Below are 72,089 nucleotides of genomic sequence, written 5' to 3' on the forward strand. Positions count from 1 at the left end.
AGCCTGAATCTGAGGTGAGAACCATGCAGGGGGCCAGTTAATCTCAGTACTGATACCATTTAATGCTTATTCAAAGGTAAGCCATCAAAGCAGCCAGACAGGTGGGGGGCCACACAGAGGGGGGTCGCAGGCCGCATGCGGCCCGCGGGCCGCCAGTTGGACAGCACTGGTTTAGAGGGTGAGCCTATAGTCTGTGGTTTTCTGGTGGGCCCCTGACATCCCAATACCATACTGTTCTGGTAACACATCAGACTGTAGATACTTCCAAACCAGTCAATCTGTACATGCATGGGCAGCATACATTTATGTGCAGTGGATTGTTAATGGCTTTTAATCATTCACTAATGTGGCTACAAAGAGTCAATATGTTTTTAGGAAGGACAGGTCATGTCAAATAATGTAATTTTCTATATGGAAGTACTGGCACATCATTTCAAGAAAGGGGTGTATGCCTCTGGCAAATCTGAAAGTAAAAGCTTATGGTTATTGATACATATAATACATATAATAGGGGCCAAGGAAGTATGGCTGTAGCCCTGAGTGTGATTTTCTGTAAAGCTTATCTGGCCTCCTTTCTTTGTGTGCTGTCATATGAGTTAACACATGGACATGTGTATCTACACAACTGACTGTGTAAAGGCACATAGCCTGCAATTAGGGATACCTGGAGAGATAGTTGGAAGATGCAAACTTATATAGCAGCCCATCATATATAATCAGTTCCTTTGCAGCTTTTTCATTTATATGGGTTTAGGAAGATATTAAAGAGAACTAAAGATGGTTTAACATTTGTGTTCCCTATTTTTGGATCAGGGAGAAACGATCTTGGAATTATCTGAGAACAGTTGCAGTACTGCCACAAACAGATCTATACATCTTTAGTTAACTCATTTATTTTATTGTACATCGCCGTGGAATATGTTGGCACTTCATCAATATGTGTTGATAATGTCATGCCTATGTTATTACATGCATACTTGTTTATCCCAGCATCTTTCTAGCAAAAATAGAGCAGCTTCTACTCTACATCCTTCACATTTGTAAATGAAACCAGCCTTTTAGGCAAATGCCACTCACATGCTAAGATTAAATGCTAATGACGGCACCCAAAATGTGATATATTGGCCCTTATTGGGTACTGGTAATTATTCCTTGCACCCAAATAAAGGGTTATCAATCCCTTGGTAACTATTACATGACTATTTAAGGTAATAACAGCTATGCAGGAGTGTTCTACTCTATCAAGACAAAATAGCTGTTGGCTTTTAGTGTCACCAAATGCAAGGCATTGCACTGAGAGAATGTAAAATTTTCTAAGAACTTTTGCAATTTATATATATATATATATATATATATATATATACACTTTTAAAACTGCTAATATAATGAATTTTGTTAGAACAGTGCCACCTGCTGGTCAGTTTTCCAACTATGATACAGTTGGTAGAACATAACAGAAGAATAACAGAGAACTGCTCTAATGTTGCATTTTTTGGAAAGGGAGCAGACACCTCAGATGTCTTTCCTGAGCAGAGCAACATCAAAAGAGTTGTTTTTATTATGATATTTTTTAAAGACTGTATCCCAGTCTGGCCACTTTTCAAAACTCAGTACCAATAAATTAACTTACCCCATATCATCCATTGATTGTATTATATGGAATAGGATGGGGGGAGAGAGGCTTTGCTGCTTTTTGAGATAGGCCCAAAGACATCACATCCAACCCCAGCATGAACATACATGCAGTACACTTTCAGTCCCTGAACCTTGTTGCCACTATCTCCAGCGCATAATCAGTTTTACACTGCCAGGGAGTCCAGAGGAACGAGAGGAAATCAGTCTAGGAGAATGAGTGTGTGCACATAGAGATCAGTACAGTAAATGCCGTCTGATTGCCCTATATCATATTGGCTGTAGAACTAGAAGCATGACTCCAGTCGGTATTTAAAAAAAAAAAGCCAATGAGGTTGTGATAGGGTAAACTTAAAAATGGAAGGGTTTAGAAGGGATTGTCTTGCAAAAAAGAGCACCCTCAGCAATTTTTTCTTTTTTTTTTAAGGTTTACATTTGCTTTGAATGATCATAGAATATGATCACATGGATAGTTTTTTTGTTTTACACTAATTACTACAACTACCAGAAACTCAGCTTTATTTTGGTGTATATAGGTTAGATGTTGCTAGTGAGTTCATTGGGAGTCACTCACTATTGCAATGTGATCCAAAATCCAAAATAATTTAACAAAATAAAACTAAAGGTCCCCATACACGGCCCGATTCTAGCTGCCGATATCAGTCCCTTAGACCGATTCGGCAGCTAATCGGCCCGTGTATGGGCACTACCGACGGGACTGCCCAACCGATATCTGAAATCGGCCAGATCTCGATTGGGCAGGTTTAAAAATCTAGTCGGATTGGGGACCGCATCGGCTCGTTGATGCGGTCCCTGGACCAACTTTGCTTATTCCCAGCATTATAATTCGATCGTTTGGCCCCATGGCCAAATGATCGAATTAGGCTGGATTTTTCCGATATTGCCCACCCGTAGGTGGGGGATATCGGGAGAAGATCCGCTCGCTTGGCCAAGCGAACGGATCTTAAGGTGTATGGGTACCTTAAGGATGGCATTTATATGTGAATGATAAAATTCCAGATCTGTGAATGCTAGGTATTATTCTGGCATGGTGTCATGACATGATTTAGTTCCCGCTACCTTAAAGTGATTTTTTACAACTGCTTCTTCATGTTTGTCATTGAGAAGATATTTGGCCTCAATTAGGAAGGTGATAACGATGTTTGCACCTAGTTTGTAGTTGAGACAACTATAATTTCGTACAATGTTTGCATACAAAATTGGACAGTAGTAGAGTGTTGTACCATGTTAGAAAAACCAGAAAATCTAGAGTAGGTGACACCTTTTATTGGCTAGTTAAGTAGACTACAAAATGCAAGCTTTCAGGACCACTTAGGTCTTGCTTCAGGCATGGTTAAATTAACCTTAGTCCAGAGAAGAGCAGCTAAGGCTTATGGCACACACAGCTACATGCTAGCGAAGAAAAGACCACTCCAGCAAATAATTCTAATTTTCAGAAATGATTTCCTTTTTCTCTGTAATAATAAAACAGGACCTTGTGCTCGATCCCATCTAAGATATAATTAATCCTTATTGGAGGCAAAATAATCCTCCAGACAATGTCTGGAGATCCAAATTACGGAAGGACCCCTTATCCAGAAAACCTCAGGTCCTGAGCAACCGGGATAACAGGTCCCATACCTGTATTATTTTTTCATGAACACTTACAATTAATGAAGTGAGCAAACATTTAGGACACTTAAAAAGAAGTTTAAATGCATAGTAAGAGATGTTATTAAACAGAAATATACAATACCCGCCCCCCTCCAACTTCATCTGGAATCCGACACAATCCGAAATTGGAATGTGACCCTTTTACTTAAATACTATGTCTGTAGCCCCATGTGGCTTTACTTAAAGATGAAAAGCTCAGGCAAAGAAATGTAAATAGCCAAGGGCTACAGCAGACAAGGACCTAAAGGGGGGCCTCATCTGCTCCTGAATATTTTAGGAAGTATGATAACTGGAGCACCCTGCCCGTGACTCTCTGGAACAATAAGACATGTATGTGCCTCAGTGTCCTTCTTGTATGACACTGGGAATTAGGGCAAAGATAACATTCCTTCTGTGAAATACAATCAAAAGGGCAGTGGTTTAAAACGAGCCGCACAACAGATTTATGAACTGAAATGGCTCCCTGCTGTGTCCAAATTTAGTTTTTTTTTTTTTACATGTTGATTATAGTTAGCGACGCATTTTATTGCACCTATAAACTTCTCAGAAACCAATGAGGCATAAAGCAGTTTGTGCTTTTTATATGACATGTAAGCTCATATAATATATGAGTCAATGAACCCCCTCTATAAATCCTAAGGATATCACAGGTCACCAAGAAGCTCCATGGCAAATATTTGTATTTGTCTGAGCATTTTTTTTATATAGGTCACGAGATTTTATGGTGATTTTCATTATAATTTTTGGCAGGAGGTACATTATCACTTAAAATGCATGTAGTTTGAGACAAAGTAAACAAAACATTTATGTGATTCGAAAATACTTTTTAGTCTAGTATATTATTTGAGAGTATTCTGGGAGTGTTTGTTCCAGCATAGGCTGAGGAACTGCAGATTGACACACCCATTTCATAAATGAATATGCATTTTAACTTGATATATGAGTCATTATAAACAGTACCACTCCTGCAATGAGGCAATGTGGGGCAAAAAGCCGCCACTGATAATGTCATACGGTATTAGCTGAAATTTCATCTTTTTAACCAGAAATTTAGCTCTTCTAGTGCAAAAGCAAAACTATGCTCTCTGCACTAGTGATGAGGTCCCACATTTCCTAGTAGAAGGAAAAGGTACCCATGGAAGAAAGTAAGGGAGGTGGCCACCATTGGGTGTCCATACACATTCAGATTTTAGTCTTCTTCCGACAAATGTTCGGATATAGATTATACATTTAAATGCAATGATCTACAGCTAACATTAAGATTGAAATTGTAGGATTAAAATCCTAAAAATAACAAATGGGAGGACGTTCTGACCATAATAATTGCCAGACAACAATCGTACATAAGTGACGTCCCAGAAATGCATTGTAGGTTCCCCAAGGATATAATCAGATACACAATACATGCACAGATTTTATCTGTATCCAACCAAAATTTTCTACCCCTTCCCATTGACTAAAAGACAGATTGCGGGAAGGATAATACGGAGCCCATGCACGGTCCGAAAATTGTACGAAATGTGGTTTCATACAATTATACTGGTGCGTGTATGGCCAGCTTTAAAGCAGTGTGGCTTAAACAACCATTTCAATTACTGCTGGCCATACATTAAAAGATCTGTTCATTTTGGCACCGGCCTTGTGGCAGAGCTTTGGAGGGCCCCATACACAGGCAGATAAGTTAGCTAATCAGTCTGACGGGCCTAAATAGGGTGCTTAAATCTGCCCATGTATGGCCACCTTAACATTAAGCCAATGAATCCCCAGGCCCACGTTAAAGAAATACTGTAAAAAACATGAGTTTTTTTTCAAATGCATCCATTAATAGAGCTTTTCTAGCAGAATCCTCCATTGAATTGAGTTTTTCAAAAACACAAACAAATTTTTTAATATTTAATTTTGAAATTTCACATAGGGCTAGCCATATTCTTCATTTTCCAGGGTGCCACAGCCATGTGACCTGTGCTCTGATAAACTTCAGTCACACTTTACTGCTGAGCTGCAAGTTGGAGTGATATCGCACTCTCCCTTTTCCTCCCAGCAGCCGATCAGCAGAACAATGGAAAGGTAGCAAGATAGTAGCTTCCTTAAGGTGGCCATACACGGTAAGATCCTCTCGCTTGGTGAGGTCACCAAGTGAGCAGATCTTCTCCTGACACAGGTGAATTAGAATGGTGGGTATAGGCGACATCGGTTTGGGGACGTATCAATGAGCTTGCGGCCCCTGATCCGATGGAAAAATCAAACCTGTCCTATCGAGATCTGCCTGATTTCAGGCCAGATGTCGGTCTGGTAGGTCCATTGATCCTGCCCATACATGGGCAGATAAGCTGCTGAATCGGTCTAAAGGACTCAATAGTAAAAAAACAAAGTCTGGCTCATGACAATTGGTTATCTCAAAGCAGTTCTAATGTGTAGAACTGACTCAGGCACAATGCACTAAGATGGCGTCTACACACCAATATTACAACTAAAAAAAAATACATTTGTTGGTTTGAGAATAAATTATTAAATGGTAGAGTGAATTATTTGCTATGTAAACAGTGTCATTTAGAAATTAAAAGTGCATCTGAAAAATCATGGCAGAATCCCTTCAATGTGCATACAGAGACAGACCTAAGCTGGTGATTAGGCCTTTCAGACCGATTCGGCAGCTTATCTGCCTGTGTATGGCGCCCTCCGTGGGCCTACCTGACCAATATCTGGTTGAACATGAGACTGAGGTGCGCATCTTAGCATTGATATTATCAGATATAAATATATTAAATCAGATTGTCATGATATTGTCCACCACGTATAAGTATGGCAAATCTATGGCCAGCTTTACTTACATTTGTCCGTGTTGCAAGGCTTGGTGGGGGACAAGAGTGACAGGAAAGCTTTGACTTGTTGAAGAATGCAGGGAAGGTTATTACAGCAGAGGCTGGATAACAGCAGATTAGACACTCCCTTTTTATAAATAAATATGCATTTTATTCGAAGGCATATTATATGATATGTGGGTCAGGGGGCTGCTGTAACTTAATATACAGTGCCCTCTACCCTCCTTTACCACCCCACTGGGGACCCCATGAATGTTGTTGCTTGCTGTACCTTGTTCTGAACAGAAGAGTTGCTCTGGATCAGCTTCAACTGTCCATGCTACCATCAGAAAAGTGTAACCTGCAAATGGTGCGGGATGTTGATCTCCAGCCCTGCTGCCTTATTCTGCTTTGTATAACAAGGTGCATCAAATAGCCAGGTTCTTGGTGTGGCAGCTTGGAGGGGGTGCAGGGAAGGACTCTCTGGGGAGACCCAATTATTACTTAGGCTTTAGTTCTCAATCAAGTACTCATTTTTACTGGCTAAACCTGTAACATAATGGGCATATGGCAACCTTGGATAGCACTGAGCTCTAATTGCGCACATTAAAGGGGCAGTTCATCTTTAAATGTACTTTTAGTATGTGATAAATGCACCAATTTGTATGATTTTTGAACTGCTAGGGCTCTGGCACACGGGAAGATTAGTCGCCCGTGACAAATCTCCCGTGTCTCGGGCGACTAATCTCCCCGAATTGACATCCCACCGGCGAAAATGTAAATCATCGGTGGGATGGCATACGCGGCGGCGCTATTTCAGTGAAATCGCACACGTTTCCTACCGGCGATTTACATGTTCGCCCGTGGGATGACAATCCGGGGAGATTAGTCGCCCGCGAGCAGGGAGTTTTGTCGCGGGCGACTAATCTCCCCGTGTGCCAGAGCCCTTAGTATGCTCTGCCTATTTCTAGCCTGCAACTGAGCTATCTGCTTAAGAGGGGCAAACAAAAAACATACTGACTGTGAGGCTTCTATTTGATTATTAGCCTCACAGTCTGTTCATATTCCCTCTTCTTTCCATATTTCATTCAGTCTTGTTCTCTACTTCCTAGTTGCTGGGGCAATTAAGCCCTAGACACCAGATAGCAGCTAAAATTTTAAGGTTGAGAACAAAAAATCAAATGATTTAAAAGCAGCAAAAAATAAAAGACCAACTGCAAAGAGCCTTAGAATACTACAGTCTTCAAAATGTACATAAAGTGAATGTTAAGGCAAATTACACCTTAAAATGTTTATGAATACAAAATATGAAATTATGAAAATTACTTATGTACCAGTGTCGACCTGTAGGGGGCACTATAGAAATATCTGTCATAAAGAAAAGCTGGATGCAAGCTAAAAACCAGTAGCACAAGCATTTAGATTTTTGGGTACACTCTTCAGCCCCACTCTATTTCATCGGAGGCTAAGCACTCTGATTGGATCTTTCTTCTTGTGGTTTCACTAATCAGAGTGCAGCTCTCTTGACAGACAGTGAAATAGACCAATCAAGCCACAGATGCAGGCAGGGCTGGGGAGAGGATGACACAGCAGAAATGAAGACTGACATGGGGGTCCTGCAGGCTGTAAACTTCATCTAAGAACCTCACTAGCTGGGTACATTTGCTGCAGATTTCATCCCACAGGTACTATATTATATATGTTCTAAAAGCTGACTCACTAGCTGAAATTAAATCATTTTTGTAAGCTGACATCTGTAATATCCTTTTGACCCTTTATCTAGTCCTGAATTAACTCTTTCCCCCTCAGTAAGATAATTGTTCTTTTATATTTCTTTCTTGTTTGTTTTTGCACTCTTTTTTTTTTACATTTATCACTGTTTTGTTCATTTTTAGTTAGTTACAGTGGCAGGGCATAGGTGGGAAACAAACCAATGTTGTGTATCACAGGAAGCTCATATCCCTTACCTAAACACTACCAGAATGGCCAGGGCCCTTCCTCTTCCTGTGCCATGAATAGTGTGTCTTCAAATGCAACTTTATCTATCACACATACAAGTGAACAATACATAGCATTAGGGTCAAAAGAGTACTATGCCAGGAACAGTTGTATGATTTAAATCCACCCTACACACTAAAAGGCTCAGCATCACACAGGAAAGATTTAGACCTGAACATTCACATTTGTATTCTTAGCCAAAATCTGCCCCATGTGCACAATGACAGGTGCCCCACACCCCTTTAATACTGACCTCATATTGAATCCACAGCCAGCATGGCTAATTAGCAGATGCATGCTGCAGACTGAACTGATTTTGATACAGGCATGCATCTAAAGGAATTGCTTTCTAACCATGCAGGATGTGGATTCAGTAGGTGTCTGGTATTAAAGGGGTGAAGTGCCAACCTACCTAAAGATCCTATAATATGCTTTGCTAATGTGAATTATTAGGTCTTATGTGCAGGGAACAAAATAGATTAAAATCAGTAGCATAACTAGTGTGCATTGGGTCCTCCAGACAAAAAAATCTTCGGAGGGGCCTGGTGCACAGAGATCCCTACCAGGCCCCCTAACCACACACTCCCCACCCCCTGGCGGCCTGATTCCCACTAACAGGTTAGCCCACCATTTGGTCTGACTCTGTGGTCTTTTGTCCAGCCTGCTGGTGTCCATAGGCCAAAAAGGAAGTCCATGGCTCCTGCACTCCCCTATATAGATTCCTGAAGGGGAATCACATACAGGCCAACCTTAAAGGCCACCTGTTGGCTGAGCTAAATATTGCCTGAATATTTACTTTAAAAAAATATATATATTTCACCTCCTTACATATCCTTGACTGCCAGCTGTTTGTCCCATTAACTTCAATAGGTAAGTGCAGATGTAAGCGTTTTTCTTCCAGAAACAGCAATAGTCTGCCTGACAGACAAGTAGTGCAAAATGCAAATCAAAATAGGCCCTAGCTAGGGTTGCCACCCTCTCTGAAAAAATACTGGCCTCCCCATATATTTATCTTTTATCCCTATTAATAACATTGGTATCATGCATCATTTTTAGGCTACCCAATCCCTGGCAGTGCAAGCACACACAGGCTGAAGCAGCTCCCCACCAGCCCACTAAATAGTTAAGGTGGCCATACACGGAAAGAACCACTCATTTGAAGGGGTCACCAGTTGAGCAGATCTTTCCCGAATATGCCCACCTTGAGGTAGGCGATATCTGGTTGACCCAATAGTTCGGCTCTTGAACCAAAACATCAGATCACGTTACTGGGTACAGGTCATCCAGACGAGAACCACATAAACTAGACTACGTGGAAAATCAAAAATGGGCACCAACTTCAAGGCCACTGGGAGCAACATCAAAGGGGTCGGTGAGCAACATGTTGCTTCTGAGCCATTGGTTGGGCATCACTGGTCTAAGGCAACTTACAGCAGCCTGTGGCATTTGTCAGAATGCACAGATTGCCAGTCTGGGTCTGTTCATAAGAGGGACACCCTCTGTTTCACTTGCATGGCCTGTGGGACACTTGGAAAGGCATAGGCAAAGCATGAGCACAGACTAAGTTAAAATAAATATAAACACAGTGCATAGTGTAATATTTGGATACAAATTGCCATGTCTTTTACTGACAATGAAGTGTCCCCCACCAAATTTTCTGCATTATTACAAACACACAAAGTTGTATGCGCTGCAATTTGCAGGACTCTCACTATTTACTTTTGTGGGTTTCTTCCAATATGTTAAACTTTTTAAAAAGAACTGTATGCATTCTCTATTCCAGCAAAGTGATATCTGATCATCTCTCTTTCTTGAGTTGTCGTCTAGTCTGGGATAAGAGCTGGTGTATAATTATCCTGTGCTATGCTAGGAACGTGACAAGCCCTGACCCCTTCTCTCAAGGCCGCAGTAATGTAAATATGTCTGATGTTACATAAAGGAAGTTTTTTGTTTGTTTAATTAAATTATCTGATTCATGTTTTTTTTTAAGTAATAGGAGAATTAGATTATAATATCTGCCAGACAGTTGGCTCTGTTACTCTGTGCAGCTTTATCAGTCTGATCCTGTTCCTATAGCGACCTCTGCTGTTTGAAGTCCAAAACTACAGTGACACGGAAGAGCAGCTTCCATTATTTTACATACAAAAGTGATCAAGATGGATCCATATTTATACCATTTACTTTAAATATTGATGGAATCAGATAAAGTGGAAAATGTAACTCTTATTTTAAACAGGCATTTTTATCCCTTTAAGATGTATTGGAGTGCTGTTCACTTAGGGAGAACAGAAAACGCAGTCATTTTTAGGACGCTAAAGACCAGGGTCAATTGGGGGGTGCAGGGCCCACCGGGGCTTCTGCCTCAGGGGCACCTGCACTCAGATATCACTTTCCGACCCCCCCCCAGAGCGCTCCCAAAAGAACTTACCTGCGGCGCGTCAGGGGAGGGAGACGGCGGATCGCAGGAGCGCCTTGGGGGGGATCGGATCTTGGCCGCCGGGCCACAAAACATTCCCACAATATACAGTATAGGTGTACATGGTGAACACCTTGCTATTCTCTTCTCTGCTATAGTTTCATTGCACACTCTGAGTCCTTGTTGATGTTCTTTGGGGGCCTTTCCTTAAACCACACATTACACATAGCAGGTAGAGGTGGAGGAGTTGGCTTCCTCTCTTCGTTCTGTAATCCATCTTTACTGCTGCTGCTGCCCCCATTTTAGTTCACCTGCATCTAAATCATTCTCCATCACCTTACTAGTAAAGTCTCCCTCATGGTTCCAGGTCAATTGGCTCATTAAGTCTAAAATTCTTATGCTATCCTTCCGGGCTCTGCATTCATCTGTCTCTTTCTCTTCTTCCCTGAAATCACCATACAACCCCCCCCAGCCCTTCGCTTATCTTAGGAAAATCTACTGCATATACAGTTCAACTAAAACTTACCATTCACTTATGGCACGCTGCCTTTAGGATGCGCTACCACCTTGCATTAGGACCCCCCCCCCACAAAACCTCTAAAACCATGAAGCAAAGATAGATCTACCAGTTGCTATTGACTTCTACATGTCCTCAGCAGTCCTCATACCGCTAGACCCTACCAGTTGCCTACCTTCCCTGGCCACTTCTTGGATCAGGGACACCGTACGCATTAACGTGCTTACTTTCAGCACTGGGGTCCATGTTGCATTGGGTTACTGTTTGGCCCTGTCTAACATAAGGCATGCTTGCTTTGAATTTCTTTAGTTTTTTGGAACCTTCCAACAGGCTCTAGTTGCTATCACAAAAAGTGCTGCCCACAGGGTGTCATCTTCACCTCTAACAACAATGTGTATCATTTATGGCAGTGAAATATTATCAGGGGCATTAGCCTCAGCAAAGTCTGCGATGACATTGCAAGAAGTTTAACAGATTATATGTTGCGGTATCTGGTGCAGCTATACCATGTGTTGAATGTACAGCACTGGTCATAGGATGCCCATTATCATGAATGTTACTCGCTCAGGAAATGACTCCTTTTGTGTTTCCTAGCTAAAACTAGCGCACAATGAGAAATTCTCCCTTTAGTCCCTATCACTAGATGCAAGATGAAAATAATCAGTGAGACTGCTATTTAATAACAAATTGTGCACTGCATTCTCCAGAGTATGGCTGCATTTCAGGGGTGGAACAAGCCAACTGGGCACCCTTGGTAACTAGAGTACCTCGCCCCTGCACCTTCTCTCCTTGTGTGTGCATAATGTCATCACACGCGGAGAGGGGTCATTGCCCATGCCAATTAATGACAAGCAGCGGGGGCAATGGGAGCACGGACCAGGGGATGCAAGAGAGGTACCTGCCTGTCACCCCCTCATCATTGAGCCCTAGGCAGGTGCCTCTTCTGCCTACCCCTAGTTCCGGCCCTGCATAAGCATAAGCCAACAGGATAGGTATGAATAGTACTTATATGAAATGTAATTGCCTACAGTACAGAAAATGATGCTCTTATATATGTGATCTTCTGCAGCCCTGACTCCACAGCACCAATGAATCTGACACAGTCACATAAAATTAAGTTGAGAACTTTCGAGTTACATTATGCATTCCCCATAAAAGTAACCGTATAAAATGTAGTTCATTGGAGCTATGGGGGTAAGGCTGAAAAGGTTAAAATATAAATATATATATATATATATATATTTTCCCCTATATTTCTGTCCTTTTTTTATAATGCAACAGCTTCATACTAGATGTTACATACTACAATACTGCACTGATAAGATAAATGTATAACCCAAAAGGTCCCCATACACTGGCAATCGCCAAGCGAGCGGATCTTCTCCCGATATCCCCCACCTACGGGTGGGCGATATCGGGAGAATCCAGGGTAACTATAATGACGGGCATAGGTAAAGTCGGTCTGGGGACCGCATCAACGAGCCGATGCAGTCCCCGATCTGACTAGATTTTCTAACCTGCCCGATTGTGATCTGGCCGATTTCAGGCCAAGATATCAGTCAGGCAGGCCCGTTGGAAGTGCCCATACACGGGCCGATTAGCTGCTATTAGCAGCTACTATCGGCCTGTGTATGGGGACCTTTAGCCTGCCACATTATGTTGCCGTACAAATACAATGCCCAAGTGCAGGTACAGTATTTTATTGCGGATATCCTTCATATTGCGGTTATTCCCCATATAAGGAATGAGCCCCCATTGGGCATACATGCAAGGTGCTGTTTAAATGACACACAGATATAAAGCACAAGGATAGCCTATTTCACTAGGGGTTTAGGTGGCAAAATAGTTTAAATAATAATGATTTTTTTTTTTAACTGAGACAGTGCTCCTCTTCAAAGAAATTTGGACCAACTTGTGCCCATTTGCACATTTTTCTTACCATTTTCCCAGCATCCCAGGTATTACAGACCCCCCCCCCCCCCCCCCCCAGGCATAGCCATTTCTATAAAACTAAAAAGTGTGCATGCACATATGTCCAAGCTAATAGAAGTAAATGCAGGGGCAGTGCTTTGCCAGTTTTTCTACAGTTGCAGTTTTCTCAGAAGAAATTTTTCTCAGGTGGCCTAGATGTGCCAGATAGTGGAACCATCATGGCATTGGCATCTATGGAAGCCTCTGCATTGGGTTTCATGCATTCTGGGTACTTTTCTGCATGAAGAAAGAAATTGTAGCTTCTCACTGATAACTTTAGCCTTATGCGCACATTGTCCATTTTTAAAACTGTAATGTAAATGGCAGGAAAGGTAACCAGGTACACTTCAGCCATGAAGTTAAAAATGGGGTGGTGAGAAGTGCTGGCATTGATTTGGGCCATCTTAGGGCAGTACCTGACCCACTGAAACACACATGGACTTACCATACTAGATTGTAGAGACAACAGCTTCACAAATGTACAAACACAGACTGTGATATTATGATCATTGTGTATTTTATTATTTCTACATTCCTCATTTTATCCAGTCTCATACTCCTTCTCCCTGTGTGTTTCAGTACATTAAATCTAACTTTATCCTGTAGTACTCAGAAGCCATAAATAATAACATAGACAACAACTTTATGTTAAATCTGTGAAGATCACAGCTTTATTAAAAATATAATTTATGAAATGTGATGCTTACTCTAGGGTTATCAGATCACTGGAAATCAGAGGGCACATATAGAAAGAGCTGCACGCTGCAATATAAATGCACCTTCTATACGTGTCCTCCCATCACCAGAGGGTCTGGTAACCCCACCACATAGGGCTGTTTGATCCCAAGGAAGGCAAAAAACCTAGAGAGAAGCTTGGGCCAATCTGCTTCACTAGAGGCAAAAATTTCTTCCTGACTCCTAAATGGCAATCGGAATTAATCCCAGGATCAATACACCGCTTGCAAGTCCTGATGTCTGTCTGTCTGTAGGGAAATGTGTTCTTGGGTTTCGGTAAAAACTAAAAATGTGAGTTGAATATCAGTCATCAGTACATAATGTGAGGATCTGTCAGTTTAGAAATGTCTGTCTGTATCTGTGAGATTAGATGAGCATGAATGCATTCTAATACAATCATGGCTTGGATGTCATGGGCTCAATGTCACTATAGATGGATGGAAAAGCAAATTGCACCCCACCCATGTTCTTACCAGAAATAGTGATCCCCAATACTGGCACTTGTATTAAATGGTAAGTAGTATGGACATGTAGGCCTCAGTGTGTGCGTCTATCAGTAAGGAAATATGTATCCATATGGGTAAAGGTATGGCAGTGTATGCATGTATGGGTGCCAGTAGGAATCTGGGGGCATGTATAGGTGCCAGTATGGAGGTGTTGGCATGTAGGGGTGCATGTATACTTGCCTGTATGGATCAGTGGGCCAGTATGTGTTGTGTAGCACATAACCGGCCCCTTCCATGTCCTGAGAATGGCTGGATCTTTCTGCCATCTCTAAGTGCTGGGAACCTGCTGTGTCCCTGGATGTTGATGCCACCTCTGGTGTTCTCTCTCTGCCTTCAGGTAGATGTTGGTTGGTAGGTGTTGCTGCAGGCCTTGTGGTGGGATGATTAAAAGATGGAAATATTTCTGGATAAACTCCTGGCAGTAGTGGATGTAAAAAGTAGTGGCCTATAGAGACTAGATGGCAGATCTTTTCTATGCACTCCTCAATTTGGTGTTCTGGATAGTCAGTGGGGGCCACTTTTACAGGGTTGTTATAACAATAGATTTTATCTGCCACGTTGAGGCAGCACAGTGCCATGAGAGATGGTTTGTGCATGTAGAAGTCATGATGTTGGTTCAGGCACAGTGCTGCGATGCCTCGGGCAGCTGTTAGGCTTTTGGCTGCTCTTGTGAGCTGGGCAGGGGAACACTCCTCCTGGTTGGTCAGTCTCAACAGGGAGAAGTGCTCCAAAAAGAAATCGATGGTTGGTACCCCCAGGCGAAACAGCAACTTCCTTAGGATGGTTCTCTCCAGGTGACGCATTTCAGCTGGTGTCATTCTGTAGTCAAACAGAGGTAGGAAGTGCTTGGGGGGGAGGGGGTACCGTAATTCAGCCACTTTGTAAGCCATGTAGAGGCAAGTGGCTCCCACTCTTGTTAGGGTGTCGGGGTCAGTAGGAGTGCAGGACACATACCGCTCCAGGAAGTTTATACCCAGGCACAGGGTCTGAAAGTCCAATCTCAGGTACCTGTGCACATTAATCATTAGGGTGGTGATGTAGTTCCAGGATGTTGGATTTATTTCCTTTTGATTTTCTAGGAAATTTTCCATCTGATAATCTCCCTCCAGGCCTTTTTTATAGAGGTAACACTCCTCTCCATACTCCCTGAAGGTCTGCAGGGCATCAGCTAGGTTGGTCAGGGTGTTCCATGGCTCCCCCTCTGGCACCGGTTCTTCAGCTGTAGGGGTGCTGGTCCCACGCAGATCACCCTGGGGCTTGGCCCTTTTGAATTCAGGGCTGCACCCAGGGGAAATGATCTCCTCTTCTTGCTCTTCTTCTCTTCTTCTTTTTCTCTTTCCAACGCTCAGAGTCTCCATCATTTATCTCCTCTCTCACCAACTGTCACATAAGACTGTTGGGACCAAGTATCCGTTATCCACAAGTCACCTTTGCTCTTCACTGATTGGCTGGGCGTGTAAACAGCTGATTGGCTGGAGCTGAAGTACAAGTCCATGAGTTGCTGTCACTTAACTTCTGCTTTATTTCTAGTGCCTTGCATTGTACTTCTGACTCTTTTCCTATATGTCAGTGATCCCCAACCAGTGGTTTGTGAGCAACATGTTGCTCACCAACCCCTTGGCTGTTGCTCTGAGTGGCCTCAAAGCAAGTGCTTATTTTTGAATTCCTTGCTTTATAGTAAGTTTTGGTTCAATAAAAACCATGTGTACTGCCAAACAGCTTCATTTAGGCTGCCAGTCTACATAGGAGCTACCAAATAGCCAATCACAGCCCTTATTTGGCACCCTTGTGAACATTTTTATGCTTGTGTTTCTCCCCAAATCTTTTTACACGTGAGTGTGGCTCACAGGTAAAAAAGTTTGGAGATCCATCCTATATGTAAATAAAGCTCTGTAGCTTTCAGAGCTATTAAATCTGATATCTAAGCTTATCTAATGTAAAAATGGTCCACATATAGATTTTAAATATACACATAGTTTACCATAAAGTGACAGCAGATATATCTCAGGGTACAAATGCTTGCTCTCAGAATCACAGCTTTTCATTCTCATAATTCAAATAGTCTGTGCAAATTTTTTTTTTTTTTTTTTTGCTAGATTCAGGCGCAAGTGCAGCTCCTCGTATGGAGCCACTGCCAGGCATTACGCCCCACCATTATCTGCCTATGCAGCTGTACAGACACAAATTCCAGGCCAGCGTGTGTGAATGTATCTTAGAAGAACAGGGTAAAGTTACAATTCCATTTGTTCTTTTAAATGCAAGTTGCTGGTCTGCCCTGATTGCAAGTGGTTGATGGTGATGAGCAAAATTTTTCGTGCATCATTTTTTTTGAGGGGTTCGCAAATTTTTCCAAAGCTTTGTAAATATTTTTGCAAAGCAAAATGTGACAGATTCGCTCATCACTAGTGGCTGGCATTTAAATGAAATGCAATAAATGCAACTCTTTTTCTGAAGTGTCCTTGATTTTTCACATAATGTTAATCCCAGAATTGAGGCAATTGCGGGATATAGAGATATAATCTCTTTTAGACAAATGCAAATAGACTTGTAGTACAAAGGCAGACTGTTATGCCAAACAGATGCCAGTTATGCTTCTAATGTGTATATATATATATATATATATATAGAGTGCCCAATGTGCCATTTTTCAAAGGCACCTTTGTGTGATGATTTTCAGAGATAACCAGTTTGCTAATATGTGCCAATGTGCAGATACACTATATCCATTTTCTCCCAAAAAAGAAAGTAGCATCAGCACCCACTACGATATAAAAAAAACTGCATCAAGCCAGCTGGGAGAAAGAATTAAACATAAAAATAACAACAGAACAATGGAAAAAATATCTACAGCTCAATCCACAAATCATTTACAGCATCTAAAACATAAGAATTCACATACAAACTAATTACACGATGGTACTATACCATAACCAGACTGAATTAAATGTTCCCCACAGCTCACAACCGTTGCAGGAGATGCCTCTGCCACCGAGTTACCTATAGCCACATCTAGTACCACTGCGATGCATTAAAAAAGTACTGGAAGGAAGTAACTACAATAACTGAAAAGGTTACTTAAGAAAATATAGCTACCAACTTTTTACCCAAACTCATACTACACTAAAGAAACAAGACAAATGGAAGAAATAACAGCGATAATACATGGGAAACGTACAAAATATTGGGAGACATGGTCCCCATGGATAAACTTCCTCAGACTCCAAAAATAGATAAAAGACACTAAATAAAGGAGGTCTTGCCCCAAGAAATTAATACCCACGCCACACACACAGACTGAAATACACAAGACGGATCTAAAAGCCCCAAAAGGAATCAATATCAACAAGTAAAATACCACCATACACACAAAGGTTTTATTTTTCATGTTTTCTGATTCTTTATATAAAAAGACTATCTCCAGATAGGAAAACAATACAGCTCTCCCTATAAAAGTAAGCAATATAGTGTTAACCATGACGAGATTTACTGTGAAATGCTATTTTTCGCTACAAAAACTGTGCACCCCCCCTCTTTTTTTCTGAACCCCACCTCCCCAAATTAAAAAAGTTATAAATAAAGATTTAAAAAAAAAAAGAAGCAGGTGTGAAGGGAAATATTTATTTGTGTATGAATTAACTGTTTCTCGATAATGGGAATATTTATTTATTTTTACATTTAAATGGATACTGTCCTGATTTTTATGGTATAGTTTGTATTACTATATTACACTGCGAACAGACCTAGACCATTCTTACTACTCCTTCAACAATACTGAAAATATAGCAGGCTCTCCAGTTAGGCAGAAAAGAAATAGGCAATGTTATTAGGGTACAAAAAACTTATTTTTAAACCAATGCACAATGAATCAAGTCTCACACAAAGTTATTTGTTTACTTAATAATATCAAAAAAGGAATTATATGGTGCCAAAACAATAAACATAAATATACGTACACAAACTGTACCTCTACCCAACTGTACCTTTGGCCTCATGTAGTGAGCAGGTAATGTTCCCTGCTTTGCCAAACCCAGACTTATCCATCAGACTGCCTGGTGCCAAAATGCCATTAATAGCTTCAGAGGACAAGTTATCCGGGGAGGGGACCTTTACATCATTTGATCTGACGTTGTAGCATTGCACATAATGTTAGGTTTGTTTTCATGTGATCACCCATAATATCCCCAATATAAATTATTTCTGTGCTGACATTGCTTCCGGACACAGTTTGGAACTCAGCAGTGAGTTTTCTGTCCAAGAAAAGTTGAAACACTTAATATGCTGTTGTACAGAGATAATGATGATCATGTGACAATGATACCCAATATAGTTATATGCAGATCACACAAAGCTGGCGTTCTGAGAGTGCTATATGAACACACCTTGATAAACTTGTCATTTATCTTACACAGCTTTTTACACCGTTTGATTGCTGAATTTCATGTTACACAATATAATAAATATGCCCGTTAATATGCTGCTGTACATAATGATGAGGGTTTGATAGTGAAAACCAATACAGTTAAACGCAGATCATAATCCCAATTCTTTTGTTTCAGAGAGGACTATTCTAATTTGTGGTCTACAGAGAGGGGGATAACCAATAAAGGAGACATATATTAATTATGAATGTACCAGTGAATTATACTCCTCTAGATAGGGTTGTGCTTAAAAAAGTTGTGTTTCAGACTGATTTATTGAGAAATTCCACCAAAACCCTACTAGTCTCGCCCATGTGTTTCACTTCCTGCTGGTTGAATTCTCTGGATGTGCAGGGGAGCCAGCGGCCCTCAGTACACTGCACTGTAAGATAGAAACCAATCAGCAGGTAGGCTGACCTGATAGGGAACTGAAGCCTGTCTGTTCTTGTGTGAGTGCAGGGCTGTGATTGGCTCTCCCCCTCCTACTGTGCTTCTGGCACTTCTGGGATACACCCACTCTTCATTTCAAACACGGACAGAGAAGTGATGGGATCTATAGGAAGCTCCAATATAGGGACCATTTTTACAGATTTGATTATTTATTAGCACAAAGTGAAACCAGCACCGTATATTATTCATAATTGCCTACAATTTATCCAATATGTCTCCTTTAAGATTGACGCAAATGTGCATAAAATGACTGGGGAAGGTGCGCAAGGACCCTAAATTATATTGGCTGTACCATGAATGGATAACACCATGCTGTTCACTCATAAGTGCACTGTATTGGAGGTCTATTGCAGTCCATTATTGCACTGTATTCATGTTCTGGTATAATATGCTTACAGCCCATTCTAGCACAGTCCATAAGTGCACTGTATTGATAGTCCATTTCTAAAATGTAACATTGGCATTATATACCCACAGCCATTTATTCGCCATGCACATACCAAAAATATATTAGGCACCCTCCAGTGCAAACACTTTATGAACCTAGCAAAAACCTAAATCTACCCGTCACATTCATCCCTAGAGCTATAGGACATTCACGCATACGCATTATAGTATAATACAGGTATCAGACCCCTTATCCGGAAACCTGTTATCCAAAATGCTCTGAATTACGGGAAGCCCGTCTCCCATAGACTCCATTTTAATCAAATAATTCAGAATTGTAAAACGGATTTCCTTTTTCTATGTAGAAATAAAACAGTACCTTGTAATTGATTCCAACTGAGATATAAACAATCCTTATTGAATGCAAAACAATCCTATTGGGTTTAATTAATGTTTTATAGATTTTTTATTAGACTTAAGGTATTGAGATCCAAATTACGGAAATACCCCTTATCCGGAATACCCTTGGTCCCGAGCATTCTGGATAATGAGTCCTATACCTGTACTAGAATACAAATGTGCATGTACAAACCCAAGCCGGGGCAAGCTTTGGAATAAGCCAAGATGGTTGTGCTCTGTTAGAGATATCAGTCTAAGGAAGAGCAAAGGTGACAATTATAGATTTATAGCAGGGACCTTATTCAGTGTCAGCTCTATGATATAATGTAACTTTAATAATTATACGAGATATCAGATTAGACTGCATTCCACATATATATGTTATGTGTTATTTACCTCCATAGGCCAGCGTGGTGAGGCAGCCCCAACGATCAGAACTGCAGAAAGCAAAGCTCCAGCTCCTTTTCACATCACCATCTGCTAATGACCCACACACTGACCAATATGGTGCATCAATAGGTAAACTTTTCAAAACCAACTAATCCCTGAACCAACCAATATTCTAAGTACATGAATAGTGATTGTGATTTTTGGGCTGCCATGCACATACCAAAAATTGTATGAAACAAATATATCTGTACATGTATGGCCAGCTTTAGGAAGGAAAATGTGACAATAACAGAAAAACAGAAGCATGCCTATTCAGTGTTAGTGTATGAGGCAATGTCATGGTCATTTTATATAAATTTATAAACACAAGATATAAAGTTAGACTGCATTGTTTTCTTTAGGCCAGCATTGTGCATTCATTAATAGAGGCATATGGGCTGCTCAGAGGGATGAATTGAGGCTACATACTGCCATTGTATCAGTCACTCTTAGGGGCTGATTTACTTACCCACGAACGGGTCGAATGGAGTCCGATTGCGTTTTTTTCGTAATGATCGGTACTTTGCGATTTTTTCGTATGTTTTGCGATTTTTTCGGATTCTTTACGAATTTTTCGGATCCAATACGATTTTTGCGTAAAAACGCGAGTTTTCCTATCCATTACGAAAGTTGCGTAAAAAGTTGCGCATTTTTCGCGTAAGTTTTAACGCTACGCAAAATGCGCAACTTTTTACGCAACTTTCGTAATGGATACGAAAAACTCGCGTTTTTACGCAAAAATCGTATTGGATCCGAAAAATTCGTACAGAATCCGAAAAAATCGCAAAACATACGAAAAAGTCGCAAAATGTTCGTTTTCAAGTCGGAACTTTTCCAATTCGGGTCGGATTCGTGGGTTAGTAAATCAGCCCCTTAGAGTTATGTCCGGATAGTATTCACGACACACAGTTATTGTTTTAACCATCATGTCTTTTTTTTTTTACTATTTTAGTTGATTTAAAGGGATACGGTGCAATGCACAGGTCAGTTCTCTTGAGATCTTGCTGTATTTACAAGGCAAATGAGCAGAGCATGTAAAATCTGGTCATGTGTGGCTTGAGGTGTAAAATGTTTTGTAGCAAAAAATGTTAATTTCTTTAATTATTAGTTAGCTATGCTTATCACTCACACACCATGGATGTATTATAATATGCCATTAGTATCAAGAGTGAGTGTTATAATTATGCTGGTGACGGTGCCATGCAGTGGTTGCTCTGATATTTGCAGGCTGTGTATGCACACACAAAATAGTGTGCTCAGTATTTATCAAGTGTAAAAAAAAAATTAAAAAAACTCAAATACAAATCCAGTTTTAAAGCTGGAGGGGTCATGTAGCAGTCAATGGGAGTTGTCCTTATCAAATTGTAATATAATTTCATTCAATTCAGGATTTTCTGGGTTCTGTATTTTTATTCATTCATGCTTTTTAATATTAAATAAGTCAACATGCTTTTTTAATTTGTTTAGATTTTACTGTGAACAGGAAGGAAGTCTCACGGCTTTCAGAAGTTCACAAATGGGTTAGATGTCTATATTTCATTCAACAATATGGTTTAAAACTCCAGCTGTTTGTGTAAAGCACAAGTCACAGTAGTGGTTGCTGAAATCAAAAGGTGGCTATATGCAGGCCAACCAGGCACAGTATCTGGGGGACGGATACAAGGAATGATACATGCATATGACCAAGCTTCAATCATACTCTTCATTCAGATTGACCCCCCCCCCTTAACCCTTTTACTGCCAACGACGTATGGGGTATGCAGACTTTGGTATATCTATGCATATTGGGCATCAAACTGTTCAGTAGACCTCTGGTGTTCCTATTTGGGGTGACTTGTCTTTGTACGCAAGAAATTGTGTGAGATAAATGCGGCAAATTGCAACATTTTTAGGCGATTTTCTGAAATGTCATAAAAACCAATAACTTTAGGAAAGCTCTGCAGATTGGTACTTTGGTGTAGAAAGGATTCATTACCCTTGTTGGATTTGTCAGAATGTGTATTTTCCAAAAATATATGGTTTTGTGGGGGTCACTGTATAGTTAGGGGAAGTTTCGGCACATAATACACTGACAGGGGGCTCTGTGTGCAAAAGCTGAGTTGGCAGGCGAGAAATCCTTATGCGCTATTTTCATTTTGGGTTCAGTACATACCGCAGACTTTGGTATATCTATGTATATTGGGCATCAAACTGTTCAGTAGACCTCTGGTGTTCCTATTTGGGGTGATTTGTCTTTATCTGATCTTTATCAAGAAATTGTGAGAGATAAATGTGGCAAATTGCAACATTTTTATGCGATTTTCGAAATGTCATATAAATCTGCAAACTTAGGAAAGCTTTACAGCTTGGTACTTTGAAGCAAGAAGAAATGTTTACCCATTATAGATTCGGTGGGATGTGTACTTTCCAAAAATATATGGCTTTCTGGGGTGAGTGTACTTTTTTTGTAGCATTATCCCACATAAAGGATGTAAATGTGTTGATTTTGCAGGAGCTGAAATGATAGATCATTAGGGGGTATGTTCCCATTGGGGCCCCTACATGCCACATACTTAGGTAAACCTATACATATTGGGCATCAAACTGTTCAGTGGACCCCTGGCGTTCATATTTAGGGTGTTTTATCTTGGTACCTAATGCTATGTGGGAGATAAGATGCTGCAAAGTGGAAGCTTTGAGGGGATTTTTGGCAATGTCATCAAAATTGCTAACTTTAGAAAAGCTGTGCGGCTTGGTACTTTGGAGTAGAAAGACATGGGTAGCCATTTTAGATTCGGGGAAATGTGTAATTTCCAAAAATACATGACTTTCTGGGGTGAGCGTACTCTTTTGTAGCTTTATCCCACATATAATGATGTAAATGTGTTGATTTTGCAGGAGCTGAAATGACAGAAATGACAGTACATATGGGGGTATGTTCACATTGGGGCCCCTACATGCCACATACTTAGGTAAACCTATACATATTGGGCATCAAACTATTCAGTGGACCCCTGGTGTTCAAATTCAGGGTGTTTTATCTTGGTACCTTATGCTATGTGGGAGATAAGATGCTGCAAAGTGGAAGCTTTGAGGGGATTTTTGGAAATGTCATCAAAATTGCTAACTTTAGAAAAGCTTTGCGGCTTGGTACTTTGGAGTAGAAAGACATGGGTACCCATTTTAGATTCGGGGGAATGTGTACTTTCCAAAAATATATGATTTTCTGGGGTGAGCGTACTTTTTACTAGCTTTATCCCACATATAATGATGTAAATGTGTTGATTTTGCAGGAGCTGAAATGACAGTACATATGGGCTATGTTCACGTTGGGGCCCCTACATGCCACATACTTAAGTAAACCTATACATATTGGGCATCAAACTGTTCAGTGGACCCCTGGCATTCATATTTAGGGTGTTTTATTTGATTACTTTATGTCCTGTAGGAGATAAGATACTATAGACTGGAAGCTTTGAAGCGATTTTTAAAAAAAATCACAAATTTTGATAAAAACCAATAACTTTAGGAAAGCATTGCGACTTGATAGTTTGGAGTAGACAGACAGGTGTGCCTATTCTGTATTCCCCAGAATCTCTTCTTTCCAAAAATGTACAATTTTCTGGGATAAACCTTCTGTTAGTGGAATTTTTGGCCTTGAAATCTAAAGTATGCAGCTTTCTGGAGCAGTGCTTTGGAAATTTGGTAGTGTACTGCTGGGAGTTTTTGACCTATACAAGTGAGAAATCTCCATAAAACTATATATATTTGGTATTGGCACATTTAGGAGACATGGGACTTTCCAAATCAGTTGTATATTCGTGCATAAAATAATTTTTGTTTCTAGTATGTGTGTTTATATTATGGAAAATTAGATTTTTTTGCATTTTTAGACATTTAGAAGCCTATATCTTGTTACAGAATTGGAATTACACAAAAATTCTACCATATTTTGAAAGCTTAGGTTGTTTTGAAAAAAACGATATATTGTTTTCCTGGGTAAACTAAGGGGCTGATTTACTTACCCACGAACGGGTCGAATGGAGTCCGATTGCGTTTTTTTCGTAATGATCGGTATTTTGCGACTTTTTCGTATGTTTTGCGATTTTTTCGGATTCTTTACGAATTTTTCGTTACCAATACGATTTTTGCGTAAAAATGCGAGTTTTCGTATCCATTACGAAAGTTGCGTAAAAAGTTGCGGATTTTTCGTAGCGATAAAACTTACGCGAAAAATGCGCAACTTTTCGCGTAAGTTTTAACGCTACGAAAAATACGCAACTTTCGTAATGGATACGAAAACTCGCGTTTTTACGCAAAAATCGTATTGGTAACGAAAAATTCGTAAAGAATCCGAAAAAATCTCAAAACATACGAAAAAGTCGCAAAATGTTCGTTTTGAAGTCGGAACTTTTCCAATTCGGGTCGGATTCGTGGGTTAGTAAATCAGCCCCTAAAAGTCGCCCCGAGGAAAGGCCCCTAAAGTGAAACAGTGCAAAATGTTCAAAAACTGTCTGGCAATACAAGTTCCGCTTTGACAAAAATGGCTGGCAGTAAAAGGGTTAAAAATTGGAAGAGCAGGAAGTGTTAAGAGTTACCCTATTCAGACAAACATTCTTCTTTAGTACAGCTAGAGTTATTACATACTTGTATTCAGTGTTAAGCCCATTTTCTGTATATTAGCTCTTGATTTCAGTTGCCATACAATGTAGGATTATATTTGTTAAGGTGGCCAAACACAAGCAGATTTTAGCTGCCCATTCAAGTCCTTTAGACTGGCCTAAAATTGGCCAGATCTCAATTGGGCAGGTTTGATTTGCTGTCAGATTGGGGGCCGCATCAAATCATTGCGGTCCTCAATCCAACAGCGCCTATGCCCGCCAGTTTAATTTGATTGTTTGGTCCTAGGTGGGCATATAGGGATCGTTTGGCCACTGTAGGACATATCCGTAGACAATCCACTCATTTGGCGACCTCACCAAAGCAGATCGCACCATATAGGTCTTTAAATATTTATAAAAATGTGTTATGTCTGAAGCAAGGCAAATGTTTGCTGTTAATCATGGGACCGTGTGGAGTATTCCAGTGCCACTAAAATTGAAAATGATGATCCCTTTACTACCCTACAAAGCAATTCAGCCTCAAATTCCTGCATCATTTAACATACTTAACCTTGAGTTTGATTGGTCTGGCTCCATTACTTCCAACTGCAACAGACAACCAGAAGTGACAGTGAAGCAAACACTCTGACCTGTCCTGTTTGAATCAATATCTGAAACATGCCTTTCTGTTTTTAGTAAAGTAATAAAAAACCAGGTCCATTCAGCACATTAGTTATATTTCATAGGGCTGCCATGCCATTTCCTATAGCTAGTGTCCCTATCACACTAAGGATTGAGCCCCATATTCATCCCTAACTTGCCTTTCAGACTCCAATGCCACAGCCTTTCACCTCTGTTTGTTCTTGGATGTATCTGATGGTCAGAAAGGAGGCAGCATACTGCATGTGCTCTATTTCCTGTGCTTGGAGTCTCATCAGCCCTATGCCATAAGCATCATTATAGGGCTTTAGTTTGAGTTTGTGGGTCTAGTTACACAGAGAGAAAATTATAAACTCTGGTTAGGCAGCTTGATAGTGACTTGATTTGAGCCAGTAAGGGCATGTGTAGATTTGGTTTATAAAACCCAATAAATAAATGTGACAATATTGGGAAATAAACATGTATTTTTTTTAACTAAGCACTATAGAAGGGATTTTAATTATACCCCCATCTTAAATTTAGATTTGCAAATTGACTGTAGGAAGGCAGTTTTATTAACAATGCTAAAGATTTAATATCATAGCTATATCAAAGCTAGAGAGTAATAGCCTTCAGTAAAGGCATAATGCATTTCCATTTGGACTGGACCTGAGAAATGGTAAGATCACAATATAAGGATATCAGCTTCCCTTTTCACCCTCCTCTAGGCCTTCAAAATGCAAAGTCAAAGCCCTGTAGAGAAGCAGATTTAACAGGTGACCTGTTAAAAAGCAGATCTTATTGGGTTGCTATGTATGACTTAATGTGGGCAAATTTAGTGCATTTTATTTATTAGTGCATTTACGTGGTGAATAATGTAAAAATCAGAGTAATCTAAAAAACAGATTTAACATAAAGTCATTTTCTGTGTCATTATATATGAATTCTGGGATTGGGGCTACAATTATGCTTATTTTAATACACTGTGGGAGGCTAAAGAAAGAGTTAAAATAATGGATGTTCCTGCCCCTTGGTCACAAATTATGCCTGCTTGCACTCTCAGCGGTGAATACAGGTATGATATCTGTTAACCATTATCCAGAAAGCTCCTAATTAAATGAAGGTAATCTTCTATAGAGCCCATTTTGATGAAATTATTGAAAGATTTTCTTTTTACTTATAATACTAAAACAATACCTTATATATAATCCCAATTTATAAATAATTAATAATTATTTGATGCAAAACAATCCTATTGGGTTTATTTAATTTTCAAATGATGTTTCAGTAGACTTAAGGTATTGAGATCCAAATTTTGGAAAGATCCCTTATCCAGAAAACCCCAGGTCCAGAGCATTTTGGATAACTGGTCTCATACTTATATTAGTAGGTGCATTAGCTGGGTTAAACATAGGGTTATGTAGTAGAATCTAAGGTGAGTGTAAGGAGCACCGGGAGACCGGCGCGCATTCCTACCTTCAAGCGCGCCGGTCCCCGGTCTCCTCCGGTACAGCGCGCTCCTGCGCGCACCTCTCTTCGGCGCGTCCCGACGCGCAATGGCAAAGGGCGCGCGCGCGCATGCGCAGTAACTTTAGGTTCTCTCGGCGCTGCGCGATGACGTCAGTGGACGCGCTGACGTCATCTTGGCGCCAAATTCAAACTTAAAAAGCGGTTCCTTGCTTGTTTTCATTGCCCAAGCTGGTCCTGTATTCCTGGTGCCTTGCTAAGCTGTCTTTGTCTGATTATCTGGTTTTTGACTCCCTGCCTGACTTTTGACTACGCTCCTTGCTGCCTGCCACCGACCTTTGCCTGACTCTCGACTTTGATCCTTGCCGCCTGCCACCGACCCTTGCCTGACCACGACTCCGATTTCGTCTCAACCCTTGGTACCGTGTTTGAATAACCTTGGCCGTAAGTAGGATCCCTGCCTCTCCCGCCGCAGAAAGTCCGGGGCCCCAAAAGGGCGTCGGTGAACACCGGGGTCGGCAGGGCTCTCCTGCTTGCCTAAGGGGTTATTCCGGGCAGTTACTGGGCTCCTAAGTATACAGACTGTAACAGTTAGCTTGGGCGTACATGGAGCCCTCTCATGCTGCCCCTACTGGTTCCCTGGAGAATGTCCTGGAAGCACTCCTCAAGCGCTTGGAATTTCAAGAGGCTCAGCAGGCTCATCTCTCCCAGTCTCTTCAACACTTCGCCACCCGTCTGGATTCCCTCCAAGGGGCGCAAGGTGGTGCTGCTTCGCCTCCACAGGTTCCTGTCTCAGTCGCACCTTCGGCTGTGGTACAGCACTCCGAGCCTAAGATTCCTGCTCCTATGCGCTACGCAGGGGATCCTGAGGTTTGCCGTGGCTTTTTGAACCAGTGCCTCATTCAATTTGAACTGTCTCCCGCCAGGTTCCCCTCTGAGAAATCCAAGGTGGCATATATCATTGCATTGCTCCAGGGTAAAGCACTGGCCTGGGCATCACCTCTGTGGGAACGAGACGACCCTTTAGTCCACAACTCCTCGGCTTTTATTGCTACATTTCGTGAGATTTTCGATGCCCCTGGCCGAAAGATCAATGCCTCTACCCGCCTTCTAAAGATAACCCAGGGCTCTTTGTCTGCTGCAGAATATGCCATTGACTTCCGTACCTTGGCGGCCGAAGTTGCTTGGAACAATGATGCCCTGGTCGCGGCCTTCTGGCAAGGTTTGAATGAAGGCATTAAGGACGAATTGGCCGCTAGAGATTTGCCCACACAGTTTGAGCAGTTGGTGTCTCTCGTCATTCGCATTGACTCCAGGATTAAGGAGAGACAGTCCCAGAAGTCTCGGGTCCGCAGACCACCAGTTTCTTCAGTGCTGCTTCCCGAATCTTCATCTACCCCAAGTCTTCTGGCTGAGGAGCCCATGCAACTAGGGGCCACTCGTTTGTCTCCGGAGGAGAGAACCCGAAGAAGATCTGCCGGACTCTGCTTCTATTGCGGTCAAAGTGGTCATCTACTCAAAGCCTGTCCCGTAAAGCCACAACGTCAGGGAAACGCACCCGCCTAGGTTCAAGTGGGGAGTCTTCCCTAGGCAGAATTATTTCACTCCCAGATGCTCAAGCAACTAGAATCTTCGTCCCAGCTACTCTGTCTTATGGCACTGAGTCTTTCCTGTGTCAAGCATTCCTGGATTCCGGGGCAGCAGGAAACTTCATTGATTCGTCCTTCGTCAAGAAATCTCGTTTCCCTGTTGTGTCTCTCCAGGTGCCACTCTCTGCTCAAGCGGTTGACGGTCGCCCGGTGTCTCCTGGGCTATTAACTTCCTCCACTGAACTGTTGCAACTTCGAGTGGGTTGGTTACACTCTGAAGAAATTTCTTTCCTAATTATTGAGTGTCCTAATACCCCACTTATCCTTGGTCTTCCGTGGCTCAGGTTACACAATCCTACTATCAATTGGACCACCGGTGAACTTACTGCTTGGGGTTCCTCCTGTCGTTCTAAGTGTTTGCCAGCTCCAGTCGTGCCACTCCATGTCTCTTCTGTTGTGCCTGACCCTTCTCCTCTGCCTAAATGCTACGAAAGCTTCTATGATGTCTTTGAGAAAAGGAATGCTGAGACTCTCCCTCCACATAGACCTTATGATTGCCCCGTTGAACTGATCCCTGGCACCATGCCACCGAGGGGCAGAACGTATCCTTTATCTGTCCCGGAGACCCAGGCCATGAAGGAGTATATCCAGGAGAATCTCTCCAGAGGCTTCATCAGGAAATCCAGTTCTCCTGCGGGCGCTGGCTTTTTCTTCGTTCAAAAGAAGGATGGGAGCCTCAGACCATGCATCGACTACCGGGGTCTTAACAAAATCACGGTCAAGAACCGTTATCCTCTCCCCTTAATTCCGGAGCTCTTCGACAGATTAAAAAACGCAAAGGTTTTCTCCAAACTCGATCTTCGAGGTGCTTACAACCTGATCCGCATCCGCCAGGGGGATGAGTGGAAGACTGCATTTAATACCCGTGATGGCCACTATGAGTACCTCGTCATGCCCTTCGGCCTATGCAATGCTCCTGCTGTCTTCCAAGACTTCATCAATGACATCTTTCGTGATATGCTGCAATCCTGTGTCGTGGTTTACCTCGATGACATCCTGGTGTTCTCTTCTTCTTGGTCAGAACACATTCCTCAAGTCAAATCTGTGCTACAACGTCTCAGAGAAAATAATCTCTACGCTAAACTGGAAAAGTGTGAATTCCATAAGTCTAAGATTTCCTTCCTTGGGTATATTGTCTCTTCCTCTGGTTTTGAGATGGATCCTGCCAAGGTTTCTGCAGTGACTGAGTGGCCTACCCCTGTAGGCCTAAAAGCCATTCAACGTTTTCTAGGTTTTGCCAATTTCTACAGAAGGTTTATCAGAAACTTTTCCCAGATCGTTGCTCCCATCACTGCCCTCACTCGTAAGGACTCCAAGTCACTTTGGTCTCCTGTGGCCCAGAAGGCCTTTGCATCCCTAAAGTCGGCTTTCGTCTCTGCTCCGGTCTTGATCCATCCGGATACTTCCCGGCCGTTCACCTTGGAGGTTGACGCCTCTGATACTGGAGTGGGGGCTATTTTATCCCAGCGAGTGGATTTCCAAGGCCCTCTTCACCCCTGTGCCTTTTTCTCCCGGAAGTTATCACCCGCCGAGAGAAACTACGATATTGGCAACCGTGAACTATTGGCCATTAAGCTAGCCTTGGAGGAATGGCGTCATCTCCTAGAAGGTGCTTCCCAGCCAGTCACAATTCTGACTGACCATAAGAACCTAGAATATATTTCCTCCGCTAAGAGACTGAATCCACGACAAGCCAGATGGGCGTTATTCTTTTCTAGGTTCAATTTCGTTATTTCTTACAGACCTGGCTCCAAGAATGTCAAAGCTGATGCCCTATCCAGATCCCTGTCTTCAGAAGAGTCTCCTTCTGTTCCTCCTTGTTCTATTATCCCCCCCGAACGAGTGGTGGCCCCGATATCTTTAGCTCTGCCGGCTACTGAAGCCACACCAGTGTGCCCACCTGGTAAGACTCTCGTCCCCCAGGCCAAGATTTCTCAAATTCTCTGGTGGGGTCATTCCTCTAAGATTGCAGGCCACCCAGGGGTTAGAAAGACACTTGATCTAATTTCCAGATACTTCTGGTGGTCTTCCCTTGTTAAAGATGTTCACCAGTTTGTTTCCGCATGTTCTGTCTGTGCCCAGCAGAAAGTTCCTCGGTGTCTCCCCTGTGGTCTTCTTCATCCTCTCCCTGTTCCAAGCCAACCCTGGACAGATATATCAATGGACTTCATTGTAGATTTACCAAGATCAGCAGAGTTTACTACTATCCTGGTAGTTGTAGATCGTTTTTCCAAAATGGCCCACTTCGTTCCTCTGAGGAAGCTCCCCTCTGCAGTCCTCCTGGCAAGTATCTTTATTAAGGAGATTTTCCGACTCCATGGCTTCCCGTCATCCATTGTATCTGATCGTGGAGTCCAGTTTGTCTCCCGCTTTTGGCGAGCCTTTTGTAAATTGTTAGGAATTGGGCTAAATTTTTCTTCTGCATACCATCCCCAGAGTAATGGTCAAACAGAGAGAACCAACCAAGTCCTCGAGCAGTTTCTTCGCTGTTTTATTTCACAAAACCATGACAACTGGGCCGAACTTCTCCCTTGGGCTGAATTCGCTCATAATAATCTCCAGCATGAAGCCTTAGGTTCCTCTCCGTTTGCTTGTGTTTATGGACGGAATCCTCTGTCCCTACCTCCTTCTGTACTCAAGGTGGATGTGCCTGCTGCTGAGGCTGCCGTTCATGACTTCAAGTCTGTTTGGTCATCTGCTCATCAAGCTCTGGTAAAAGCATCTCTCCGTCAAAAGAAGGCAGCAGATAAACGCCGCAGACCGGCCCCCTGTTTCTCAGTTGGAGATTCCGTCTGGCTGTCTTCTAAGAATATCAAGTTTCGTGTTCCTTGTCCTAAGTTAGGTCCTCGTTACATTGGTCCTTTCAAGGTCAAGGAGGTCATCAATCCTGTTTGTGTTAAGCTCGAACTTCCTCCCAGTATGAATATTTCGAACTCCTTCCATGTCTCCCTCCTCAAGCCTGTGGTTTGTAATGCCTTTTCCTCTGCTTCTCCTTCCCCTACTCCGGTTTTGGTTGATGGGCGTCCGGTTTTGGTTGATTTGAGCTTCAGGAGATTGTAGACTCCCGCAAGAATAGAGGTAACATTCAATATCTTATTCACTGGAGAGGGTTTGGTCCTGAGGAGAGATGTTGGGTGGCAGCTAAGAATACTCATGCTCCACGATTGGTAAAGCTATTCCACAAAAAGTTTCCCGGGAAACCTTGGGAGCCCCCAGTGGGTGCTCCTGAGAGGGGGGGTACTGTAAGGAGCACCGGGAGACCGGCGCGCATTCCTACCTTCAAGCGCGCCGGTCCCCGGTCTCCTCCGGTACAGCGCGCTCCTGCGCGCACCTCTCTTCGGCGCGTCCCGACGCGCAATGGCAAAGGGCGCGCGCGCGCATGCGCAGTAACTTTAGGTTCTCTCGGCGCTGCGCGATGACGTCAGTGGACGCGCTGACGTCATCTTGGCGCCAAATTCAAACTTAAAAAGCGGTTCCTTGCTTGTTTTCATTGCCCAAGCTGGTCCTGTATTCCTGGTGCCTTGCTAAGCTGTCTTTGTCTGATTATCTGGTTTTTGACTCCCTGCCTGACTTTTGACTACGCTCCTTGCTGCCTGCCACCGACCTTTGCCTGACTCTCGACTTTGATCCTTGCCGCCTGCCACCGACCCTTGCCTGACCACGACTCCGATTTCGTCTCAACCCTTGGTACCGTGTTTGAATAACCTTGGCCGTAAGTAGGATCCCTGCCTCTCCCGCTGCAGAAAGTCCGGGGCCCCAAAAGGGCGTCGGTGAACACCGGGGTCGGCAGGGCTCTCCTGCTTGCCTAAGGGGTTATTCCGGGCAGTTACTGGGCTCCTAAGTATACAGACTGTAACAGTGAGTAGGAGCTAACTGCTGATTGGCTGTTATTATACCCATTTTAAATACTACCTTTGTTACAGTTCCAAGTCACTTTTTAAAGAGACCAAAAAATTAGTAAACAGCAGTCCTAATAATTGTGCTTATTTTGAACAGATGTGTATGCTTGTACTTCCCCTTTGAGTTAAATTTGCTTTACCAGGCTTATGTCACATTAATTTTTTTTGGGACTTGATATGAAAGTTTGTGGGTTTATTTTTTAAAGCCATTAAATGCTCTCTATTTGACATGTGGTTATTTTTAAGATCCCAACAATCCATGCAGAGCTTCATCTTCCTAAGGACACAGATGGGCAGGTAGATCATTTACGGGAATGCAACAATTTACAGGAACAAGTGGACATCTTGTACCTGCTGTACACAATGAAGTTAGTATGTGCACATACCTGCATGTTTTTATAAACACACATCTTAATGTAAATTCTGACATACAGACACACAATAAATATATATATATAGATAAAAGACAGGCTTGCTGCAGCCTGTGTCCTCTGCTACTCCCCTGGCATCTGAATGCAGAATGCAGGCAGTGCTATATTCATCATGGCTGCCTGCATTTTGGAGTGCTGGATTCAGGATAAATAGGAGGCAGTGTGCTATTGCAAAAATATATTTATATATTTTTTTTGCTGTGACTAAAATGCTTAATACTACCTTTCTTCTTACAAAAGAGGAGGAGATTGGGACAGCCAGGTGTGACTGTTAAGGATCTCCTGAAGGATCTGTATGGTAAAGTGGGTTCCATGCAGCAATGGGCACTGATCCGAGGCATTTCTGGGATACTGAAAAAGAAAGTGGAGGCACTGGATGCTACTTGCATGCTTCATTCCCCTTGATTGGGGGTACACAGAAGTCTAGACTGTTACCTTTTTTTTTGAGGACACAAGATTATTCCTTGGGAGTTAGAAATTAAATAAAGTTACACTTAAATAAGCACATAGATCTACAAAAAGAATCCTCCTTTTTGATGTCCGATATCATCTGCTTAATAAGCATAACCATGCAGGGTGAGATAGAAGTTGTTTTGATGAGCCAGGCGAATTTCTCTGTCACTTATATATGCAGTCCTTATAGTTACTTAATCCTGATTATCTGAAACTAGGAGCAGCGGTGGGCAGCACAACTTGCTTGATCTCAGCCATAGCACCATCTTTATGGATTTTGTATGTTTTCCCCCGTACTTTCTTGGGTTTCCTCTGAGTACTCTAGTTTCCTCTCAAAAGCATGCAAACAGGTTAACTGACTCTTGCTAAACCTGACCCTAGTGTATGTATGAATATTATACCTTAGATTGTAAGCTCCACTGGTGAAGGGACTGATGTGAATGATGTATAAACTCTGTAAAGCTCTGCAGAATGTGCCAGTGTTATTTGGATAAATAATAAAATTCTCCGTTTATGGATCTGTAAATAAGGTGTATTTGAAGGACTGATTAAACCTGTAACAGATTACACAACCCCCTTAGAGAGTTGCCATTTGTTTTATTTATGACTTTGTGCTCCGTCAACTGTGATATTTCACATTGTTCTCTTAGTGATGGTTGGGGAGGTACAAATGTGCACTATATATGATTTTTATGGCATAAAATATTCTTAAAAAACTCTTAAAGTCAAATATTTAATTTTCTCCCCAGCTCATAACAAGATTACAGATACATGAAAACATATTTGTAACATTCACTCTCCTGTAGAATTCAACTTCAAATGCCACCTGGCTTTCAGGCTGGGCCATCCTTTCCATTGGGTTCCTGAGGGGGGCAGCGCTACAATTTCAGGACCATTGCTATATACTATAGAGAAAGATCCAATTCATATGCATATCAGTGAGAATCACACACCAGCAACATAATTATTTTCCAGACATAGATTCCCATCTGTCTTTGTCACAAAACTTCTAAGGCATTTCTAGTGAACAAGATTTGTACAACTTGCCCAAACACAGGGCAACAAGTTACAGTGTTGTTTGTATAGTTAAGAAATAAACCTGTATGTGTAACTACATCTATATCTGTGCATATAACAGTATGATATAACAGGGACTGATGCGTCTATTGTTATATGTTATTGGGAAGAAATGGAGGCTGACTTTAGTAGTGATATTTTGTGGTTTGCTTAAATGCATGAAATACATGTCATATTTCCTGTATTGTTTTGTGTTGTGTAGCTGAGGAAGCCACGAAAAGCCTTATAAACTTCAGCCCATCAGACATGAAGGACCTTCTCCATCATATTCTGAGCGGAAAGGAATTTGGGGTAGAGAGAAGTGGTAGGTTTAATAAATGTCAACAATCCCAAGCTAGGATCAGCAATGTCAATTTTCCCTCTTCATATCATGTCTGATCAACAAAAAAGAAAACATTCAGTATAAATAACCACATACACACTCAATATAAATGAGCAGGGACTGGTTTAGCATTACCAACACGCAGATGTGTGCCATAGGCCTAAGAGTGTGCAAGAACATGTGACATGGGCGTCCGCAGAAAATTTTCCAAGGGGGGGCAAGTAAGCTAGCATCATCCTGCAACAGACAAATATATATATATATATAACTCTCAATCTATGATTCTTTGTATCTATTTCTTCTTCTCTGGTATATCTTTCTGCTTTTCGCTAACCCACCTGTGCTGTAGGCAACATACACTCCCATCCTTACAGACGACCATAGTCTTAATCTTTTAATATGCCTTATACCTCCAGTTACCTGTAGTATAACACGTTTGAATGCATATGTGGTGACACTCAGGTGCTATTAATCAGAGGGGCCGTGCTTATAATTTCCCGGATGTACTGGGGTGACTGCCAGTTCCGTATATACTGTTATGATAAATGACAGTCTACGCGCAAAACTGGTAGGTATGCCCTGCTCTGTGTATGCTGCTATGAATAATGGCAGTCTACGCAGGATGGGGGCTCACTCCAAGCATCCTGGCACCAATAATACCCTGCCTTGGATTCCACAATCATTTTCCAGCCAAGCCACTGTAAGGTGGTAAGATCGTGAAACACTGTGCCCCTGTTGCGGCTAGCACCAGTCACACTAATCCCTGAGCAGGAAGTTATTCCCTTCTCATCATGATCGGCACTAGTAACGCACAGGTTACCATGGGAACCCGCCTGCATAGTGGAGATACTACAGGAACTGATCAGGGACCAACGCCTGCCGCAATAAACTTTCCCCCCAGAGCAGGTAACTTATTGTTCCCCCTTTCTACCCGTATCAACTGGCCGCAAGTGCATTAAGCGCTATAGCGCTGCGGTTACCATAGTTACCCGCTTACAGTACTGGCCGGGAGCCGCTGACAGTTTAACAAAAGCGGCCACATACTGTGCGTATCGGTAGTTACCAATAACGCAATGGCACTAACTGATGCTGGCCCCATTTGTACCTAGCATATCAGCTTGATGATAACTCTGATTGAGTACAGTTAAATGTACTAATAACGCTCTTGTAAGATGTACGAGTGGGAGTTGCAGTTCAGCAAAGACAGGTGGTTATTTCCGTTCTCTCTGTTCTTATCTTTTGCACTTTAACTTGATTTCTTTTAAGCTGTAAATATGTTTGCATATATGTTTCGTATTTTATGTATTAGTCTAGATGCTTTTTTGATGGATTTTGCACTAAGTGGATGGGGAATCACCAATTACACTAACTTATGACGTCACTACAGAATTTTGGCGCCATTTTAGGTTTATGTGTGGGTTTGTTGTATTGCTGTGCACTTTGAGAAAGGCTGTGGACTCAGCCGAAACGTTAGTCTGTCACAATAAACATAGTTTATTTTCACTAAGACCTGTGAGTGCGGCATCCATTTTTTGGTTATTTTATACTATTCTGTATACTGCACCCATGCATCTGTGATCCAATATAAACGTGAGTGCCTGCTTCTCTCCTTTTCTATATATATATATAAACATATTTTTTTTTTTGCAGGATGATACTAGGGGAGGCTAAAGATGGGCTGTACACAGTCCGACCTATAGCTAATGTGACACTTAGTGGATTCGCTGCTGGCGTAAAAAGTTAACCTCCCAACTACCTCTTGCCATTCCCACTGACTCCCAGGGATACTGTACAAAAGTGCGGGGGGTGCTTTTTTTTTTTTACCTAAAATGTTTAGGATGTAAAAGTATTCATACGCGCACTTCTGTGAGGGGATGTGCAAACATTTGTGTTTGGGATCAGTTAGCTTAAAGGGGTAGTTCACATTCGAATTCACTTTTATTTTTAATGGTTTTTCAGTTATTTAGCTTTTTGTTCAGCAGCTCTCCATTTGGTATTTCAGCAGCTATCTGGTTGCTAGGGTCTTATTTACCCTAGCAACCAGGTAGTGGTTTAAACAAGAGATGGGAATATGAATAGTTAAGGGGCCTACTTGGAAAAATAAGTAATACAAAATTATAATAATAATAAAATTGTAGCCTCACAGAGCAATATTTTTTGGCCCCCATTTGAAATCTGTATAGAGGCAGAAGAGAAAGAGAAACACACAATGAGCTTTTTCAGAGGGAAAGAGTTAACTTACCCTCCATCTGTTAGGGTAGGGGATAGATTATAAATTATTATAGATGTCAGGTCAGGCAAAAAACAATTTAATGTCAGCTAGTGATTCTTTAGAACTGTATAGTACCTGTGGGATGAAAACTGCAGCAAAAATTGAGAGTTGGTTCTCAGGTAAAGTTACAGCTGCAGATTCTTCATTTCAGTCTTCATTTCTGTTTCCAGTTTGCAAAATCTCCCGATCCTTGTGTGCATCTGTGCTCTGATTGGTCAATTTTACTGTCTGTCAAGGAAGCTGTGCTCTGATTGGAGAATCCACAAGAAGAAAGATCCAATCGGAGCACAGCAAAACAGGCTTGCAAGCACATTCCAGGACAGTGCAGAAACGGAGTAAGGGTTTTTTTTTTGCTACTTTTCCAGGGGGGGGCAAGTGCCCCCTCTTGCCCCCTTCTGTGGACGCCCATGACATGTGATATAAGTGGGGGATATCTCAGTACATAGTACACAAGAACATAGCCTAAACATCCTAGATGCCATTAAGAGCTACTAAGTGGGTGCCTCCACTGATATTTTGTGGACTAAACCATAGTTGGCATATAGTAGCAGTGAATCCTTCTCACAGTTATTTACCCCACAGTATGAGGTGGAGAACCTTGGGTCAGTCCAGCGATTTCTATTCATGAATTTTTAGCTGTGGGAGCCACAAAGAGTGAAAGAGCAGGTATTACCCGACTAAAGAGTGAGATCAAGCTGGTGAGTTACATTAGATAAGTAGATAAATCTATTTATTTCTTATGATCACTATGTGTATTATTTAATTCTATACACACCAATGCATTCGATACATATTTGTTGCTTTATTTCCCTGCTTTACTTGCTCACCATGTGCCATGGTATACTGCCTTCCCTCTTTACTTGGTTGCCATGTGCCTTTGTAGAGACTAACCATAAACCTTGCCTTAATGGTGAGCCCCAGGAATACAAGAGATTTTTTAAAGCATTGGTCCAGAAGTACAGACTTTCTACTTTTGAGTGAGTTGGTGTGAGTTAGCACTGGCTAAGGCGCGGTACCACATACAGAATTAAGAGTGTGTTTCAGTTCTTAAAGGTACATGGAATTAAATACATAGTGCCTATTTAAAGGGGAACTCCACCCAAACACAACTTAAGGTTTTTGAAAAGAAAACATAATTTCAAGTAACTTTTCAATATACATCATTGAAAAAATATGCAGCCATTACATGATTTTTAATGTAATAATATGGTTTACCTAAGCCTGTTCCTTTGTTCCCCTGCTGATCTGGCTGGCTACTTTGAGACTCAAATAAAATATAACAGTAGTCGACTGTCCTCAGCCTGTCTTCAGCCTGCATCCTATAAATCCCACAATCCCCTGCTCACCTGATGTCAATAAGGAAAGGTGCATTACAGTGCAATGCATTGTGGGTTATGTAGTTCCTGCCAACTGTTTTGCAGCTGGATTTCAGCATACAAATGATATTTATTCTTATTGTTGAATGAACAGATTACAGTGATAAGTATATTAGGAGTTTCAATGTTGTGTGGGGCTCTTCTTCGGAAGCTGGAGTTCCCCTTTAAAGAATCAGCCACACCGAAGAAGCAGAAGTCAGAGATTTCATTGCTCTATGCTGGATATTAGCGATGGGGCCTTAAGTCATTCATAATTATGAAATGGCACCCAAAGCCAAGAGTTGGAGTAATTCACATGCATTTCTCTTTTATTCTGCTTTTGTTTTGCCTCTCAGAATATATCTGTACTGTATATATGTGTATTATATATCTGTGTATTGGTATATCCTGTGGCCTGTGCAGTAAAGCCCATGCTTCAGGCCACTTTCTAGTATGTAACATTACTTGTGTCATACCGGTTTTGTAATTCATGTGATATTGTTTTTTTCCAGCTGGATAAACGTAGGCTGTCTCTGGCTGCAGAAGGCCAGGTGAAATATTCCTTCACTGTACATAAATCACTGCTGAGTTTACACGCAGCTGCTGAAACACCGCATGGGCTCTTCACTTGGGTATGAATTGCTTTACTGATTTCTTAATTGTTGCGCTTCTAAATACGACAGCAGTTGTGAATGGCACAATACAAACAATCCATGCTTCTGCAGTGAAGTCAACCTTCTCAGAAAACTCATTTTCCTGCAGAATTTTACTTAGCCATGTGGGGGTTATCTTCTTAGTTTAGACGTTGGCATTATAGGTAAGAATAAAACTGCAAGCCGCAGCAGTATCAGTACAACAAATAAAGTGTATAATAATACCTAATAATAGCCTAATATTTACGTTTTCTCTAAATATAAAACATTGCTTGATAATGCCGTTGTCATTGGTTTAAATGCTATTTCCATTCCTTTCTTTTGATGTAATACTGCTCTGGATATTCCAGTCTTCTTCAGTGATGTAAGAGCCAAATATTCTTCTTTATTGATTTAGTGCTGTCCCATGCTACAGTTTTCTCAGCCAATGTGGCAATAAGCTCTTACAGATCGTACAATCTTATAGATTTCTAATGACCAGATGTTCTGATCTTCTTCAATTATACACAGCACTTCAAATATTTTTTCCTTTTCCTATAGTGTTGCACTGATAAATTCTTCTTCAGTGATTTAACATTGCCATATGCTCTTCAGTTATGTAAAACTGCCAACTTCATAGAAAACACAGAACCGGCACATAGAATTTCTCTTCAACGGGGTGATCCCTGTTGAAGCCGGAAGGAGGAAGCGCTGCAGCTACCCCGGGCTGGTGCTGTTCTCTCCTAACAGGGGCACCAGCCCAGGGTACAAGGTAAGCGATTTAAGTCACTTTGGGGTGCCTAACATTTTGGCCCCCCCAAGTGACTTAGCCTTTCCTTCTCCTTTAATTTAAAGATTAATTTTCTGAATGTAATAAGAGATTAACTTTATGAGTTCAGTTATAGTTAGGTTATTAATGGACAAACCTTTACCCCCTCACCCAATTAGACTGCTTCCTATTCTTACTTCATGCAAAGAGAAGCTCCCCTGCCGTGTATTTAGTGTTGGCTCGTATTAGTACTAGTGCAGGATCCACTATTCCTGGGGGTGCAGCAGGACATACAAAATACCTGCATGCTGATTTTTTTTCTCACATCCGGTGATATTGTCACTGGGCAGTTTGCCTTTAATTGAAGGGGACCTATACCCACTCACATACCTTAAAGAGAAAATAATCTCCCCCCCCCTTTTTTACATGAACTGAATCTGTTGAGCTTATGTAGGAAAGATACATAAACACTATCAGAACTTTCAGATATAAATATAAACGTATTTCATTTTATGTATCTCCTGATGTACTTTTCTAACTGAATGAGCTCATGTCAAAGAGGTGGGTATATATTAATATATATTAATAATCTCCCCTTAAGAAACCTGGTGATTCCCTCTCTGTGTCTGGTGATCATTCTACTTCCACTATATCAGACAGCGATAGTGCCTATGATAGCCGCCAAGGCCAGTGGCTTTGAAGAAGGCGCCTTGATGGAGCTTTAAACAGAGTGCCTTATTAATATGCCCAGGCTCGGAGCCAATGTGATGCCCCAGGCAGCACTAACCCATGTCAAGCATGTACCCTGCTGTGATGTGGCTAGAAACCCCCATGCCCTGGCAACTGTCTATCTCCTCCCCAGTTACACACATGCACATCATGGATTACCCGTAACTTTCCCAGCAGCTGCCCATCTTCTGTGGAGAGTGGGTGCAAGGCACAGTCAGTCGCAGAGAAGCAGCGATGGGTGCAATGAGAGAGGTGCTGGCTTGGCTGCCCAGGGGGTATCAGAGCTGCTATACAGGGTAATGGCCAAGTCCAGAACTACTGAGTCGGAGCCAGCACGGAGCTGTCACTCCCATGCCCAGTGCTAGCGCGGTACGATCAGTTGTTTATCAGCTTGGCTACTTCGTTTCCGAAGATGTTGACCACAACACCAAGCGTGCTTAGCCGGTTTGCTTATATGTAGCCCGGAACTAGATGTGGCTTATGTGGCTAAGGGGCAGCAGCATTAGGGGCGCTTGTGTGTTGGTGACATAGAAAGAAACTATATATCAGTGTGGAACTGCTGTTCTGGTTGCACCATGTGAGAATTCCTACCCAAAAAAGTCCCCACTGAAATTACTCTGTACAGTTGGGACAGCTTTAACCAGACTGTGCCTATAAACTGGGCCTGTCCAGCTGAGCTCTGCCTGCCCTTACCATTTAGCAGGGGACTGATTGTAAATGTTACTGATTGATGTTCTGGGTAGCGCCAGGTATGGATTCGCAGCAAAATTCTGCATTTCACCATCACCGGATTTTTTTTTTGCAAAACGAGCGCAAAATTTTGATGTGGAAATTTTGCATTCATGTCATAATAGGCGCGGTCGCGTTACATTGGGCGTTACATTAGAGTCACTTTTCACTAGTTCTGGGTTATAAAGTCTGTAGAATCTTATTAAAGGAAAACTATACCCTCCAAACAATGTAGGCCTCTATAAAAATATATTGCATAAACAAGCTCAAATCTGTTGGTTAAGTATTCATTCTGGAGGTATAGTTTTCTTTTAAGTTATGCTTAATGTATGGCACTTGTCTAATGCATTCTAAGGATCAAATTGTACCAAGTAATACATTGTTATTATACTGGAACGTATACAGGTCAAAAGTACTTCTTTTTTGAAAGAATATATCACCTGAGAAATCCTGCCCTGCTGTACCTACTCTACAAATGTGTTTTAGCCTTTGTGCATCAAGATTGATGTCTTTTTTTTAGACTGTACATCATTGCAATCATTCAAGCATAGATGAGAGTATTATGCACATGTTGTAAAGCATTTTGGCTCCCTGAAGTGCATTGTCTACTATGAAAGGTTTGTTTTTAGACCTATTTTACACCTGATTCTGCAGGGGCACCTTCTTTTTTCCCAGCACAGTCTCTCTCACAGGATGGAGGGTTTTTTAACGGTGAAGTGACTTCTACTTTTAAAATGTCTCTTGGTCCTCAGTCTCTTTCAGCACCTGTCAGAAAGTTGGCTGGCTTCTAAAAAAAGCAAAGACATGACAAGCACATAGGAACAGGTTGGCCGGCTAAGGGATTGTGCACAGGCCGCAGAGAATTGATAAAAGAAGCCACTGCTTCCCCTAAACACTGTATAATTATCTATTGACTTAAGTATTTACTGATGACTTACAAGAGGTTCTAAAGTATAACTTTGGCTTGGAGTTTTCAAATCCAACTGTGTGCAATGTAGGGGTCAAATATTTCCAGCTACAGTTACTGTTTTCTTTTCTGGTTATTACTGATATTCTTCTTATACAATGTATTATACAATATTTCCGTTCTGTTTTTCCCTTTTTAACCCAAGACTGGACCAATAGGGGTGGCCCAGGGACCCTCCAGAGGGAAAATTTCTGCCCTGGCTGTTGATGATGTGACATTTCTGTAACCTTAAAATTTGGCAGTGAGATCAGGAACTATTTTTGTGCGGCAGAAGGGGTACAGTCCAGCTCCACAAAGTAAGAAGACGTTATTCTTGATTATAGACTAATACTCATGAAAGCCAAGAGGTAGTGTGAGTATCCCCATGTAATACTTCATAGTCACTTTGCATAAGAAGACAAAGCAGGTTGTATGAGTTATGGTATAAACTTATCAGCTAAATCACAGACTAAAAGGTGTTTGTGCAGATTATTTTTGAATTCTGGCATTAATAGACTGGATTGTACATCTAAAATATTAATATGGAAGCACATACCAGCAAAGCAGAGTTCTTATAGGTGTAAAATAGTCATCAATAGTGTCTTTGGGATGGGCTAAAAATCCCCCTTTCTGTTCTTGGTATGTAAAGCTGGCCATATATTGAAAGACCTTGCCAAATGAGCAGATCTTTCCCCAATATACCCAACCTGAGTTGGCCAATATTGAGCCGATCCAGCTGTTTGGCCCTAGGGCCAAACAATCAGATCACCACATTATTGGTGTTACACGCAGCTCATTGTGGGGAAAAATGCAAGTTGCCCACTGTGCTTGTGGACTTAAATGATTCCTCGTATCTTTAGTATCTCTCTGACACCGCTATACAGTGTATTTTAGCAGGGAAGATATGAGTACTGTGTATCTAGTGTAACGGAAGTGTTTGTAGTACGGCAGTAGCTCCTGGGCAGTAAAATATACAGTAAAAATGACACTAGGTGTGAGATATATACTGAGTCTTGTGCAAAGCAGATGGCTGCCGATGAACTGTAAAAGTGAGATACAGGCACGGAGATATAAACTGTATCTACTGTTAAACAGATGGCTGGACAAGTACAGCAACCGCGAGACACGGGCAGCCACTATATCCTAGCAGGGGGGACATTATTTTTGCAATACTAACGCTTGCTTTTGCAGGTAACTTGGTTTTGTAGCCTTTGTTATTGAGTATTAGCTGAATCTGGGTCGGTTCCTCTTGGCTAAAAACCCAAATATATTCTTTATCTAGTATAGAACCGGTAACATGCATTTTAATGCAATAGTGGGACATAGACAGTGCCATATTTACCATGGCTAGTGTGGGACACATATCATGGCCTTTAATTTAACAGCAAGATGCGGGCAGTGCCATATATACTGTATCTAGTATGGAATAGATAGCATGGCCTTTAATAGTGCCGTATATACTGTAAATAGTAAGGAACAGATAGCATGGCCTTTAATAGTGCCATATATACTGTATCTAGTATGGAACATACTGCATGGCCTTTAATAGTGCCATATATACTGTATCTAGTATGGAACATACAGCATTGCCTTTAATGTAAGAGTGTGATTTGGGCAGTGTTCTATATTTACACTGTATCTAGTATAAAACAAATAGCAAGCTTTGTATTGTAACAGTGTGGCACAGTAAGTGTTACACACTTGCCATATACTGTGCATGCCAGATGGAACCCATATGCTGTATTTATGCTCCCTGTATAGGTTGCCATGGAAAGCATACCTTTTGTAAATCCAACCCATGTAAAAACGGAGGCACCTGCTCTGTGACATGAGGCTCCTTCAACTGCGACTGGGATTTGGGGGCAAAAGACTGCTGGATAGGTTAGTAGACACCTACCCCCCAAATTGATGCTTCATTGTAAAGCTAAATTTTGTATCACTTGTATTCCTGTTTATTTAACTGTTATCTTTTAAGTACAGTTACTTAAGTACAGGTACTTCATTCCATAGCATACAGATGGGCCTGGAACGGAGATGTGTGTATACATGAGTGCAATTAGCGTTAGTGTTATCAACCCAATATCAATTCACGTCATGTATTAATCCTTAATTCTGAGGCAAGCAGATGGCATGCAGTTATTTGGTTCCTAGCCAGGCTCTTTGCAAGAAGAAGAATAATTTTATATAAATATAAGTCATGTCTTACAGCACTTTTTGTAGTATGGGTATTTCCGTAATGAAATTTAATTGTGCCTTACCCAGCTTTTCTTTTCTTCACTCCCAGCACTGCAATATACAAACCATTTCAATGGGAGCAGCCTCCTGTTGTGGGATTTTAAGAACGATGTGAAAATCTCCGTTCCTTGGTTTCTGGGTTTTCTGGGCGTTTAGAGCATACAGGGCAGACGGGGTGTTGCTGCAGGTGCACGCAGGGCAATACACCACTACTGTGCCAGGTAAATATAATTGTTGGATATCTTCCTTGGCCCAATTACTTTGCTTATCTGGCTGTTGTCCCTCCTGATTTGCTGCGTGTGTCCTGTCAACTTGACTCAGTCAAGCAGCCCATAGCGGAGAAATCATGGTTTTCACTGTTACATTCTAATATTATAGCAATTTTATATAAGAATAAGGAGGACTGAACCATTTGTGGATAATTAAGGGCACAGATTCAAAAGTGCTTGGCTTTGTCATGGTGTGCATTGTAGTGCTTTCCCAGGGACACATAAAGAATTGCTACCATTTAGCAATATGGCTCTGTTCTCACTGGGATGAAGACCAACACTGCATGTATGTATGTATGTATAACTTTATTTATAAAGCGCTGCAAGGATACACAGTGCTATACAATATTACAATGTATACACACAGTGTATTATACTCAATACAATTAATGTGTATAAATACACAGGGATTAAGTGCCATGTAGTAAGAGAGACAGTAGGAAGGAGGTCCCTGCCCCATAGAGCCTACAGTCTAAATTGCCATTATTCCTGCAGGAATAGTTGCATTAAGAACTTTATTTTTCTGTGTATAGATACAGAGTGATGGCTAAATAAGATGCAACCAATTTCTGGGTGGTTGACCCTCTGGAATACACCACAAGCAATTAAAGCTTCCAGAGATTATTATGAATTACTATATACATATATAGTATACTAGCTCTACAGTTTGGTATTTCAGCAGCTAAATAGTTGCTATGGTCTTGTTTACCTTAGCAACCAGGCAGTGGTTTGAACAAGAGATGGGAATATGAAAAGAGAATGGCCTAAATATATAGATAGTAATAGAAAGTAATATTGCCAATCAAATTGTAGCCATGCCAAGCAATATTTTTTTGGCTACTGGGGTCAGTGACCCCCATTTCAAAGCTGAAAGAGTCAGAAGAGGAAGGCAAAAAACTATAGAAAATAAAAAAATGAAGACTGACTGAAACATTGCTAAGAACAGGCCATTCTATAACATACTAAAAGTTAACCTGAAGGTGGACCACTCCTTCATTAGCCACATACGTAATGCCTGTGATGGATCAACCTTGGCAGAAAAAGGCAGAAAATTTCATTATTTATTTCAGGGCCCAAAATAAATAATGAAATCCAATTGAAAAGCTACTAGGAATAAGGCACAAAGGAATAAGGAATAAACCACTTCTTTAAAGCTTATAAAGCTGGGTTGTGCTCTTTATTCATCACCATTTTGACTTTCCTAATGGGTGCTTTGTCCTAAATCTCCCTGCTTGTCTCTGGCCTGATTTTGTTCTCTGTCAGCCGGGGCTCCAGCCATACCTCCACCCTTCTCTTGGATCAAATGTGAGCGAATGATGGGAAGTAGCACAACCTTCAAATGGAGCTACGAGATGTGCGCAGTGGGTGTGAAAAGCGTTATGTTATAAGCATCAACCAGGACTATGGGATCTATCAGGTACCCTCTTTGCAACTACTTTATATAGTCATATAGTAACATGAAGTGTAGCTTTCACCAAGAAAAATATTCCCTTCTGATAATGTTTTTGTTTTGCATGGGTACGCATAGGTATTTCCCAACTCTTGGCTACAGATAGAATCTGTTCCATATAATAAACCAATCAACTCCTATCCATCTGTTCAGCACTTGGGCAGATCATTCAAATACTGTAGAACTGGGATCCCCAAAATGTTTTACTTGTGAGCCACACACAGATGTAAAAAGTGTTGGTGAGCCACACAAGCATGATAGAAAGTTATTTGAGGATGTCAAATAAGGGCTGTGATTGGCTATTTGGTAACCCCATGAGGACTGCTGGCCTGCAGGAGACTGTGCTTTGAGTAAAACTGTGTCTCTTTTCTTGTAAAAATGTGCTCCCACTATGAGACCACTGGGAGCAACATCAAACGGGTGGTGAACATCATGTTTTTCCCGAGCCACTGGTTGGGGATCACTGCTGGAGAAGGTCACCATTGTACAAAGCCGGCGATTTCTAATATCCTTCTATATGAAAGTAGAGGTCATATTATCCTTCCCAGGGTCTTGAGATAGGCTTACTGGCTGATACATTAGATAGCTTCAAGAAGAGGTTGGATGGCTTTTTAGCAAGTGAGGGAATACAGGGTTATGGGAGGTAGCTCTTAGTACAAAGTGATCCAAGGACTGGTCCGATTGCCATATTGTAGTCAAGAAGGAATTCCTCCCCTCCCTTAGGCAAATTCAAGAGGTATTAGAGGCGTTGGATCAACTAACAGTTAGGCAGGTTTCATATAGACATGAAACTTTAAACTTGGTGGACATTTTTCTTTTTTCAACCTTACTTACTATGTTACATGTTAAAACTCTTTCTAGCAGTGTGGAAAATATGTCCTTTTCTTCTTTTTCCAGCATTTAGGCCTAGTGGGGCCCCTACAGATGCTGGGTCCTGTTGCCATTGCACCTTGTATTTTTCCACCTCTCCTTTGTATAGTGCTGTGTAATATATAATAACGTAAAATTAGATCTGCATAAAATGTATAACCTACGAAAATTAAAATGGCTATCATACATCCGACTTTCATCCTACATTCTCTTTCATTTTAAGATTTCCCTTTGATTAGTTTTCCTGTAGAATTCCGCGGCATGCTCGCAATTATACAAATAAAACTGTATGCGCATGCGGTTACCATGCTGCTTTTAGGATATTTAGCGATGATTGATCTGTTTCATGACTTGTACTTAGTAGTTTGATGTTCTTCATAAAATGACGAGATGAGTGCAGTAACTCGATCAACTTAAACAGCGCTTTTGTACTGAGTGATAAAGTGTCTCTGCATTCCTGCAGGATACTATGGAGAGAACCATAATGTCTGCCAGCAAAACCCTTGTGAGAACAGAGGCGTTTGTCGGCACCAGGCCAGTGCCCCTATGGGCTACACAGGTGGGATAAACTGAGGTACTGGTATGTGAAATTGAGTTTTGTGGGCACAGTAATGCTGGGATTCTGGGAAACACTGCATTGTGGAAAAAACATGGCAGATTGCCTCATCTTTTTGCACATAGTACAAATATAGCAAGGTGCCTTGGGTGCAAAGTACTTCATGTACATATGCACTAGTACCCAAAGGCACGTGCACATATACTTCTGCCCAGGAGAGAAATGGCAGGGCTCGAATCTTTGACTGAATGGGCAAATGCTTGTTGGCTATGAAAAGTGACATAGCAACCCTGTATTATGAATGTAACTTATAGAAGCATTGTTATTGCAGGTTGTTAGTTCTGCACACTTTTTGTTAGATCTTTATTAAATGCCCCCATTGCCCAGAGCCCATATGTGCAGTGAAATCTCTCCAGGTTTGTAGTGTAAATTGGATCCAAGTGTTCTGCTATGTGTAGTGACTATGTGTAGGTGACTTAATAAACTATGCTTGAAGATATGTAGCTTTGTTATACAAGTTGATATATATATCTTTCATAGGCTGGACCAGCAATGTCCCTCCTAGTGTCTCTTATTGAAGCCACTGCTTTTGCCCAAGGCATAACATCTCTAATTCTGGCCTTCTGTGTTGACTCCTTTTATTTGACACCTGCAGGAGTTTCATTACCGCCCCAAAGGTAGTGAGACGTGTTTGCCTTGTGATTGTTATCCTATTGGCTCCTCATCAAGGGCATGTGATCAGGAAACTGGCCAATGCTATTGCAGACCTGGCGTGATTGGACGTGAGTGTAACAACTGTGATAGCCCCTTTGCTCTCACAGCAAGGCTTGAGCATGGGCATGGGTTCCGTATTGGGCTGTACAAAAACTGGGTTGTGGAATAAGCCCCACATAGGAAGAGTAAAAGTCATGATCAAAGAAAAGCAGAGAATAAAAATAATAATAATAATAATAAGGGGAGAGCAGGAAGCATAAGAACTGTGGGTAGCAAACAGCAAAGGAAAGTATGAAATAGCATATTAGGAGAATAGGGGCAGGGGTTGTAGATGACCATAACAGAAAGTGATATAAGTAGGGAATCTGGCACCTGCCAATGTCCCTGCATGTAGGAACTGGGAATGGGAATGCATCACCATCAGACAGAGCTTGTAAAAAAGATGGGGAGAGCAAAAGGCAAAGATAGGGAAGCGCTATAAACAAGAAGGGCTATGGGGGCAGCAGAATAGCAGATATTTGAAATGAACTTTATGCATATTTGCTTAATTCTGTATTTATAGTTTTTTTGTTTTAAAAAAGGAACACTCTGCAGGTATAGTGGTAGCAGTGCTGCATACAGGATCAGAATGGTGTAGCTGTACTGTGTACTGATCCATATGGTCCATGATGTAATGGTGCCTTCTCTGTATTCTTCCCTCTCACAGTGATTTATGATGGTTGCCCCAAAACATTAACAGCAGGAGTCTGGTGGCCCAGGACCAAGTTTGGTGTTCCTGCTGCAGTGCCGTGCCCGAAAGGATCACTGGGTGAGTGTTTCTCTGTGATTTTTGTTAGAAACCTCTCCACCTTCTGTACAACTTGAGCAGATTGCGACCTACTATCATTGCTCTGCAAATATTTGTGCCATGGCTGCCAGGCTTTTGGCTCACAGTTGCTAAACATTGCTAATTTCTGCCTACTTTGTTTTCCCTTTGCCTGTCAACTGCCTGTCAGCTAGGAGAGAATCTGTGTAGCTCTTTATTATCATGCAACATGAGAAGCCATGAACGGAATGGCAAGGTTTCAAACAAGACGTTCCCAAATTTGTTAAGTAATTCTAACCAAACTGGATTTTCCAACAGTGCTTGATATTTGGGAAAAATCATTTTTTACAAGTGCATCTTGATCTACTCAGCATACTGAGAACATTAGGGGTCATTTACTTGGATGCAAGTGTGCAAAATTGTGCCCCTTAGACCTTCTTTAAAAGGCACTTGCATCTGGCGTCTTACTGAACTCTGCATTTGGCACTAAATAGGGGGTCCAACTATAGGTGCCGAGCGCAGTGCTGGTGGGTGAATGCCAGTGGCCCCTAACTTGGGTAATGGGTAAGAGGAAACTGGATGCGTAGGGGTACCTACGCATCTCCTCCTTCCTGCCCTCTATGAATACAGTGCTGCAAAACCCTAGTAGTGCTGTATTTGTTGGATTTGTTGCTCTCTGCCTTGGAGCACATAGTTCTTTGGCAATTCAGTTACGCCCAGGGTCAGACCAGTCAGACCTAGTGGGCCCTGTCAACCCAGGCCCACTCCCTTGCTGGCTCAAAGAGAAGGTGAAGCATGTGTGGGTGCTCATGTGTATGAGCTAAGGCAGGTTGGTATCATGTTTAAGTTCTAGAGTAGCAAGAATTAAAGAAGACCTGCTTGCTGCACCATGCACTGGCAAACATTGGGCATCTCCTGATAGCATTTTCAGACCTCCCGAAAACATGGCAGAAAGATGACAGTTGGGTTTTACTGCCTAACGTGTGTAGCCAACTTGAGTTGTTTCCTTTGTTCAAAACACCTATTCAAAGGCAACTGCTCTGGCCTGGACCTGTGTAACTTCATGTCCATAATCCCCCAGAAAAGGAGACCATGGAGCTGCCACATTATATACATATAATATATATGTCACAGGAAAGATATCGCACTCACAGGTCTTAGTAGAAGAAAACGATGATTTATTTTCACAGCATACAACTAACGTTTCGGCTGCTTCCACAGCCTTTCTCAAAATGAACAACAAGTAAAAACCACCCACCATTTAAACCTACTATGGCGCCAAAACCACCTGATGACGTCATACAGCCCAAGGATACTGCTCCCCCCTCCCATATACAACAAAATAAAATCAAACAACACATACAAAGTAGAATATACTAATAAATTATAAGGATAAGAACAAATAGTAAGGAACGAAAAAATAGTAAGAAGTTACCCACCCGAAATGTGTAGAAAAGTGAAGGAGAAGATCCGTAGTGTAGCACGTAACCTACACAGGCTGAACTGTAACTCTCCATAGTAGAGTTAAGTGACTGTAAATAAAGATCGTGGAGCCGTTATAGTAATAAGGGGTGCAAGTAATACCTGGATCGCCACCCCCCCGGTAGCGTCAAGCTGAGCCACCCCTGGTTAATGTGCAAATTCCGTGCTGTGTAGCAGTGGTCCTCGTATCGGCCGCTCTGGTGTTGGGCTACGTAAACGTTACTATGGTAACGCGTGTCGTCCTTCCTGGGCTATGCCCGGCTCATGAATGGAATTATTAGAGACCGTTATATAATATATATAATATATATATTTTGCAAAATAGAAGGAGCCACCTCTTCTTTATGTTAGTGAAAATATTTTCCCATGGCTGAATGGCTGCCTCTTGTTATAAGCCCACCTGTTTATCATAAGGGGGGACACAGTGCAGTGGCTCCTATAAGGTGTAATACTAGAATAAGCCATACATATTAAGTACCCCACTAGATCTGACAGGGGAATGCAAATGAGAAATGAAATACATTTTCCACATCCACATAAACTCTCCTGCCTGGACTATTGTTATTGTTACTTTTTATTCCTTATCTTTCAACTGAGGCCCTATTCTATTCATATTCCTGCCTCTCTTTCAAACCACTTCTTAGTTGCTAGGTTAAATTGGATTCTAGCAAACTGAAATTCCAAACTGGAGAGCTACTGAACAAAAACCCAAATCAATCAGAAATGGCAAATAATAAAAAATTGAGACCCATTGCAAATTGTCTCAACATAGCACTCACTACACTATACTAAAAGTAATTTAAAGGTGAACAGCCCCTTGAAATATGGCTGCCCTCCGGCTGGGCACACTCTACAACCAGTACTAGACCCAGGTCTGTATTTGTAGAATGGCCACCCTATAAATGCACAGCCCCACTCATACACAAGGTTCTGATCAGTAAATCTGCTGCTTGCTTAGAGCGCTTTCTATGCTTTGTTCTTTATTGTACTATGTCCTAATTCTTTTGCTCTTTTTCCTCCCACCAAACACTGACCAGGTCTGAGGGGTAAAGGTGAGGATTCTGTGCCCAACTTCCTTGCCCCAAACCTCTCTGCACTTTATGGCTTGAATTCTTTCCTGGATTGAACCATTGCCCTTGTAAACCTTTGCTATCAGTACCTGTCCAACCCCTCCTGCAAGCAGGCTTATTATAATACCTTACTGGCAAGTGCACTATAACAAGGATATCCTGCTTGGCACCCTTAAACTATAACTCCCAGCTTTATCAGACAGTCTCCAGGGACTGTAGAGTCACAGTCTTGATGTGCCTGTGTTCTGAGAGGCTGCTTGGGCTGTTCCAGAAGTGATACAACTGTGTGCTTAACTTTTGCTTCCTGTAACTGTGCCCCCTGTTTGGCAGCCATGATGATTACATTTACAGGGATATGGTTTCCGCTAATCATGTTCTGCGATTTTAGGGACTGCCATCTGACACTGCTATGATTTCAAGGGTTGGCTGGAGCCAGATCTGTTCAACTGCACCTATCCGGCCTTTGTGGAGCTCTCTTCTATGGTAAGGCATGATAGACGTAGCATATTATTTTCATTATCTTGGATGGGGAGAAAGTAGAATTCACAAAACTGGGGTAGTTAATGGTCTGGAGTAGTGACGCTTTGTAACCAGCAATCAGCTCTCATAGGACAATTGCATTAATGGAGGAAAAAGAAAAGTTGTAGCTTGTTAGAATACTTGACTAATAGGGGCTGCACCCAGTTTTTAACATGTGACAATAACTTGGTTGTTTTCCCAGCTGGACGGCCTGGAGAGAAATGAGACTGAACACAATAGAAGCCAAGAAGCTCGCCTTGCGTCTGCGTTCAGTGACAGACCAGATGTATCAGTACATCCACGAAGGGTTCAGGTTAACCGCCACACAGGATGCACAAATTACTGAGGTACAAATGGCCACAATGTTATTATCCAGCTCATAGCTTATGGCTCCTTTGTACAGAACCCCATACAGAAACTTTGTATAAAAAGAAACTACATTTTCTTTTTTCTTTTGTGAAAACAGTATATGTATGTATGTATGTATGTATGTATGTATGTATGTATATCTTTATTTATAAAGCGCTACTTATGTACGCAGCGCTGTACAGTAGAATACATTAATACAAATAGGGTGCTAATAAGATAATAATAGATAAATACAAAGTATAACAATAAATACAGATAAATACAAGGTACAGCTGCAATAAGTTAAGAGTCAAAGACACAAGAGGAAGTAGGTCCCTGCCCCGTAGAGCTTACAATCTATATGGGAGGGTAACTAACAGACACAAATAGGCAAATATAAGTGCTGTAGGTCACAGTGGGTGACACTACAATATAAGTGCCAGTTCCCAGATCAGGTGCTGGGCGAGTGCTCCAAAAGGTAGTCTTTAACCTTAGTTCTAAACAGACTGGGGGAGGATTCTCTCCGGAGGAAATCAGGGAGGGCATTCCAAATGTAAGGGGCAGCAAGGCAGAAAGGTTTAAGGCGGGAAACCGCAGTAGTAGTGGGGGGCGCAACCAAGCGATTGCTCTGCGAGGAACGAAGGAGTCGACCAGGAACGTACAGGGACACAAGGAAAGAGATGTAGTGAGGAGCAGAGGAATGGAGGGCTTTGAAGGTTAGGAGAAGAAGTTTGTAAGATATTATTTGTTTAATAGGAAGCCACGATAAGGCATTTAGCAGGGGAAGGGCCTGAACTCTCCTGGATGAGAGGAGGAGAATTCTGGCAGCAGTATTTAATATAGACTGTAGGGGGGAAAGATGGGAGTTAGGGAGGCCGGTTAGTAGCAGGTTACAGTAGTCCAGTCGTGACAGGATGAGAGCATGCATGAGCAGCTTAGCTGTTGCAGTACAAAGAAAGGGACAAATTTTGGCAATATTGCGTAAGAAAAAGTGACAGGTTTTGACAGTGGTGTTATTGTGGTTAGAAAAGGAGAGACTGGAGTCAAAGATCACCCCCAAACAACGCGCCGAATCGACGGGGTTGATGAGGGTGCCATCGATAGAGATAGAAAAGGGGGGGGGGGTAGGACCAGGCTTAGGCGGAAAGATCATAAGTTCAGTTTTTGTTAGGTTGAGTTTGAGTATATATGAGAAAGCAGAGTCAGTGACTTTGATCCAAGGTTTTTAAAGGGGTGATTTACCTTTAATTTAACTTTTAGTATGTTATAGAATAAACAGTTCTAAGCAACTTTTCAGCTGGTCTTCATTATTTATATCTGATCTGTTTTTCAATTATTTGCCTTCTTCTTCAAACTCTTTGCAGCTTTCAAATGGGGGTCTCTGACCCCGGCAGCCAAAAAAACTATTGCTCTGTGAGGCTACAGTTTTATTGTTATTGTTACTTTGTTAGTTTAAAGGTGAAAAAGCCCTTTAAGCTAGAACTGTGATAGATAAACCAAAAGAAAGTACTTTTTAAATGTAATGTTTTGCAGTGTATTGCCCAAAATAGTCTTAATTCTCTATATTCTTCTATTAATAAATAGTAACTGTACCATGTCCATTGAGAAAGACTTGTGCCCTCAGTAAGTTCAGTATGTGAGTCCCTAGAGGCCTGTATGTGTGCTGCTAATACAAACAAGGTCCCTTCCTCAGAAGCCGCTGAAGACTGGAAGTCTCATTTTGACTCTGGGCAGCCGGGAGCACCGGGAGGCTCTGCTGCACAATGAACATGGCAGTGCTGGGCTTATGAACCTGCTGTGGGAATACAGCAGCACTCTGGCCAAGAACATGAAGCTCACCTACCTTAATCCGGTGGGCCTGGTGACCCCAAACATCAGTAAATAGTTGCCACATACATTTCTCTTTATCTAGAAATATACTTATTCATTAAATACATTAAAAGCTTCCTATTGCCATCATATCATGAGCTGTTATTATACTTATTAAAAAGCTAAAATTATTCTTTTCTTCTGACAGTGCTTAATATTGAGAGAGTGGAAAATCAAAACTCTGCCAGGAGACAGTTCCCCAGATACCACAGTCACCTTGTTCGGGGCCAAACTTTCTGGGATCACCTTACTCATGTGGTGCTGTCAGAGTCAGTCCTTGTGCCACCCAAGCCAAAAGGTAACATTTGTAAAGCTGTAATAAATTCGTTTTATCTTAATTTTATCTAATTCTGTTGTTGCTTGCATGGTTAGGCTCAGTTCCTGGTCATCATGTGACTCCCTGTTAGAAATGAACCTTGGTAATTATAGGGGAAAGCTGCATTGCCCAGTGATAGGGCTTATTTACAAATTGGAATGCAAAATTGTGCCCTTCGGGGTGATAAATTGAGCTTGTACCTTTTTTATTTTATATAGGAAACTCTGTCATACCATTTTATCAAATAATTTTATTTGCCTTAAAAGCACAACCTACCACAGTGCCAACACCAACCGCCGCTGACATGAAGGTACTTATTTAATAGTGACAGTATGTGTTTTTGGTATAACAGACCTGCTGAGATATATGGGTTTATTTAGCCATAGATTTTCAATAGGGGGCCACACATGCTTTTAAGACCCCAGGTTCATTGTTATTTGACTGTTAATGGAATTATTTTGTTGATTGCTTAATTGACAGATCAAAATCTGTATTATTTATGTATGCAGTGCTGCTGGGATTTTCTGACTCAGTGACTTACACCCGTAGAGCTAAGCATAGAGATACCAGATGACTATAGATGGAGCCTTTCTTTCCAACATATAGTGCCAGGCCATGGTCTACTGATGCCGGAGGCCCAGTGCGCAGCATTCCCATGCCCCCCTTACCGTGCAGAATTGGGATTGCAAAACCTGTCCTACACCCTGCTTCTATACCCTCCGATAGTTATGTCACTATAATTAGGTTTCTGATTATATTGATGTGACATCCCACTCTGTGAGAGGACAGTCCTGGACTGACCTAGGCAGGCTTGGACTGGAAAACTGCCAGGATAGGATAGGGGAGAAGTTACAGGCAATACAATGGGTACCTGCTGAAGACATGAGCATTCTCTACCAAACATGGAAGCATTTGACAAATCCTAAGAAGATTTCCTATTCTATTTCATTGCTTGGTTAATGCAAAATCCGCATCTTCTCATCTACCCAATGAATATCATCTGCATTACATTTCCTTTGAGGGGGCACCTGATAACCCAGGCATACAGCCTTCATGCCATGAATGGGAATGGTGGAGGATGCCAAGAGTGACCATTATAAACACTGTCTTCAGCCTGTTAGGCCAGTGTGAGAATGCTTGGTAGAGCAACCAATACGCACAGGAGGAGGGCACCTGTGACTCGCAGGCACTGAACCTTTCAGTGTTTCTTCATTGCTAATTTGATCCATTCTCTCACTCTCTAACCTACTATATATTACCCCTGCAAAATGACACAATACCCAGAATAAAGACACATACACACAGTGGCTTGATGGTAAATCTGCGAAAGTGCAGTTTTATTAATAATAATTAGAAACTTATAGATTGTATAGAAAATATGATTAATAATTATTAAAATTAATAGATTGGGCTGTCTATGAAGATTCTCATTCATCCAGGTCATGATATACAGTATCGAGTAGAATTAAGTCTAAAACAACTGGACTTTTCTGAGTTTTTCTTGAAAACGTTTCACCACTCATCCGAGTGGCTTCTTCAGTTCAAATGACAGGTAGGGAATTCCCCGGTATTTAAACTCTTGATGGTAGTAGAGTCACAGACATCCAATCACAATGGTTCCATTGAACTTGTTCAGTTAGGTGTTAGCTGAAACTGACAGGTGTAAGAAGGTATGATCCAATCACAATGGTACCAAGATTCTCATTGATGAAGGTGTTAATCCTTCAAAGTACATGACTGGAAGTGTGAACTGTTGTGAAACTGCCGGGGTAAGGATGTCAACGCGCCATTGTATGTTGGTGACAAGCGGTGTCTCAGGCCCCCTCCTCTGTTCAGGGATGGTTTTTCCAGGTTGGCATAAATGGCCTCTTTCACACCTCTTTCAAACCATCTGTCCTCTCGGTCCAAAATATGCACGTTACTGTCCTCAAAAGAGTGACCTTTTTCCTTGAGGTGTAGATAGACCGCTGAGTCTTGTCCTGAGGAGTTTGCCCGCCTATGTTGGGCCATTCTCTTACAGAGAGGTTGTTTTGTCTCCCCAATGTATAAGTCTGAGCACTCTTCACTACACTGGACAGCATAGACCACATTACTTTTCATGTGCTTGGGTGTTGGGTCTTTCGGGTGCACCAGCTTCTGTCTCAGGGTGTTGCTGGGTTTGAAAAACACAGGAATGCGATGTTTGTTGAAAATTCTCCTAAGTTTTTCTGATGTTCCAGCAACATATGGAATGACTATGTTGTTTCGCCTGCTGTGTTCCTCCCTTCTGTTTGTAGGTCTGGTCTTTCTGTTGGTCTTTGATTTGGTTTTGATGAAGGCCCAGTCTGGGTACCCACAAGTTTTCAGAGCTCCTTTTAGATGTTTATATTCTTTCTCCTTGGCCTCTGCCAAGGGAACAACACCAAGTCATTGGTTCAGATATGTGGATGACACCTGGGTCAAAATTAAAGAACGCGAGGTTCCAGCCTTCACCAAACACATAAACTCGGTGGACAAAAACATCACGTTCACAAGGGAAGATGTGAAAGACAGCAAACTGGCTTTTTTGGACTGTGCTATAGTTATCAAAGAGGGGAGGGACCTGGATATTGAAGTATACAGGAAACCCACCCACACAGACCAGTACTTGCTGTTTGATTCCCACCACCCTTTGGAACATAAACTGGGTGTAATTAGGACTCTACATCATCGGGCTGAAACAGTGGCATCCAATGCAGAGGCCAAGGAGAAAGAATATAAACATCTAAAAGGAGCTCTGAAAACTTGTGCGTACCCAGACTGGGCCTTCATCAAAACCAAATCAAAGACCAACAGAAAGACCAGACCTACAAACAGAAGGGAGGAACACAGCAGGCGAAACAACATAGTCATTCCATATGTTGCTGGAACATCAGAAAAACTTAGGAGAATTTTCAACAAACATCGCATTCCTGTGTTTTTCAAACCCAGCAACACCCTGAGACAGAAGCTGGTGCACCCGAAAGACCCAACACCCAAGCACATGAAAAGTAATGTGGTCTATGCTGTCCAGTGTAGTGAAGAGTGCTCAGACTTATACATTGGGGAGACAAAACAACCTCTCTGTAAGAGAATGGCCCAACATAGGCGGGCAAACTCCTCAGGACAAGACTCAGCGGTCTATCTACACCTCAAGGAAAAAGGTCACTCTTTTGAGGACCGTAACGTGCATATTTTGGACCGAGAGGACAGATGGTTTGAAAGAGGTGTGAAAGAGGCCATTTATGCCAACCTGGAAAAACCATCCCTAAACAGAGGAGGGGGCCTGAGACACCGCTTGTCACCAACATACAATGGCGCGTTGACATCCTTACCCCGGCAGTTTCACAACAGTTCACACTTCCAGTCATGTACTTTGAAGGATTAACACCTTCATCAAAGAGAATCTTGGTACCATTGTGATTGGATCATACCTTCTTACACCTGTCAGTTTCAGCTAACACCTAACTGAACAAGTTCAATGGAACCATTGTGATTGGATGTCTGTGACTCTACTACCATCAAGAGTTTAAATACCGGGGAATTCCCTACCAGTCATTTGAACTGAAGAAGCCACTCGGATGAGTGGTGAAACGTTTTCAAGAAAAACTCAGAAAAGTCCAGTTGTTTTAGACTTAATTCTACTCGATACTGTATATCATGACCTGGATGAATGAGAATAGATTGGGCTATTTTGATTCTGAGGAAGGCAAAAACCTCTGGAAGCTTGGGCCAATCTGCTTCATTAGAGGGAAAAATTCCTTCCTGACTCCTTAACGGCAATCGGATTTCTCCCAGGATCAAATGCGCCCTATTAAACCAAGGGTAGGGGAAACAGTAAGCAATATGGAAGCATACACACGAGCACCATTTAGCTGCAAGGTGAATCCTGCATTTCCTTCCAAGCAGCCTGCAGACCCCGGCTTCTGCAGTTTGATGGATGGAATGAAAAGAAATTCAGGACTGACCGAGTTTGCTTAAGGGTGCTTTTGTTTATGGTGCCATATTGGGTTGAAAGAGAAGGTAACGTGGGTGTAACAGGGGTGAGTGTAAGGGGGGGCGCTACTGGTGCTATTGTAGTGAAAGGAAAGGGAGGCAGTGGTGGTGAGGGAAAGGGATATGGCAGCATACACATGATTGCCATTAAGCTGCTGGGTTAAGGCTACATTCCCTCGCTGCAGACCCCGGCTTCTGCAGTTTGATGGATGGAGTGAATAGGAGAGTCTACCGTGTAGCTTAAGGGTGATCCTGTTTATGGTGCCATATTGGGATGAAAGAGGTGATAACTCATATATAATTAATCTATTATTAACTAATAACGGTGGAACTGGGGTAAATGTAACATATGTAATAACATAAAAATTGCAAAGCTGGTGAAACTATAAAGGGAGAGACTGCTGGTTGTATTACAGTGAATAGAGAGGGAGGCAAAAAGAGTGATGTGACCGCATAACAAAAATGCTTTTAAGCTGCTAGGTGAATGCTGCATTCCCTTCCATTCCATTGAACCCAGGCAGCCTGCAGACCCCGGCTTCTGCAGTCTGATGGATGGAGTGAGAAGGAATGCAGGGTCTACCCTGCATGTGGCTTAAGAAGTGTTCCTGTTTATGGTGGCAGATTTTGGTTGAAACAGGAGGTACTGGTGGTGGAACTGCGGAAGGTGGCAGGTGAGACATCACTGGTGGAACTGCAGTGAGTGTAAGAGGAGACACTGCTGCAGAGGAAGGAAAAAGAGGCAGTTTTTAAAGAAACCAAGATATGGCAGCATGCACATGAGTGCCATTAAGCTGCTGCATTCCCTTCCATTCCATTGGACCCCAGGAAGCCTGCAGACCCCGGCTTCTGCAGTCTGATGGATGGAGTGAAAAGGAATGCAGGGTCTAACGAATGCTTGAGGGCGCTTCTGTGTATGATTCCATATCTGTTTGAAAGAAGAGGTCCTGCTGGTGGTGGCAGGGGGGGCATCGTTGGTAGGAATGCGGTGGTTGTCAGAGGAGGCACCGCTGGTGAAAGTGCATGGGAGCACTACTGGTGGTATTGCTGTGTAATTAGGGGAGCACGGATGGTGGAATTACAGCAGATGTAAGTTGAGGCACTGCTGGTTGAACAGAGTTGGATGAAAGGACTGGTGGAAATATGGTGGATAGAAGGAGATGCACTGATGGTTTTACCTGAACACCTGAAGCTTGAGGAAGGGTCATTGCTGATAGAACTGCATTTACTTAAACAGGTGATACCTGAATGGTGGTACTGCAGTATTTGGTACTTTGGAAACTGCTGATGGAGCTGTTGGTAGGTGCCATTTCTAAACGCTTCTGAGACCAGCCTACAAAAGCCAAACAATAAACTTAGAATTAAATCCACACATTTTTAAGTGATATTCCTGTAGATATTCTATAGCACTTAGGGGATGCACTCCTTATTGGTTACCTTGTTATGTTAACAAGTTTTTTTATTGTGCAGGATTTTTTTGTGATTATTTTTCATGCATCAGAGCAATCATCTCAGAGGTCACCTTAGTATTCCCATAGAATCCCCAATGTGCCTGATTCCCATAACCAGCTCTGATCAGTTCCCTTGCACCTTTAACGTGCTAGGCATTTTTTCTTCTGATTTGTGCTACTTGTCTTTTAACTCAGGCCCTTTCTTACCTATTATCCCATTAGGACCTAAAATGCTGAATAGTCGAAGTCCTGAAAGGCTTCTTCGATGTTATCTGCCATTTCAGCACAAGGTCCTTTGGGCAGCGTTAGATTGGCTGGCAGCTTGGTGTACTTCTCATCAAAGTAGCTGACATCCTCCGGTCCGTTGAGGCTGGGTACGAACGGGGCTGTTGCCTTCCCATCAATGATGTCATCCCAGGCTGTGTTCTGCAAACAGGCACCATAAAAATGCTTGTTATTTAAAGTTCTTCAGAAAATGGCACCTTACGGCCATTTTTAGAAGCTGAGGATATGAAAGACTGTACCTCTCAGATAGTACCCAGGGGTATTTCCCAGAAGATATTAATAATTATTATGACAATAGAGACAGAGAACTTACATTAAAGAATGGATGATGAGCTACATCCTCTGCATCATCCTGGGTAGAACCCAGTCGCTCCTCTGGATTCTTCATCAAGAGCTACAAGAACAGAAAATGGCAGTTACATGTACAGAAGCATCGGGGAGACTCAAGAGTTAAATTCTAAAGTGGTCGCTGAGCTAAAGAGCTGGTTGTAATAAACAGATAGCTCAGTGCTACTTACCTGTGATATAAAGCTCAGTGCTTGTGGTTCCAGGGAGTCGGGATAGTGTGGCTCATCCTCCTCAATCCACTCATACATGTAGTCGATGTCCTTTCCGGTGAAGGGTCTCTGCATTGTATAATAAGAATGTATTAGGGGACCAGGATTATTATAAAGAGAGAGTGCTTTATGAGGTTAGATAAATAACAGTAGATCTATTTATTTCTGTATTACCTCCCTCTATAACTGACCAGTAGCAATTTCTACTTACTGTTCCAAGGAGCATTTCATACACGATGACTCCAAGAGCCCACCAGTCGACAGCTCTTGTGTATTGCTCCTCCTTCACGAGCTCTGGTGCCATGTAAGCTGGAGTGCCAAGTATGGTGCCTGTTCTGTCTCCATATCCAATGCCTTAAAAAAAAGCCAAATTGTAAGTGATATTTATTGAGGCATTAATGCCAGTGTAAACCGTAAATTAGTCCACTTTGTGCTGGATAATTATACAAGGCCCTCTTACCTGTTTTGCCCATGCCAAAATCTGCGATTTTTAAATAGCCGGCTTGATCTATGAGTATATTTCCTGGCTTTAAATCTCTGCATTCAAACAAAATGGAGATATTATAACGACACATTAAACCTGCTGCCAAAACACAAAGAATTCTGCCTCTTGTTCTATTTCCTTCCCATAACCTTCTAAATAGTGACTTTGAATCTGTAGCTGTCCTGCTGCTAAACTGCAACAGCTACAAAACTCCAGGTTGTACTTGCCACTAAGGGTGAAGATACACGGAGCTAATAGTAGCAGCTACTTTTTCATGGCTATTAAATGCTAAAAAAAAATTCTCTGCCATGGACAATAATGAGAATTGGTAAATGATCAGCATTGTCTATTTTAGTAGCTGCTACAAGTAGCTCCATGTGTCTTCACCCTAAAGGTACCTAGCTCTTTATAAACTCTTACCTGTGTATAACATCTTTGGTATGGATCGCAGACAGGCCTAGGGTAATACAGGCAGCGTAGAACCTGCAAGCATAAGGAAAGTACATTTGATCATTATATGCTGCCTTCATATAGGAAACTCACTATTTATTGTAGCATAACTGCCAGTTCTCTCATCCTCCCCTACTCTTCAGTCTCCTGTAACTCTGGGACTGTATGTATAAAAGCCCAAATATTCACCTAATTTATACTTACGTAGCTTTCTCCAGATCAAAGTGCCCACAGCTCTCCAGGTGCGTTCTTAAAGTCCCTCCTGCAACAAACTCCATAATAAAAAACAGATGATATTTGCTGGTAAATGTGGCATATAAATCCACTAAAAACCTGTCCGGATTCACCAACTGCCCAATCTGCTTTTCGGCTAAGATGCTGAAAGATGAAAGAGAGAATAAGTCCAATATAAGTAAAATATAATGGTAACAAAAGCAACTGAATGGAAGGAAGGCAAGTGAAGAGATAAGTGTATAAAATGAAAAAGACTGACAGACAGAATGTGACTGCCAATTAAAAGCTTAGGCAATCATTCCCCATGTGCTTACCGTTGAATTTCCTCTTCGTTGTTGATGTTGTCCTTTTTGAGCACCTTCAGGGCACAGATTATGTTTGCCGGAAGGTACTCAACAAGTAGGACCTGGCACAAGAGAGTGAGTTTAGTGACACTGAATGTTCCCTTGTATATATTGCCAAATTCTAATTAGAGACTTAATGACTTACTTTGCCAAAGCTTCCTCTGCCTAGAACTTGAATGCGACGAAAATCTGTTGCATTAAAACTGCAGAACTGCAGCTCTCTGGAAAGGAAGAAATAGAAATTGTTTCTTATGCAACATAGTATATATATATATATATATATATATAGTATATATATTTCCAGTATTGAGGTTTTGTCTTACTGAGTGCTTTGGGTCTCCTCTAATGGCTCCTCTGCCTGGCAATCCCTCTGAGTTGGACTATAATCACCAGGGTGAGGGCCCTGTGATGTTCCCGAGGAGTCTCCTTCATGCACTTGCACGTCGCTATTGGGATAAAGTAATTGTGGTAAAAGATCATTATAATGCAAATGTACAGTTAATAATAGAAAGCAAGCTAACCTGCGCCCTTGCCTATAAAGAGTGATCTTACCTGTCTTCCTCTTTCTCAGGCTGTTGTTGTTCCACATTGGCCTCTTCCTCATCCTCATCTTCTGCAGGTAAGTCACTATAAGTATAATACAGGTTAATGTCCATTCTTAATCCCTTGCTTAGTTATTGATTACCTGTAAGCTATCCTATTTCCTTCAGCTGATTCATTCTCCATAATCCCCAATACTGTAGCACCCCCGCCATATCTCATAGAGGGCACAGTATTATAGGGGCCCTCTATAATATTGTGTATAATGGAATCTCCCAGCTAAATGCATGTTCATATTACCATTTTTCCTCTTCTGCATCTTCATTTTCCTCTGCAGGTACTTCACTTTAATTGGAAGAATAACACAGTTATTGTTAAGATTGTATTGCTCTTATTTGAAAGAATGGGGCAGGGATTTAATCTGGCCTCTGAGAAACTCCAATAAATCCTTACCTGTCAGGTGGAACTTGGGGCTGCTCTATCTCTGGCCCCGGTTCTTCAGCAGAATCATCAGGATGGTGCTGCAAACAAAAAAGGCTCACAAGGATAAGATAAGGGGAAATGTTTGTGCTCTGCCCAAGACATAAATGTAATGTCAATGTAATGTACTCACTTGGGAAGAGTCACTGGCGGTGTCTAAAATGACCGGAACCTCAGGCCCAGTGACCTTCTCTGCTGGGAAAACTACATCGATGTCATTTGTAGTCTCAGTCGTCTCCAGTACAGCATCTGAAACTATGAAAAACAAGTTTGATAGACATAAGGAATTTCAAATACATGATATTCTTAAATCTGAGGATGCGAAGGAGGACAATTTGAAATGCCCATGGTTCTCTTCACATTGTAGAATTGTACCTGGTTAAGGCTTAAGAGCTGTTTCTTGATTTTTTTTCTTTTGATTTCAAATATACATGCAAATGCTTCTAAGTCAATGCAAAGTAATCTATAGTCATGCAGAGCTAAGTGTGATGCCCATGAAGTGGTAGTGGGTGTGCTGTTATGGTGCCACGCAGTTTCCACATATAATGAAAATAGGAAAGAGGCCAGAGATAGTTATAGCTCACCTCGAGTGATCTCTGCTTCCTTCCTCGCTATCTCCTGAGTGAGCTTGAGGAGAGAGGAGTAAAGGGCTTTCACCTTTTCCTCACTGCTCTTCCTCAGCTCCTTCACCTGGGCTTTGGTCTTTCTGTTCTTGGTGGCCCGGTACAGGTTTTCCGCCCCTGCTGCTACACGCATCTCCTTCTGAATGGTGCTTACCAGCTGATGTTTCATGGCTAAAAGCTCAGAATAATCAAAACACTGATTGGTGTCCTCAGCCTATAGAGAATGGAAAAAATTAAGTGCTTGAAATCATCTCAAACTTAAGTTAATGTTAAACTAATAAACATGAGAAGAACAGCAAAAAAAATACAACAGCTATTTGACTAAATATTTATTATAAGCGGAGGAATTTCTCTTTGCAGTGACAGTTCCCCTTTATATCTGGCGGCAAGGCCTCACCCTCAGGCAGGAAACAATGGCTTTATATTTCCATCAGCCTTACCTCAGTGTTTTGCTGCTGGTGCAAGATGTTACACAGCTTGGCACCCATCTTGAATCTCCTGTATCAGGAAAGAAAGGTCGGTATTAGTCACTGCTTTATTGGAGATAAAAAAAAAACTACAAACTCAAGTGGTAACTAGAAAGGGAAGTTTGAGAACAAACTTCATGTTGGGTTGAAAAACGTGAAATCACTGAATGAAATCTGATCTGTTGTTTGCTCGGCCCACTTTTTCTAACCTTGGACCACAGTTATGTAGTAAAAATCACTGTGCAAGGTTTGGGTACCCTGGTTTTAATAGTGTCTGAATGGCAGACATTTAAATTTCCCCAATGAAAGTCAACGAAAGACATCTGATTGGTGGTTGGTGGCTCCGTCCACTTTTTCTAACCTGGAACTGCAATTACCCAGTGATTAACTCTGCAAAGTTTAGGGACCCTAGGATTAATAATTAAAGAATGGCAGCACTTTAAATTTAAACCAATAAAAGTCAATAGGTTAATTGTGGTTGGTGGGTGTGCCCACTTTTTCTAACCTTGAGTCAAAGTCACCCAATGACAAACAGTGGGCACCCTGGCATAAATAGTGTGAGAATGGCAGCATTTTAAATTTAAACCAAAAAAAATTCAATATGTGAAATCTGAGTGGCTGTTATTGTCTCCGCCCTCTTTAAAAAAAATTGGGGGGAACTAAGAAAAAGCAGAAGAATTAGCTGAAGTCGAAGACCAGTCTGTGGGGTTTTTCAACCCACCACAATGACATTATCAGACTTTAAACCAGGACTATTCATATCAGCCAATCATTTCTTACAACTTTCAATGCCAATGGTGGAAATGCATGTTTAAACATTATAGAGTTACAGCAATTGCCCTTCAGTAAATTACCTTGGGGCAGTGCCGCTATTTCTAATGCTCAGTGATACTGCAGGGAACAGAAGCACTGCCAGCCATTGGGGTCATTTAGTTATGTCCAACTCAGTGCTCAATTAGGCACAGTTTCATTCTTTAGCTGCAGTAAAACTACAACTTGCACCATCGTCTGCCCCCATTCGTTCGTGCTAAGGATGCCAAAGTGGCAACAAGATGTTTCCCCAAAAATTGCTGGTTAAGAATATATTAACAAAAGTTAAAAAGCTGCTAATCATAGGACATTCTAGGTGAACTACACCTTTATGAATCACTGACAGAATATCTCTTTTTCCAGCATGTTTATTCTATAAATGTTTGTTTAATTTTAAAGTTGAAGTTCGTGCTTAAATTACATTTTATTCTCTGTGGTGGTTGTTGGAACACTTCTGTCTGTATGATATGAAAAGTAAAGTTTAAGCTTGATGAGAATTGTTTTGTTCTTTCTGCTTCCAGATTAGATCTGGTTAAACTGTCTATGGAAGATAAAGGCAAAGGATCACAGGGGCATGATGGGAAAGAGACAGCTTCCCACATTTGAATCCTCAGTGAGAAGGAGCCATGTGAGCGAGGGTTTGATGCTCGGGCCGTGCAGCACTGGATCTGCAGCAGAGGAGGAGTTCAGTGCAACACAGAGGAACACCCCTTGCGCCTTGGTACCTCACTCATCAGAACCAGTGAAGTGATTTACTTTAATATTTTGCTCACATAGTGTTACCTTCCTTAATGTCCCTTTCCATGGGATGTTGGGAATTGTAACTCAACAGATGAGCCCATTTTAAAAAAATGTCTAATTTCAATTTACGTTTCCATATTGTAATTCTTCCCCCCTACATGGCCAGTTAGTGTTAGTTGGTAAACCCCTGGAACTATAGCAGTGTTGCACTGTGGGAACCAGGCCCAAACCTTACTCTGGGGTCTCTAAGCCCCTAACTTACAAATCTACAGGTAGGAATTATGAATAATAGCTGGCGCTAAAGAAATAATGAACAGCTTGGCACATTCAAGAGGGAAAGATAACCGTACTCAGATTATAGAGGGGAAAATGCAGGACCAGTACCTTTGTCCAGAGGACCCCAAATGGGAAGATGAAAATATCCTCTGGGCAGGGAATCACTCGAGTCTTCTCTTTCCTTTGCTGTTTTTCTCCCTTTGGTATCGCTGATATTGTTTTTATTCACCAAAGTCGCTTGCAATACTTACCGCTATGGGAAGAAAAGAAAATAAAGGATTGTGAGCATGAGAATATTAGGGGCAGTGGACCCTGCCGCCTCTGGAACCCCAGGAGAGTAGGGAGCCCATTGGAACCAGACTGATAAGCAATATCAATACAGCATTGCAAAACTGCTCCTGTTTTAAATTTGGGGGCCTTAAAATGAAGAATAGTACAGATCCCATAATGCACTGTGAGGTTTTCAATCTTTTTCAGACTATAATTAGAAGAAAATGAGCCTGACAGCTCGTGTGTGTGTGCTATTTAGCTAACAAACATGATGGTCATCCAGGATGCAGACTTTCCTCACTGGCTCTTGTAAAGGGCCTTTATCTCCCATGATGCACTCCGATGTCAGGCATAAGAGGTAGTTAGCATTGGTTTGCCTCTAATGTCAGAGCTGGCTTATGACAAGACTGCAGATCCCATTGTGCACTGAGAGCAGGGATCATCTCAATATCCTCAAAGAACCTGCTTCTCCCTGCACATAACCAACATGTCTGTTCCCCATAACCTGCTCTACTCTGATTAGTGCCCCTGCACCCATAACACAAGGGATCCTAACACTTTCGCATTTATTCTACTAACTGTACTAACTCTTCCTTATCCATCATCCACTCTAGTGCTAAGGCTACTGACCGTTGCTACGGTAACTGGGACCCTAGCGTCCAAATGGCAGTTACAGCTAAAGAGAGGTAGATTAAATGGCCTCAGAGTTAAAAAGCAGCAGTAAGCAAACACAAAATACACAATGTTTTAGAACTTCAACTGAGCCACAGGGGATGCTGGGAAAAGTAGTACAGCTATAGCTAGAGAAGCAGAGGTTTAGGGTCAATGAGACAGTGATTATGATTTTCTACTGCATTTTTGTTCTGCAGCTCTGCACATTAAATTGAAATGGGCTTTTTTTTGAGGTGTCACTCCTGCTACCAATGGCATACCCCATAATTAATATATAAACACACTGACAATTTCCACAAGAGCAAGCAATGGGTTCAATTTTGGGGGCTTTGGTGCCAGGGAGCAGTTTTGGGATCTTTGACTCCACTGCCCAAGCTACTATAAAAGCTACTATAAAAAAGTTGCCTAAAATGTAGCCCCCTTCCATTTTGTCAGGCAAATATTATTGGTTAAGATGACAGAAATTTCCGACAGACAACATTAAGACAAGCATCTCCCCAGGCAATACCAATAGGAGGCAATGGGGTGGCAATTTGGGGGAGTGTGACCCCAATAATAAAGCTACTATAAATCATGGGTGCCAAAACCCCCAAATTGCCCCTTGTATCATTGTCTTAAATATGGCCCCCCTCCCCAGTTTCTTAATCTGCTCCACTTACCTCTGAATCCAGAAATGGTATAACTGCCGTTTGTGAGAGCCGTTGGTGATGTCACTGAAGCACAATAACTGCCAAACTGACACATACTCAGATACATACAGGACTGTGTTTGGCTGTATAGTGAGACTTGGGAACAATTGAGCTTGCCATATAAACCAATAGGGGTGATAATAAGGGGCAGATTTACTAATGCACGAACGTAATGATCGGTATTTTTGAGCCTTTTTCGTTGCTGACGTGACTTTTTAGTTTGTCCCGCAATTTTTTTTCGCCGTTATGACTTTATCGTATATTTTCTCGGATTGGTTTTTCCGCCGTCTACAATTGCTCAATACGAAAAAAATTGCGACAGCGGCGAAAAAGTCGCACAAAATACAATAAAGTCGTGATGGTGGCGAAAAAATCTCGCAAAATACGAAAAAACGCGACAGCGCCGAAAAAGCCGCAAAATTTTCCTTTCCAATCCGATTTTTTCCCATTCGGGATTCGGATTCGTGGATTAGTAAATGTGCCCCTAAGGGTTTTACCATTACTCTGTACAGCCTTCCTTGTGCCTTTGGCTGTCCTCATTAGTTTATGTATTAATAATAGTGTCATTATTTGTATTAAACTTTTTGTGTTCAGCCCATCAACTATTCATATCCCATTCTTATTTCCAAACTGCTGAGTGGTTGTTAGGGTATTTAAGCTCTAGCAACCAGGCGGCTGCAGTTCCAGAGAAGAGAAAATCCAAATTGTGTTAGAATGTTGCCATCTGTATGATAATATGGGTAAAGTTTAAGCTGAACTGTCTGTTTAACTTCCAGGTGGGATCTCTCTATGGAAGATAAAGGCACAGAATCGCAGGTGCATGATGGGAAAGAGACAGATTCCCACATTTGAATCCTGAGCGAGAAGGAGCCATGTGAGCAAGTCGTATTGTTTGATGCTTGGGAACAACCCTAGCAGACTGTACCAACATGCCCCCTGCAGGTAAGTACAAGTACAAACACCCTGGCACCTCACTCTTCTGGGTGCTTTCAAAAGCTCATTAAAATATTTGATTAAATATTTCGCTTACAAAGTAGGATCTTCCTTTGTGTACTTTTGGATTTTTACCATATGTGAGTGACATAAATGTTGCTGTGGCAATTCCACATTGGTGGGTGTGTGTGTGGGGGGGTCGCTGGGAATTGTAATTTATCAAGAGATGAGACAAATAAACACTTTCCAATCCCCATTTCCGTAATATAATTCTACCCCCGCCTAATGGCCAGTTAGTTTACCAAATAATTATAAGAATTAACGCTTAGAATCTCAAGCACATATCTAATACATGCGGGCAGGCAAGGGCTGTAATTGCCAAGAATGTATATAATATGTTCTTTGCATTAGGGTGCATGGGGTGGTTCACTTTTAAGTTAACTTTTAGTATGTTATAGAATGGTCAATTCTAAGCAACTTTTCAATTGGTCTTCATAATTTGTTATAGTATTTTTTTATTTGTTATAGTTTTTAATTACATAGTTACATAGGGTTGAAAAAAGACCAGTGTCCATCAACTTCAACCCATCCAAGTAAACCCAGCACACCTAACCCACACCTACCAATCTATACACTCACATACATAAACTATAAATACAACCACTAATACTAACTGTAGATATTAGTATCACAATAGCCTTGGATATTCTGATTGTTCAAGAACTCATCCAGGCCCCTCTTATAGGCATTAACAGAATCTGCCATTACCACATCTCTAGGAAGGGCATTCCACAGCCTCACTGCCCTCACCGTGAAAAAACCCCTACGCTGCTTCAAATGGAAGCTCCATTCCTTTAATCTAAAGGGGTGGCCTCTGGTGCGTTGATTGTTTTTATGGGAAAAAAAACATCCCCATCTGCCTATAATCCCCTCTAATGTACTTGTACAGAGTAATCATGTCCCCTCGCAAGCGCCTCTTTTCCAGAGAAAACAACTCCAACCTCGACAGTCTCACCTCATAGTTTAAATCTTCCATCCCCTTTACCAGTTTAGTTGCACGTCTCTGCACTCTCTCCAGCTCATTAATATCCCTCTTAAGGACTGGAGCCCAAAACTGCACTGCATACTCAAGGTGAGGCCTTACCAGGGACCTATAAAGGGGCAAAATTATGTTTTCATCCCTTGAGTCAATGCCCTTTTTTATACAAGACAGCACTTTATTTGCTTTAGTAGCCACAGAATGACACTGCCTGGAATTAGACAACTTGTTATCAACAAAAACCCCTAGATCCTTCTCCATTAAGGATACCCCCCAACAAACTACCATTCAGTAGATAGTTCGCGTTTATATTATTTCTACCAAAGTGCATAACTTTGCACTTATCAACACTGAACCTCATTTTCCAGTTTGCTGCCCAGTTTTCTAATTTTGTCAAATCGCTCTGCAAAGCGGCAGCATCCTGCATGGAACTTATAGTTTTGCACAATTTTGTGTCATTAGCAAAAATAGAAACAGTACTGTCTATGCCCCCTCCAGGTATTTAATTGCTTTCTTCACTGACCCGGCAGCCAAAAAACTATTGCTCTGTGAGGCTAGCAACCAAATACCTGCTGAAACTCCAAACTGGAGAGCTGCTAAACTGGAAATGAAATAACTAAAAACCTACAAATAATAAAAAGGGAAGACCAATTGCAAATTCTCTCAGAATATCACTCTCTACCATACTAAAAGTTAACAGCCCCTTTAATAGCTTTAACCTCTGCACCGGAGCAATGGCAGTTAATATCTAGGCTGTTGTAGCTTGTTTCCTAATGATATGTGGGACATAAGGTGCTGCAAATTGGAAGCTTTGGGGTAATTTTCAAAAATTTGTACTAAACGTGCCAAATTTATTCATATGTCTTTAAAGCAAAGCTTAGCAGTGCAGTGTGATTGAATAACCTTCAGCTTCATCTGCAAACTCTTAAATCACCCAGTTTCTGGCTGAAATTGGCTGTGTGTGCCTGCACCCAAGACAAAGCAGTGTTTCCGGGCACAGGCGCTCAAGTGTAGGGGCGGATTCTCAGCCGCTATGTATCTGCAGGCCAAGGATCCGCCCCTTGTGACACTTACCTTAAACTTTTTGCATGTACCTGTCGGGGAATCACAGCATAACAAGTACCTTGTGTGAGTGTGGTGTTGGGGGGCCAGGTGGAAAATTAAGAGGAGGACTGTTTATGCCGGGGAAGCATACACAGTGTGGGTGGGGGCAGGCGGAAGTAAAAATGGTAGAAACGAAAAGGTGGGGGAAAATGAGTAGTGGAAAGAAAAACAGAATGCAGTTGCACAGAATTGAGAAGACACTGTATCATTGGACAGAGGACTAAAAGAATTGGGTCAACTGTACCATAGGGTAAAAATAAGGGGAGATGCCATGTACAAATAAATACATTGATATGGCAAATAGGGAGGAGAGCAGGATGAGTTAATGTGACAGTAGGAGAAAGGGAAAGATGAAGAGAATGGAAAGAAGGTAGAGCAAGAAGAGAAGTTTTAGGGAAGGGGCACCTGAAGCAGTGTTTGCCTGTGTATTTTACCCAGGCAGAGGAAAGCGAATCTGCTTCTTCCCATAGCACCATTCATAGGCAAAAATGCATGCTTTTCAGGTTTCCATGCTGATTTCCACTTCATGTGACCCCAAATGTGACCCCAAATAGGCCAATGCCATTATCGGCCTGTTTGGGGTCACATGAAGTGAATATTAGCGTGGAAACGCAAAAAGAATGCATTTTTGCGGTGATATCCACCGAAGCTGTGCCTTTGAATTGAGCTATGGGAAGGAGCACACAGCTTTCCTCCGCCTGAGTGAAAACCATAGGTAGAGGAAAGCTGACAATCTGCTTCATGTGTCCCTGCCTTAAGGGTAAGGGCAGACAAAGTGAAGAGAAGTGGATCTACTCCTGTACGCTTCCAAGTTTGGCTGCAAAGACAGGCACAGCTGTGTACAGCTGCACTGAGTGCAGCAGAG

The 72,089-nt window shown here is 41.8% G+C and overlaps 2 protein-coding genes across 3 annotated transcripts; both read right to left on the reverse strand.

Annotated features, from left to right (window-relative positions):
- Positions 1 to 13,687: 13,687 nt before the first annotated feature.
- Positions 13,688 to 15,608, reverse strand: LOC100492352 (cyclin-O protein B-like). Its single transcript, XM_002943139.4, has one exon. The coding sequence runs from the start codon at positions 15,606 to 15,608 to the stop codon at positions 14,298 to 14,300; it is 1,311 nt and encodes a 436-aa protein (XP_002943185.2). The 3' UTR covers positions 13,688 to 14,297.
- A 42,888-nt stretch (positions 15,609 to 58,496) lies between these two features.
- Positions 58,497 to 61,849, reverse strand: LOC116406537 (serine/threonine-protein kinase N2-like). Of its 2 annotated transcripts, XR_004219494.1 has the most exons (5): positions 61,529 to 61,849; positions 61,280 to 61,422; positions 61,030 to 61,137; positions 60,434 to 60,905; positions 58,497 to 60,108 (listed from the first exon to the last, which is right to left on the reverse strand). XR_004219494.1 is itself a non-coding variant. In XM_031890658.1 (4 exons), exons 1-4 carry the CDS (start codon positions 61,641 to 61,643, stop codon positions 60,798 to 60,800), a joined length of 474 nt encoding a protein of 157 aa, XP_031746518.1. In that variant the 5' UTR covers positions 61,644 to 61,849; the 3' UTR covers positions 58,497 to 60,797. The 2 variants fall into 2 exon arrangements, 1 of the variants encoding a protein (XP_031746518.1); XM_031890658.1 differs by having other exon boundaries at positions 58,497 to 60,905.
- Between the last annotated feature and the right edge of the window lie 10,240 nt (positions 61,850 to 72,089).

The sequence above is a fragment of the Xenopus tropicalis genome, chromosome 8 (assembly GCF_000004195.4).
Source record: "Xenopus tropicalis strain Nigerian chromosome 8, UCB_Xtro_10.0, whole genome shotgun sequence".
NCBI lineage: Eukaryota > Metazoa > Chordata > Amphibia > Anura > Pipidae > Xenopus > Xenopus tropicalis.

Coding starts and splice junctions, on each gene's coding strand:
- LOC100492352 (XM_002943139.4), bottom strand. CDS start 15,608: ATGGAGACTCTGAGCGTTGGAAAGAGAAAAAGAAGAAGAGAAGAAGAG.
- LOC116406537 (XM_031890658.1), bottom strand. CDS start 61,643: ATGTGTCGTTATAATATCTCCATTTTGTTTGAATGCAGAGATTTAAAG. Junction 61,423..61,528: donor TTTTGGCATGGGCAAAACAG/GTAAGAGGGCCT, acceptor CTTTTTTTTAAG/GCATTGGATATGGAGACAGA. Junction 61,138..61,279: donor ATGAAATGCTCCTTGGAACA/GTAAGTAGAAAT, acceptor TATACAATGCAG/AGACCCTTCACCGGAAAGGA.